Below are 60,948 nucleotides of genomic sequence, written 5' to 3'. Positions count from 1 at the left end.
CATAATACACAGTGTAAGTCCTAGTAATTTGAGGGGGGGGGAAGTAATGCTAACACGGTTCCCATCTCAGTTTGCGATAGATACCAAGACAAAAATAAGTAGTAGTAATAACAGAAATAATCAGATAGGTACTCGCTGGAGTTTGATGATCATGCCGACGCAAATTAATCTATTCACACAAGTTGCTAGTTTAAATTCTAAACGATAATTTTATTACCTATTATCATATTAATACTATGTTCATCATAATAATTCATAATTTATAATCATCGTGGCAATCGTAAAAGTGTAAAACACATGGCTATGCGGCTATGCAATATAATTATTATTTTTTTTATAGTACATAACACAATAATCGCGGAGTCACGACTATACCTCGTTGGAGAGTGAACGGTGACGGTGGTACCTACTAATAGTAGTAATGGTACTATCGAGTGTCGAGTACCACCAAACCGGCGGCGACTTGCCGAAGTGCCGACTGCCGACTGGTTCAAGACGTGTTCAACAAGTCTGTTCCCGTAAATCCGTAGCTAACATCCTATTGTTCGTTTATCGATCGGTTACTCAGTGTACACAACATCTGATTCTACAGTGATTGTGATAAGGTTTTTTTCATATATTATTTTTATTTATTATTTTCATTTGCGCGCCGGCTGTATGTATGTTAGTTCGTTAGCGAGACGTCGAACGCGTTCTGATATCGTTTTGACCGTTCGTGTTTTTGCCTTGTGCGTCGAAAGCTGTATCCGGTCGTAAAACTCGTTACGAAATTTTTGACTCGTGTCCATCATTCGATGGCACAATTATCAGTTATCCAATTTCTATAGACGAATTCAAGACGAGGACATCTCGCAAATAAGGTAAGCCTGCTTTAATCTGTTAAAATTCTACTAAATAATATATTGCTGTTTATAGTTGGGTTTAAGTATTTTTTTTTTTATCGTTTTGTTTTCTTTCCCCCACTCATCTTCGATGGATGTCTTCCGCGTGGACGACTACTTCTTGTCTAAAATGAGTCGATAATATTTTCTTATTGTTTGTTGTTTTTTTTATTATCGTCCAGTTCGTCATATAATAATCACGGATGAATGTTCATAAACAACCAATAAATTAATGTTGATTTGTGCTGTGTATTTAAATAATAATTGACAATTTCATTATCACGTTTATTTTTAAACTTTTTAACGACCGGTTTTTACTCTATCGAAATCAATATTTCAATACTATTTGGTTCTCAGACGATCTTGAAACCAGTTTTTTTCCTTATAAATAGGTACATAGTAAATAAGTTTCAAAATAGTTCTAATAAGTAAAGTACCTAGACATGAACAATATACTTAAGTACCAATTAAAATATTAGTATTATTCCACTCTCTTTATCTCTATTTAAAACTTCAGTTGATTTATAATTGACCTATTATATTATTAAATTTGCAATCCTTAAAACATGTGTAATTTGAATGATTAACAATGAATACATTTTAAAATGTTGTTAACATGATAAAGAATTTTGGTTAGTTAAGTTTTAATTGTAAACAATAATAAATAATTTAAATTTGAGATTTAACAGTTATATTACCTACTGGTTTTTTTTTTATTATGATTGGCTTAATGCCAAATTGTTAAATAACTTGAATATAGATATTTCATGTTTTTAAATAATATAATTATAAACAAAATATGTATTTTTTTTGATTATCACAGTTCATGAACATTGAACACTATGAAATAGGTAAAAAGTATAAGGTCAGGAATTATCAATTGTGTCATTGTTTATATTTATACTCCCATTTTAAAATAAGGTATTACAATTTAGTAATGATATAATTTTTACTAGGTACTAGATAATTAAAATCGTGCTCTTTACTCATAAATTGTCTACCTATTCAGTTTAAATATGTTATTCCAACTTCCAACAATAGATAGGTTATTATATAATAAGAAACCTATACAAATTATATAAAATATATTTTCTATATAAGTCATTAAGTACTATGTACATGATTATTATTATATAATAAGTGTTATAAATTATACTATAGTATAATAAGTATACACATTATGTTATAAATAATTAATTTAAATAAATTGGTCAAAAATAGTTCATTAGTAAAATAATACTTGGAAAATATGTTAGGTATTAATAAATTGTAAATGCCTGTATGGTTTGGTTTGGAAATATTGTAAATCATGGGTTAGAAAATAAATATGGTTTAAAGACATGTTGTACTCAGACCCTGATTTACGCAAGTGCAGATGGAGCACTTGCGCTTGGCCCCCAATTTCTGAGGGCCCAAAGGAAAATTGTTGTTTTAAATTAATTCCACCAAAATGTATTTTGTAAAATGTAATACCAACTGTCTTTTTCTGCGTTAAAACAAATTAAAACACGTCATAGGTCTTGTATGACACAAGAATGTTTGGACGGTTTGTCTTTGTTAACTATTGAAAATGATGTTACATCATCATTAAATTTTGATTTAGTTATTGAAATTTTTGTAGAGAAAAAAGCAAGGAAGAAATTTTTTTTATGATAAAATGTTATAAAAATAGAATTTTTTTTTTATAATTAATATTTACAATTTATACATTTAGTTTGTGCAATAAGTAAATTTTGAAAGCTTAAGTAAAAACAACAGGATATGTGGACTTGAGAGAAGCCTAGTGACCACTTTAAATTTCATTGCTCATCAAAGGTTAAAAATAGAAATTGATCATTTTTTATTTCATTTTAATTATATAAAATAATTATTATTAATAAGTTATTTTCCATTTTTATAATTTTATAGAAAATTGAAAATTAATTATTTTAATTTAAATTCATATAACAAAATCCTTAAGTATTTTTAATATTTTAATAAAGTATAATTTTGTTATGTAATTTAATTAGTATTATCTTTTCGTTGTCCTTAATTTACTAGGCCAAGTAACTAAATTATATTTATAGTAGGTACATTTTTTTTTTTTTCTTATTAGAAATAAACAATCTATACAAATAATGTACAATAAGCTTATGGTCTAAGAGAAAACATAACATGAAAATTAATAATGTACAAATATTTTATGAGTTTTGAGATGGGTATTTAATACTTTTAACATATAAATATTTTTTTTATTATCAAAATTCCCCCCCTTCTATGTATATTTTTTTGATTTAAGAGGGGCCCTAAAAAAACTGTGCACTTGGCTCTAATATTATTAAATCAGGCCCTGGTTGTACTTACACGTTTACTAATTAAATGTCCTTTATATTATGCAGGCATACTTAGATACTAATTTAAAAGAATTATTATAAACATATTTCTCAATCATTGTAATACATAATATGTTTTTTTACCAATTATTATGTGCATTTTATATACATGTACCTAACATGTCTAATTAGCAAACGTTTATAACTAGTCTGATTTATTATTATGGGATGATTGATTCAATTCTGCTGAATCAGTGTATGATTGAAATAATAAATTATTTTGTATTAATATTTCCATTTGTAGAATTACATTAGTGTATACTGTATAAGATTACATACCAATTACCAATTGACATAATAACAATAATTATTAATTAAATTTATTAATTGTGTGTTTTAGAAAAATCAATCATGGATGTTCAAAATCATAGAAATCTTTATGCCTTGGTAAGTTTATATTTTATTTATGTTTAAATTAAATTTTGTAAGATTTAATAAAATAGGTTTCTATACTTATCTAATACTTGTATAGTGAATTTGTGATCTATTTAATTTAATGAATTTATTTTTTATAAGACCTTGAAAGTTTTCTAAAAACAATACCTATGTCAAAATCACACATTTAAATAATCAAGTTAATGTTTTAATTATATGCATTGGTTAAGTTGTATGATTAAAAGGAAAACGTACAAAATATGGTATGTTTATACATTTTTTGAAAATACTTATCAATGTGTGGATATTGAGTATTAAAAAAATTTATTTTCCTATAAATTGGGCTAAGTAACAAAAATATAACTTTATTTTAAATATTGAAATAGGTACTTACTACTTAGTTTCAAATATATATTAAGTCATCCTTACTATTAATAACCTAAATTGTGTTTTATTAATGTGGTGTATCCATCATATTATTAATTATTACCTATGCTAATCTAGTAAAATATGTTACAAATATTTGTTAAATATTATCAATATTTTATATTACACCTAGTAAATATTTTCAAATAAATGAAATATTCAAATATGAATAATAATGTATGTATATTGAGCATAAGAATAATATATAATTAATATGTATAAAAAATTTTGTTAGTGGGCACCTCTGCTGTATAATAGGTGTCGAGTGGGTCACTATAATGGATGTGTTAAATTTTTATTCAATTATGTATATTTTTTTACAAAAAAAAAACTCAAAAATTTTGAATGGAGATGGTCAGACTATATCACTAAATATATTTTATTTAACTTTTGCTAAACATGTTGCATTTATTAAATCATTGATATTAATTATAATAACAATAATAAATATATTTTATACCATATTATTATCTATATAATTATTATTAACTTTTAAGTCAATATCACCTTACCGTAAAAGGTAAATTTGTGTGAATAGGTTCATGGCATAAATAAAATAGATCTTTAAATTCAAAAAATATCATAAAATATTGCATATTTTTAAAATATTACTTAAAGTAAAATTTATAATTTGCAAGTAAAAGTTTTATTTATACCTGCGAATAATGTAATAAAACAATAAATATATAGTTTTATCCAAACTTGAACTCAAATGCATTCAAAAATAATTATTCTTATGTATTTTAATGTTGGAACTATACGGAACTGGGTCATGATATTAACATTACTATCGTATACATTTAAAATAATATTAAATCAATAATAACTACAATGTACTACACATTTAATTAAAAAAAATAAATATAGGAACAAACTGAATATTGAGTGTAATTTAAGGCTAAGACTATACAGTTTTAATCCAGAAATTGACTCTCTCGTGGGGAACAAGCAATGTCAAAAATCACATTAAATTATTTAACCTTTAACTTGTGATTAAGTTGAATAAAGTTTTTTGTAATAAATAATTTTTTACACAATTTTATTTTATTATTTTTGTTTAATAAACAATTGTCTTTTAAATTCTTCTAATTCTAATAACTGACACATATATATGTGTGTATAATATATATAGGTGTGATATATCACAGCCTCAAAGATTTTTTACAAAATTGGTGGGCTGCACAATTAAAAAGGTTGGGAACTGCTAACCTATGATATAAGCTAAATATGTATCCAAAATTATTTATTTTTTAACTTAATTATTTTGCTGAGAGTTTTCATCTCTATTATTTTGAATGATTTTGGATATGATTTAAGTATGTACACTATGGTATTTAACAAAGATTCGTTAAAATAAAGCACATAATAGAATTTTCATTAACTTTCACCTAATAGTTATTATTTCTTTGTAATTTATTACAAAACTAAAATATATTGTTTTAAATTCAATATATGTTCTTATAATTTAAATAACAAACTAAATATAATCAATTTATTAATTAGTCACTAGTAAAATAATTTAAAAGATAAAAATAAAATTGATTGATCAATTTTATCAATTTGCATTATTAAATGATAAAATATAATATACTTAGCAATAATTTTAACGCAAATTATAATATTGATGATCATTTAAATAAATATAATTTCACTGACTTAAAGCAACTATAAAGCATCATCACCAATTTTTTATTTATAATTTCTTGAAAACTATTTTAAGATATATTATTGTGTTTTAATTAGTCTTTTAATAGTGTTCACACAAATGAAGCAATAGTATGTCAATTCTTGGTTCCCTTAAAAATTATCGTGTTTGTTGATAATAAATGTCCTGCAAATACACGACTTATTAACCAAGCGCGGATTCGAGGGGCCATGCCCCCCCCCCGTATACTCTGTCACATAGGTAAATTTTAGGATGTCTGTTTTTAGCAGCCGATAAAATACGATACGCACATAGTATTGCCCCCCCCCCTCTCCCGTAAATTTAGTCTGGATCCGCGCCTGTCATTAGTTTTACCTAAATTTTATTAATTGCCGAATAAACAGTGATAAAAAAAATTATTTACCCCAATTTAAAGATATAAATGGTACCTAACATATAATTCAGCTGTATAGGTGAATTAAAAGGAGGAATGAATTGCTAATCAAAGTATTAAGTAAATTAAAATAGTGTGTATTAGGTACGAAATCTATGACTTATTGTGATACGATTATAATTTATAAGTTATAACATTAAGTATACTTATTATTAATTAACATATTTAATACATCTTTTATTTTTATTATCTGATGTAGTAGATATTAGATAATAATAGATATAAACGACTAATCGAAATCTTTTAAGTAACTAATAATTATGCATATTGTTAATAGAAGTTTATGCAATATTTTACCGTGAAACAAATTATAATATTCATGATCGTAAAAAACTACATTTGATGCTTGTGTAAATATGACGGAGGGGATAAAAATTGTATTTTACCTATTTCCCCTACCACAGAGATACACAACTAAGCATGCTTTTTTACTAATGTAAACGGCAAGTTATCATTATGTGAGCATATAGTTTTCAGTTGTGCTATGTTCGTCAATATGTAATAGAAATTAATTTTAAAATAATAGTGAACATTTGGATAGAAAATTAGTTATATTTGTTTACAGTGTATTTAAATTCTACAATATTATTTTTTTATATTTATTTTAAACACTACCATGTAACTTTTCTTGTAATCCATTTTATATATTATTAATAGTTATTTTTTAATGGAAAAAAAATCGTAACATTTGTCATGTAATCTAGTCAATCTGAAATATTTATTATAGTTAATTCTTTATTTAAAATTGAAAACAATATTAATTTAGTTCAATTCCGCAATTTTAGTGTTTGCAGTGAATTTTTTAAGTAATAAATTGCAACTATGACATTATTTTAAAACTATAAATTTGAAAAAAAATCATGTTATAAAAGTGTACCTATTAATTAAAAATTATTATTAAATGAATATTTTACGCGATCTAACTTTCCACGTGCTATGCAAATTTTTCATTTCTGGTACGTAACAATGCGCAACGATTAATCGTGTACCTAACTTGAAATTAAAGTAATAAAATCAACTATTACGATGAATTTTTTAAATAGTCTTCCAGCGTTTATTCCTGGAGGATATATCTGCAGTTAAAAAAAAAAACTGTAAAATAGCATTATGTAAAACACGGAATCCGAATAAGTGCACTCGTGTTTTGCATGTCGGTTAGACACAGTTAACCCAATGCATATTGAATTTTCTAAATATAATCTAGTATCGTCGAACACTTATTACGAAAATAGTGTACGTTTGTTGTTGTTCCTATAGTTCGATATTTTTTAGTACATATAATATTATTTTAATTACAATCTATATATTTTGTTGATCTTCATTATTATTATTTTTTTTTTATCGATAATTAAACAAACTCGATACGTGCAATGTTTCGGTAACACAATCATTTTATTTTTATGGGAAAATATCAAGAGATATTCAAGCTGTGCAAGCCCATCGTCACGCGGTGTGTGTTCAGCGTTCGCACATTTTTTGAAGAATGAATTCGTTGAAATAATTAATTTTAATTTCGTTTGCGTAGATTACATACATAGTAATTATATTAGTAAATAATAATGTGCCCATCTAGTCAAACTTAAATTAAATTTTTTGTATTGATATTTTTCTTCCCCGTTTGAACGAATCTAAAGTATGTTGAATGTTGGGGACTATACCGTGCGTATAATGATAATAATAAAAAAATCTAGTAGGTACTAAATCTTCTTCTCGGACAGTGAAATTTATTATAATATTGATCTGAAAATAAACTTTCTGACCGCGTGTCGTGCGTATCTTAATTCGTAATGATGACTCCGAGAAAATACTCATCGTTGAAACCACTGAACGATGAACTTGTGCGCCGTTTTCAATATTGGAAGTCCGCACCGGAATTCAAGGCTTGTTACACTCTCGTAAGTCAACAAACATGAAACAATACGTATTATATTATTATACTTTATACCTACGTTATTTTTGGGAATAGTAGGTACACATCTTCAGTCATGCCAAAATGGGTATTTTATTTTTATTATTGAATAAAGTCGTTGCGTAACGTTTAAAACGACATTCCCGTATAGGGTACATCATCGTTGTCACAATATAGGCAATAGGCGATGTAATATACTATGTGGACGAGTATGTTTTATAATATGTTTTAAATATAATATTATGTTAAGCGCTTTGCGCGGGCCAAGGTCAGTAGAATCGAAGTCTGTTCGCAGGTATTATTAGATATAAGTGTTATTACTTATTATTGCTTGTTTTTTATTTTTATTTTCACGAGTTACGGAAACCCATGATGTTGTGCATTTTGTACGGTTTCTCGGCGTGATACCGCGCCTATTCAGACTGTTGCTATTCTCGAAGCGTAGGTACATATTTATCAAATCTAAATTTTTGAAAATGTTGATTACCGTATCAAAAGAAGGAAGGAAACCACGATAATAAAATTATTGTTTTCGAGCGTCTCTCAAAAATCGTTGTGAGACGATACGTCTTCATATAAATTAAATTATGATAATTTTCATTAATTATTCGTTTATTTATGGTAAGTTTAATAGAACTCACGTAAACTTTCTAGACACTGTGTATAACCATATGATTAAGCCTGTACCGATTTTTAGTATACCTGTTATTCACGTAGTGAGAAAAATGGCAAAATTACTAGGTTTAAGATTCATGCTATTATTTTTCTAACTATCTTCGCCAGTCGTGTGTCTACGTCGAAATAACCTCTCAAAATTTAAAACACACATGATCTTAACAGAACACACATTATTATAGTTCACTTGCTTTTCGATTAATAATGTAATACTAACTCTTATGGGCGTGCGTTGACTTTAATCGCAGATGCAACATATAGAATAAAGCAGACAGCAGCCCATATTTTTACAATCAATCAAATAATTGTTGAACAGACAAAATTATTAATTGTATAATTCACATAGTAGGAATAGTAAGATGTGTTATGCACTATACACTATGACTATATAGTGGCTATAATAATATAATAATTATTAATGTATTTAACATTTTCAATTGTAAACATACCTCCTAACATAATATTATATTCAATTCTTTTAAAAACTCTTAGTCACATTGAATATTGTAATTACAATTTCAGTTATTTTTAGAATGTATCTAGTATTTACTATATTCTCCATCATCCGGATCAATCGTCTTAATAAATATTGCAAGTGTAGGCCGTTGTGTAGCACATGAACTGTCTACTGCACACGTGCGTACGCCTATGCGGCTATGTTAGCTTTGGTGTAAATCCTATCTGTGATATAATCGTGTGCTAGTCGTCCGACAAATCAATATTAATCAATGCATGTTGAAAATATTATTAGCTGCGGTATAATAAAAACACTACAGTCAGCTGGTTTCGATTTAAACATAACATGACTAGACGACGCATTTCATTCAATTATTTCAATAGCTCACTCCCCATACAATATGATAATAATATAATGTTTGACTTACAAAACAACTATACTATTCGTGAATACGCGGTGAGTGCTATAATACTTATACTACCTATATACTTGCACTAAATTAGTATGTTTCGAAACAATAAGAATTATAATTTATGAATATAACAGTATTATTACACTTCGTTAAAAATATGTTTTTTCGCCTAATCATCCAATTATTAAGACAGACAATAATTATATTATAATTTAATAAACATGAACATATAGCTCGAGATTTTGATGATTTTACCATCACAATTCAATCTGTAATAAGTATTACGTAGATACATGAACTAGTTAAAGGTTTTACTTTCGTTATAAGTTACAATAAACCTGTAGTTTGTTTTTAATATATTATATTAAAAATGTTGTATTGATATACTACGTATTACAGCATACATTTGGCTTAAACTCAAAATAATACGACCGCGTGGTAATTTATTCAACATAAAATGCTAATTTTTCCATTAATCTGTTGATCAATTTTAATTCTTACCTACATTATACCCAGATACAATAATAAGTAATAAGTCGTACTGCCCGCGCGATTACGAATGACTGGTTTTTAGACGAGTATATGAATAAATTGAGAAATGAAAGAGTAACCTGTGTGTAGTATTATGGTTACTTACCTATATTAGCTTAATATTATAATTAAATAATCATAAACTATGCACGATTTTTATTTTTAAATATAATGATAATAAGGGTTCATTGTAAAAATAGTCAATATGATGCTATACGTAAATGTTCACATAATATAAAAAAAATGTTGTTTTCTCGTTAACTATTATGTTAGATGTTAGTTGTTAAATAATATGCTTTTTAATTGTACACTTACATATTATAATGTTCTTCCTTATTATTGAAACTGTTGCATAATATTCGCTAATTGAAAAAAGTATAAATAAAAAAGAAATTATGACTTTTGAAAAAAAAAACTTATGGTTATTGAAAACAATTTAAAAATATAATATTATTCAAAATAAATGGTTTTGAATAATTTTCAATACTGTTCAATATTATATTGATATTATTTAAGATCGACGATAATAGATTAATATTTTGAAAATATAGATAGTTACAAATTCACAACCACTGCAGATATCGTAGGAATACAATAATTCATAATATAATAACTTATTTATTATTTATATTAGTTATATTATGACTATATACCTAAATTATAACTAGTGCAGTGACTTGTTCGCTTTTTTGTTACTACATAATATTTTTTTAATAGTTTTTAATAATTTATATTTTTTTTTTTTACAATCGTTATTAGCCCCAGCCCCCAGGAGTTTTTTTGTGTGTTTTGATTGCTATTTTCAATAACGTATTTTTTACGAATAACATTCCGATAAAAAAATATATTCTAAATTGTTTTTAATTTCTAGTTGATTTGTTCTCATTATTAAATGTTTATTAATATATTTATTTTAATGTATAAAAGTGTTGGTAGATATTAGTTAATGTAATATATTGGTGTATTACGATGTAAATTACTACAAAAATAGTTATATAACTATTAATTAATGTATGCGTAGGTGTGTACTAAGTAATTTTTACTTTTACATCGATTTATTTTATATTTTTTTACATGGATTAGATATTATATGAAATGGTTTTTGAAAATATACATTTAATACATAATATACATATTACAAAAAAATGGTTAAAACTTAAAAAGAAACCAGTATGTATGATACAACTTCTAATAACAGTTACAGATTTTAGTAGTTAAGGCGATAGTACAAATAAAATATAATATAAAGCAATTGTTCATAACTTAATAAGGTATAACAAAATTCAAATTTATCATAATAACTATTTTTATCTTTTATAAAAATGTGGAAATTACCTACATATAAGTCTCAACAAATTATCAACTTATTACTAAAGAAGTCGATTAGCTGATTATCAATCTAGTATTATCTGTTAAATTGTTAAAATAAAATAATGGTGATAAAACCATCGTATTATTTCCTTTATATAAAATACAATTTTTTTTGTTTAATACTTTAGTACTATAATTTATTTATAGATTTTGATAGTATACTGTATACCTCAAGGTATAGATCCAATTTTAATTATAACTTATAAAATAGTGTTATTCTTAATTTTCATCATATGAAACTAGCGTGATAAAGTTGAAAAAGTGTTTGCCCTTACCCTGCAATATTTCCTCCATTTATATTATTACAGTACATAGCATGTAAAAAACGTTTTTGTATACACTTTGAAAACTTGACATGCATGTATGTATCCATTGTTTGAAGTTGGATTTCGACGAAAATTAGATACTAGAATAATTTTCCTAATTGTTTGTTTATAGTTCGTTTATTTATCTTCACAGATTAGATACAATTACACAATAATATAAAATAATCGATTATGTAAAGAAGACGTCCTTGAAGTCCAATAACAATAATTGTAGATGAGTGCACTGAGGGTCAATTGTTGTATATTGTATTGTGAGAATAATCTTTGTTGACAGAGATAATATCACCGTATCGATAATAAAGTTTAGTTTTGTTATATAAACATATTTTGTTTCGATTTTCTATTATATTATGTATACTTGGATTTTGCCAATCCTTAAACCAACTCCTCGTCTACGTTATTTACGATCCTATGCTGTATTAATCTGAACTTGTTGGTTTTAAATAACTAATAAAAAATTTAAAACGATATCCTTGTTTATAATGAATATTTGCAATATTTTGTCCCAGTATCAATTACCACCATCAGGGACGACCTCGGAGATAAATTCAGGTCAGGAAAATGTATTACCCAGGCCACATATCAATGTTTACCTGATAGGCGTTACTTAAGTGGTGGGGGGTAGGGGATGGCTAAGCTTATGTTCTACCCCCTCCCCACCAACACTACCCAATTTATTTTATAATTATTTATTTATCTAATATTTTTGTTATTATTACATGAAAGAGGATATAAAAAAAATAAACATTTAATCAGTATCAATATTTTTGTGAGACTATTCATCTCAATTGAATTTGAAGCCTGAAGGCCTAGTTACACGTATCTCTATTACTATGTATTCTCTTTAAACAATTGAAAAAAAAGTTCAATTAACCACTATATGCTTGAATTTTTTATTACAAATTATATTTTATAAACGTTAATAAACAAACCAAAAAGAATATACATTAAATTAAGCTTTTATAATTAATTTTGTATTTTAAAAATAAATAATAAGTTATGACATTTTAAAGACATGTTGAAAGAAATTACTTTTTTATGACAATAAATCAATTATTTGATCATTATCAATATTTATCAAAATTTATTTTTCAACTAACATTAACATAAATGCTGAACATTTTGATTACAAAGTTTACTTCTTAACCTTTTTTTTATGTACTTTAATGTAGAAAATGTTGGTTCAAAAGCAACTTAGGTAACAGGAAGACACAATAAATACTTATAAGCAACTGTTAATACTTGATAAGCGTTACTGTATAAATTGTATTTTATCAATAATTTATAACAAAACGGTGTACAGTTTCTACAACTATTACACATAACTTGAGTACTTGACTTATTTTCTCTGTCAACTTTCAAATCATCCTCATCATTATATCAATCTCCCAATTCATTATTTCATACTCATCTGCAATCAAAATTTTTAAAAATGCCCAGTTATTTAAAAAACGGATTAATTCTCCGACAAAACTACAAAATTATAATAATGCTTTTATGCATCCCAAAATACCCATATTAAATTGAGCAATTCTAGTTATTATCTATTAGTAATAGGTAGCCTAAAAACTACCACTAATTACTTATTATATTATAATTTACTTTACGGGCTACGGGTGTTCGAATTGGGATTTTTATACTGTAGTATAGTAGTTTACTAATATTAATAATATATTTTTTTAGTATAAAGAAATTAAAAACTATCTAATTATTCAAAAAAATAATGTGATATAGCCGTCAGGCCAATGACAAATCCCAATAAATCAGGCCTCCGGGAACCTCCTAGTATCCCGGTGGACCACCATTATTATGAAACTAAGATTTTGACATAGATAAGTTACCTGTTAATTTACAGTCATATTCATTTTTAATACTCAAATAAATTGATGTTTCATTTTCATAATGGTTAATTGGTTATAGCAAAGCAAGTGAACATATCTAAATTGTAAAATTAACATAGAAAAGTATAGAAATATTTTCGTACCTCAAAAATTTTAATTTAATTAATTCAATCTCAACATAAGTTATAAATTTCATTCATTGTTTTAGGGGACAAAAATCTGGATCCCTTGCCATTCAGAAGTCTGGCAAACAGCAGAGATAATAGAGGCATATGATGGACATAAATTAACTGTAAGAAAAATTAAATCCAAAGATGAACAAGTCATTAAGATTTCTTCGGATGAAGAACTTCCACCTCTTCAAAATCCTGATATACTTCTTGGGGAAAACGATTTGACTTCATTATCATACCTACATGAACCAGCTATTCTATACAATTTATATTGTAGATTTGTTCAAAGTCATGCAATTTACACTTATTGTGGTAAAATAAAATGCTTTAAAACAATTAAAATATTTCATTTTCTAAAGTATTGGTTTTCTTTTATGTATTAGGTATTGTCTTAGTCGCCATTAACCCTTATAAAGATCTTGACATCTATGGCATTGATACAATGATGGCATACAGAGGTCAAACAATGGGCAGTTTAGATCCCCATGTATTTGCTGTGGCAGAACAAGCATTTAACAAAATGGAAATGTAAGACAGTAAATTAAATATTTAGGTATGCTAGTGCATGTTTTAATAAATCTTTTTTTAGAGAAAACAATAACCAGAGTATCATTGTATCTGGTGAATCAGGTGCAGGAAAAACAGTTTCTGCTAAGTATGCAATGAGGTATTTTGCTACAATTAGTGGCTCTGAAACCGAAACTCAAGTTGAGAAGAAAGTTTTAGCTTCTAGCCCTATTATGGAGGTAAATTTTTTTTAAATAATATAGATTTAAGCATTTATGAATTATACCTTTTTAGGCTATTGGAAATGCCAAAACAACTAGAAATGATAATTCATCTCGTTTTGGAAAGTATATTGAACTTCATTTTAATGATCGGAATCACATAACAGGGGCCAGCATGCGAACATATCTACTTGAAAAGTCCCGTGTTGTGCACCAAGCAGCTGACGAACGAAATTATCATATATTTTATCAATTATGCTCTTCTCGTGAAACATTTCCTCATTTACAATTAGGTGAATGATTATTGCAGTATTAACATATTATATTCTAAATAAATACTTATTTATTTGTTCATTTTTATTATTGTTATCAGGTGATTCGGAAGAATATTTTTATTTAGCTTCCCAACCAAGTAGTGATAATGACCGTCAAAATTTTTTTGAAACAGTCAATGCTCTTAATACATTAGGGTTTTCTCAAGAAGACCAAGATCTTATGTGGAAGATATTAGCAAGTATTTTACACTTAGGCAATATTGAAATAGCTGACAGAACTCAAAAAAATGCTGGCGATAGTGATTCGTGTTATATATCAGTTAGTTTTTCTTGCTATATTTGAATTTGAGTGATAAATAGATAATATAATTTGATTACTTTCGTAATTTAGCTGAAAGATCCTAGTCTAGAAATAGTTTCAACTTTACTAGACATTAATAAACAAGAACTTCAAAAATGGCTATGTTTTCGTAGAATTGTCAGCATGAAAGAAACTTATGAAAAACCAATGACTGCAGATGAGGTGAGTATAATAATTATTTTTTTTTTATTCCAGATGAATATTTTATTTATTTATTATGAATTATATGGGATGAGCCCTTTGTAAAATTAAGTAGAGATATACAGAAAAAATATTACAACTATTACATGATAATATTAAATACAAAACAATAAAAATACATTTTAAATGTGTGTATAAAAAAATTTAGAAAGTTAAAGGTGGGGTTCGTGTTAGAATGCGACATCAAACATCTTATAGGTTCATTTTTCTGGTAATTGGTGGCACTAAAAGGTATGTGAAACATAGCAGTAGATCAAAAGGATCGTTGTGGAACTTTAAATATAACTAGGGAAAATAAAGAAGGAGAATCTATAACATCAGTCAGTAGGTCTTTTAAAAATGTATTACCAAAATAACGTTGGTGCTCAGCTAAAGCAACTAAACCAAACCAATTTTATATCTTAAATACGATATCAGAATACTGTTTATATTTAATGTATTCAGAAAAATTCCTATAAATTGTGATGATTGATTAGAATATATCAAATAAGTAATCAAACAGTTATAAAATCTTTTGTAAAAAAAATTATTTTTAGGCAAGTGGAGCTCGTGATGCTTTAGCCAAACACATTTATGCGTCATTATTTCAATGGTTGATATCAATTATGAATAGAACAATGTGTGAAACTTCACCATCGGTTTGTTTATTGAAAATATCTAATCTTATTGCAACCAATTATTATTGTTTTATACTTATATAATTTTGTATTTAGACTAATTGTCCAATAATTGGTGTCTTGGACATATATGGTTTTGAAATGTTCGAATTAAACAGCTTTGAACAATTTTGTATTAATTATGCTAATGAAAAACTTCAACAGCAATTCAATTTAGTGAGTTTCAGTATAAAAATAATCTTCTCTTTAGTTATTTTGACAAATAAACTATGTGTCTTATTAGCATGTATTCAAACTTGAACAAGAAGAATATGGAAAAGAAGGAATTGAATGGAAGTTCATTGACTTTTATGATAACCAACCTTGCATTGATCTTATTGAATCAAAGTTAGGTATACTTGATCTTCTTGATGAAGAATGTCGAGTAAGCTATTTATTTATTTATTACATATCATTAAATTGTATTAACAAAATCTACGTCAATATTTTAGATGCCTCAAGGATCAGATGCTTCTTGGACACAAAAATTATATACCAAATGTATTAAATGGGATAGATTTTCAAAACCTAAATTTGGTATGTAAATATACAATAAAGTTTGTTTTTTTAAACTTATTGTTACATTATGTTTAATAATATTATTAATTTTAAAAGCTGGAAGTGCTTTCACAATTAAACATTTTGCTGGCGATGTTGAATATTTTACTGATGGGTTTTTGGACAAAAATAAAGACACTGTTTTTGAAGATCAAGTATATATTTATAAACAAATAATTCTAAATACTATTGCCTCCACAGATTTTTCATTTTATTATATATACTTATTTTAGGTTAATGTACTGAGAAATGGAAAAAATAGTATGTTACGTACAATATTTATGGTAGAAAGTTCAATTGATCGTAGGCTAAGTGTCCCAGATCGTAAAGCCAACACTCTCACAACTCCAAAATCAGCTACAATTGGAGCAACTTCAAAATCCCGAATGCTGACGCCTATGAGACCAATCTGTGCGACTATTGGTTCACCCACACATTCTAAGCAAAATAAGAAAACTGTATGTGTTATTATAATATTAATCAATAATCATGATATAAAAAAAACTTAATAAGAAAAATATTTTTTTTTTAAGGTGGGTTCACAATTTAGAGATTCACTTAATGCTCTCATGACTACACTCAATGATACTACCCCACATTATATAAGGTGTGTTAAACCCAATGATAGCAAGTTACCATTTGTATTTGACCATCAACGAGCTGTGGATCAATTGCGAGCATGTGGTGTGTTAGAAACAATACGTATAAGTGCTGCTGGCTTTCCTTCTAGGTAAAATATATTCTTCAAATACTTGTTCTTATTTAATTAATTTTTAAATTATAAATATTTTAGATGGACCTATGTAGATTTCTTCTTAAGATATCGTATATTATTAAAATCAAAGAAAATTAATAGAGACGATCCAAAATTAACTTGCCAACGAATTGTAGAAGAACATATTAAGGTATATCCTATATATTATGCTATTAAAAAAAATTCAAACTTTATAATAAACTAAAAACATTACAGACTGAAGACAACTATAAGTATGGTAATTCAAAAATATTCTTCAGAGCTGGTCAAGTTGCATACTTGGAAAGAAAACGTGCTGATAGACGTAAAGATTGTAGCATCTGTATTCAAAAAACTTGGCGAAAATACATATGCCAAAAGAAATACATACAAATTCGAACTAGTGCATTATTAATACAACGATATGGAAGAGGTTACTTAAGTAGACGGTAATAACGTTTATTTGGATTATTTCATAACAATTATTATTATTTTAATTGATTTTTCAGGTTAGCAACATATTTACGAAGAACCAAAGCTGCTACTAAAATTCAGAAAGTTGTAAGAATGTGGTTGTGTCGTAAAAAATATTTACATTTACAAGCAGCTGTACTTGTCTTGCAACGATATTATCGTGGCTACAAAGCTAGAAAATTCACTTTAGAATTAAGGCGAAACAATGCTGTTAGTTATTATTTTATTATTGACAAGTTATATTTATACTATGTATTACTATATTTTTTTTAAATATTGGATTATAGGCTGTGCGTATTCAATCAATAGTTCGAATGTGGTTATGTTATCGTCACTATCATGACACATTAAATAAAATTGTTAAAGTACAATGCTGCATTAGAAGATGGTTTGCAAGAAGATGCCTAAAAGCATTAAAGAAAGAAGCCCGATCAGTAGCTCATGTAACTAAGTTAAATAAAGGTTTAGAAAACAAAATTTATATGATGCAACAAAAAATAACAGAATTGGTAAGTTTTTATTTTCAAATATTAAGTTTGTTTCATGATTTTATTATAAATATTAAAATTAAAATATGTAATAAAACATTTTTAATTAGAAATTAATTTGGTGGGAACAAATTTAAATATAAATTTCATTTTTTTTCTCAATGTTTCAAGCACATTATTTGTTTCATACATCAAAAAACTAAAAGAACAAAACTTTAATTATTTATTTATTTATTTTTCTTATATTTCATAAGAATGAATAAAATTTGATAACAATGATACAGTAATATTGGTCTATTGTCCATCAACGTGTACAATAATCACATCTGCCGAAATAAAAAAAATAGATGTATAATAAAACGTTTTTCTAGTTTTTAGGGTATTTAAATCTAATAGTTTTAAGTTTTAGTTCTAATAGTAATTATCTTCTTTATTATTTAATACTTAAATAATAAAATCAATAATTATTTTCAGAACAACCAATTGTCTTCAACCAAGTCATTGCAGACTGAACTGCTGGAAACTAAACAAAAATTAGTAGAGCAAAAACAAATTGCTTCAGAATTAATTATTGCCAAGAAACATGCTCAGCAAATTGAAACTAAGTTTAATAGTTTACAAACAGAATATGAATCTGAAAAGAAAACTACTGAGAACATGCTTGAATCCTATAATGATAGATGTAAAAAAACTGAACAAGATCTTTTGGAAGCACAAAAAATTATTGCAGCATTAGAATCTAATGTGTTACTTCTAAAACATGAAAATGAAAAAAATTTAAGAGACATTGAAGGTATGTTGAAGTTATAGACTTGAACTCTGTTGTGTTCTGTACCTTAATAAGGGGTAGAAGGAGACACAAGCAACCAGTTCTTGAAGTATCATTTATTTGTAATGATATATTAATATTATTAACAAATCAAGTTAAAATCAATTTTCTGTATTCCTAAATAACATTAAAGTTAATGTTAAATTTAATTTCAGAGAATTGGAACACTAAATTTGACAATGAAGTTTTAAAATTTCAAAATGAAATTGAAGCAGAAAAGAGTAAATATCAAAAATTACTATCAGAAAAACGTTCAATTGAAGAAAAGTTAGAAATGTTTGAACAACAAGATATTAATGCGTCTGGCGATAGTTTCAATCGTAATAAATTTGATTCAAATTTATCTTATCAAGAAAATGGGTACACAACAAAAGGTGTTACAAGTGTAAGTTGACTTTTATGGAATATAGATTAGGTATTATATAGTAATTATCATTTAATAGTATAAAAATATTAGATCGTTTATACAAAATCAACAAATTTTTTTTAGTCGTTTTTTTTTAGAGTTGTGAAGAATTTATTAGTCTTACAATGAAAAATTTGCTTCAATTTTATGCTTTTAGGGCAGGTTAGAGAATATTTAATAAAGTGTATACATGGGAAAGTTTATATGAATAAATTCCCTATAATTTACTTAACAATGAGATAAAGCTAACAATAATCAGTGGTAAGATTGGAATATTTACACCAGTTTTTGACTAAAACGATTTTGATTATTGCATTCAATTTATCGTTGTTTTCAAATTTACCACATTCATTATACTGATTTAAACTCAAAATTTTCATTTCTAATATAAGAGAACAAATTCCCTAATTTTTTTTTTTTTTTTATTATTATTATTATTTTTACCAAAAGAATATCTAACTCAAAACCGATTATTATATACTAAATAAATATTATTATTGGATATATCATATTGTATATGGTATCTTATAAATTAAAAAAATATATTTATCTACGTTCAAACCAAAAACAAAAATGCAGTTATTTTAAGCTACTCTATTTTAAAATGATTTGTGTATTGACTGAAGCTTTAGCTCTATCATATTATTATATTAATAAGTATTGTTACACTTCCATCATTTTTCAAGAACACATTAACCAAATTTGATTCCATTTAGTTTTAGTAAAGAAAGTATTACTTGATTTCTATGTACAATTTTTTATTTAAATAATTAAATTTCATAGAAATAGTGTTTAAAATTTTAATATTTTGTAATGCAGAAAAATATATCACTTAATGCCTTTATAGTTAAATATTAATTGATAATCTAACAATAATAATCAATCCTATTATACTACAAGAATATTAATTAGGAATGTATTTCTCTTTCTCATTTTCTTTATATAAATAAGTTTTTGTTAGAAATTGTGTATATAAGAGTTTTTTTTTTTTTTGTAACTTTTTTCGAGGTGTTAAGAGGATGTCAGCATCGTATTAGTTATCTCTCTCTAACCCACGCGCAACATAGCAAATTTTGCTTTCAAAAAAATGGCTATAATCATATAAATTTTTCAAATTAGAATGAAATGACCTATTATAGAATTTAAAGCTAAGAACATTATCGAGGGCATCTCATTAGCGTTTTATTATATTTTTATTTTAAAGCGAGTTATGAGTATTTTAAGATGTATAAAGAATTTACAATTTTAAAATACTCATAACTTGCTTTAAAATAAAAATATAATAAAACGCTTATGAGATGCCCTCGATAATGTTTTTAGCTTTAAATTCTATAATAGGTTATTTCACTCTAATTAGAGAAATTAATATGGTTATAGTCATTTTTGTGAACGTAAAATTTTCTATGTTACGCGTGGGTTAGAGAGAGATAACTAATACTACGCTGGCATCCTCTTAAAATATAAACTGTTTTTACTTAATAATAAAAAAAATATGTTATATTTTACAGAATAATTTGGAAAGTGGTGATTTTATGAACCTTCAAAAAACATTAAAAACCATTCAGATGGAAAAAGATATGTTATTAAAAAAAATAGAAAATGATAAATTAATCCGAGATAATTCTAGTGATAATGATGTAAGTATTTGTAAGACTATATATTTAAAAACTTTAATAAATGGATTTTATGAAGATAATATTATAATTTTAGATATCTCGGTTAAAAGAACAGAATAATTTACTGCGGCAAAATTTAAATTCACTCCGTGAAGCAACAGAATCATCAGACAACCATAATTTCATCGTCGCTGATGATTTGACTCGTAAATATCGAAAAATTTTCAAATTTATATTCAATTTAATCGAATTTTATTTATTATTCCCTTGACTGTCGAAGCTTTTCTTCGTACTTGAATTATTGTTTATTATTTATTTCATTTTATTGTTATTATTATTTTACATTTATATTTAAATTAGATGTACCTGTCATTTAAAGTTTCAAATCAATAAATGCATAATTAATAAACGAAGACCTTGTATATTTTCTCGTAACCAATTATTCATTTTAGGGTTCATTACTAACATTGAATTTTTAAAATATATATATTATATTTATTTAGGACAATTAGAAGTGTTACAAGATGAATTATTTAAAAAGAAATCAGAATGTGTTCAATTACAAAACCGTCTTGATGGTACAGCAGAATCATTACGTAAAATTGTTGACTATAAAACTACAACTTCATCATTAACCGAAGATAGAGAATTGAATCAAGCAATGGATGCTCAAAAAGCTATTAATCGGTATTGAAGAATTTAACTTTTTTCTTTGTCCAAAATATAGCAAAATGGAATTTAAAAAAAAATATTTAATTGTATGTATACTATTACAATTTACAGACATATTTTAGAAGAGTTCCAAACAGAGAAAGAAAAATGGAAAGAAGAAAAAGAAAAAATGTCCAGTCAACTTGTAAAGTTACTTGATGAAAATGAAAAACAACAAGAACTTTTAGCTATTGAGTTTGATAAGAATCCACAATGTGATGCTATTTTGCAATCAGATATGAATAAACTCAATTATGATAATTTAGTAAGGACAAGCATAATATTATATATTAATAAATATAAATTAAAAATTGAAAAATAATTCTTTATATTAATTTTTTCTGCTTGTAACTGCCTTATATTTACTTTCATTAATGATTTCTTAATTTCTTTGTGTATTTAGAAATTGCAACAAAATTATGATACGCTTTTACGAAAATATGTGGCATTACGAAACGACATGTTGTTAGAAGGGAAAGAAAATTCAACAATTAATTTTGGTAAATTTATATCATTTTATATTTTTAAAAAACGTATTTATTTTGTTTTATCCGTGTGTACATAGATATAGCAATAGACAATGAAAACTTTGCCAACAGCACAATTATATCTGGTGATGATGGGACAATTATAGCTAAAAAAAAAAATCGTTCAGAATTTATGGGAATGTTCAAATGCTCCATAGAAGATGATCCAGTTGTAGCTCGAAATTTAATTATTGGTAATTAATCAACATTTGTAATAACTTAGATCAATGTCTTAAATTATATTATTTAATTTAGAGTTGAGGCCTGAAACAGCGTTGAAATTATTGCCAGGTTTACCTGCATATATTTTGTTCATGTGTATTCGTTACTATGATTTTACAAAAGAAGAGAAAAGAGTATGTATTTTGATGTGTTAACTACTTATTTTATAAATTGTTATTTTTCTGATTAGAGTATTAACATTTTACTATTGTTTACTGATTAGATTGGATTATTTTTAACAAATGTGGCAAAGAACTTACAAAAAGTAAAAAAACGTCAACATCAAGACACCATGATTTTGTGGCTTTCAAACACAATGAAACTTGTACATATTCTAAAACAATATAGTGGAGAACCAGCCTTTGCTAATGATAATACATCCAAGCAAAACTCTCAAGCTTTACAAAATTTTGATTTAGCTGATTATCGTCAAGTATTTAGCGATCATGCTGTGATACTTTACCAAGTAAGTGAATACAAAACCCCATTCTATTTTTAAACAATATAGATATATTTTAAAAAAAAATTATCAACTCTAAGTACTTATATTTAAGCAATGTTCTTTAATACTTTATAAAAGGAGCTGGTACAAAAAATGCAAGAAAGGATAAGAACATTAATAGTTCCAGCTTTATTAGAGCATGACTCACTTGGCATTGATATTGGTAGAAATATTAGACGTAGTTTAGGTTCATTGAAATCAAATCCAACACTTTCTAGTCCAACTACAATTACTTTGGAAAATGAATTAAATACGATGTATAGTCAATTATTGGTTCATGAGATTGATCAAGAAGTTATTGTACAAATATTCAAACAAGTAACATTTTTTTCTTTTTGTCATTTATTTGGATAATAAGTAATAATAATTGATAAATTGTTATTTTAGCTTTACTATTTCATGTGTGCCACTGCATTAAATAATCTATTATTACGTAAAGATTTGAGTTACTGGTCTAAAGGCATGCAAATACGATTCAATTTATCACATATTGAACAGTGGATAAGAGATAAAATACTTTATGTAAATATTTTATTTTTTTCTTTAATTATTTGTTCTAAATTCTAATATTAATTATTAATATGTGTAGCCACAAGATATTGTTAATACATTATTGCCAATCATTCAAGCATCACAGCTATTACAAGCAAGAAAAACTGAAGATGATGTCAACAGTATATGTGAAATGTGTGATAAAATGAATGCAAATCAAGTAAGTATTTATTTTTTTCAAAATGTGTTATTTATTTTTGTATTATCTGTTGAATAATTTAAATAATTGAATATAATCTATTATCATGTTTATTTAATTTCTATATACTATAAAGTTTGTAAGTAAAATAATTAATTAGGAATTACAATAAAAAAAATAAATTAAAATATAGTCAATATTTTTAAAACTAATAACAAATATGAATATTAAAAATATCTTAAATTCAATATACTTATTAAGTCGTAAATATTCTTACTTTTTTATATATCTTCAAAATTAGTTAACATTTCTAAAATATAATAAATGTTTGATATAAATCTAAATTATTTTAATTTTTTAGATTATTAAACTTCTGACGTCATTTAAACCTACTGATGATTGTGAAGAACGCATATCCATGGATTTCATTAGAAAAGTTAAGGATAAGTTGGAAGAACGGCCAGAATGCCAAGATAAGGTAATTTTAATACTTGATTTAATGCTTAGAAGACATAATATATTTCCCCTTTTTCCAATTTAAAATAATATACATTTTTAAGTGATAAAAAACTTATTAGCTTGTAAATAAGTTAAGGTTAGGTTGTAATAAGATTAAAATATTTTCTCTAACAATTTGTAAATTAACCTGTGTAAATAATTTATAATAACTTCATTAATTTAAAAAGTTACAATCAAACCCAACCACGTAGTCTTAGAAATAGCTCACTTCCTAATTAATCTTTATATTTTTAGGAAAAATTATTAATGGATACCAAGTATGTTTACCCAATCACATTTCCATTTCATCCATCCAATATAAGACTAGAAGATATAGAATTACCAGAAAGTCTTAATTTAACTATGCTAAAAAAGATTTAATTAAAACTTACATTTTCGTCTTTAAGATAATTTATTAAATAATATTTATTTATGTCATACATTATATATTATATTTGAACATATGTGTATATTTAATGATATAAATATATTATTTTGATTTTTGGATTTTAAAAAATAAGGCTGTGAAAAATCAAAACCCATTTTATTATATTTCTTAATCTTAAATCTTAATCTATTGTAATTTGTTAACTCGAACAAAAAATCTATCTGTGGTAATGAATTTGTTTAATAACTAGAATTTAGGTATCTTTTGTATAAAAATTAATATTATGTTGTAATAATTATTATTGTTTAAAATTCTATTAATTTGTTAAATATATAATTGTTAAAAGTATGCCCAAGATAGTTTTATTTTAATCTGTTTATATAGTTTACTTCCAAAATATGTTTTAATAATGAAATGACATAAGATTGAATTTATATATGTTTATTTTATACAATAAATTTTTCTAAATAGTCTTCCTATTTAGAATGAATAATTCTGTTATAAATTCTAAGCTTTTGAAAAAAATTGCTTGGTAAAATGTATAAAGAAATACATATGTAATAAATTACATATATTGTCACAAGATGACACACAAGCTTAAAATTTATATTTTTATTTTGTAATATTTGCATATTAAATAGTTATTACATAGATTATCTAATTTTATAAAATAATCCTAAAGCTGATGACTTTAGTGCCATATATTTTTTTAAATAAACCATTTTTAAAGATTTATTTTAATTTATGTTTATGATTTAAGTGAAATGTAATAGTCAATAAATGTACTTAGTGTAGCTGCTATTGCGTTTTTGTAATTAATAATAATATTGTTAAATTGTGAATATTGTATTGTATTGTTACCTATTAAGTTAAGTTTAATTTTACTGTTATTCAGGTCAAATATTTAACATTTGGACAAATCAAAATAATTTTAAAATCTTATTATATATTTTTTTTATTTTAAATTTTCTTTATAAAACAGAATATTCAAAATGTATAATATTTTACTATTTTAATAATAAATAACATGTTATTATGGTTATAAACTCATATTTTTTTTTATGTATATAACTTTTAGTTTGATGATGTTTTTTAAATTCTGGCTATTTTAAAATAATGTTAGATACTTACCAATTTTTTTTTGCACATAACAGAAAACTGTATGGTGACATATCAAAATATTTAAGAAAGTTAAATACACTTCCAAACTAACAAACAAATTTAGGTAAAGCAATACATTTTTAATTTAAGTGTATAACTTTTAATACCATAATATGTTGAAAGCTTGCCTGGGTTTGTTATATTTCCAGTCATAACATAATAGAAAAACGGTTACATAATATGTAAGTTTTAACAAACAAATCCCTCATGGGCTATATGCAGTCTTATACGAACATAAATTTACCCATACATATAATATGTTATTATTTATTAATCACTATAAGTAAGATAGCTAAAAATAACTAGGTAGGCGGTGCTTGTTTTTTTTTACAGGTGTAAGTTTAGAATGGACACTTCATTTTACAGAATTTAGTAAATAAGTTGGTAAGTAGTAAGTACTCATTGATTGTTAAATATTTGAACTCAAAAACAAAGAAATATTTATTTAAATATTGTACTAACACATTCATATTGTTTGTTCAAGTCTGAATAAATTGTGGGGCATAAAAAAATCTATGTGTGTATAATGTATATACTATATACATAACACTATTTATCATAGGTCTTAGGTGTATTTATAAATTCCAAAAACCAGATTATTAATAACTGTATTATTGAAGAAAAAAGGTTGGTAAATATGCCAAGTGATCACACTGTGTGTATAAAAATAATGATTATTTTAAAGGCTTATTGTTATTTATTGTTAGAGATTCTTGGCTTTTACTGATGATTGTGTTTGCACTAATTTTGCTGAATACTCATTTAAAAGAAAAATTCTTTATTTATACTTGTTGTAACTATTAGAAATTTTGTATTCAAGTGTAAAAAAACAATTTCTTTTATCAAACATTTTTATTATTATTACATATAAACTAGAAGCAATCCACTATTGCTTAAAAAATCATACTTTAGACATAATGTAACATGTACATATACATAATGTGTAACTTTTAAAATATTTAGACTAATTTTGAGCTTTTTTTTTACATTTAAAATTTTTTGCTGTTAATTATCTTGGAAATATAATACAAGTTTCCTCGTTTGTTTTACTCAGGTTAATATATTAATATCGGAAATCTATACAAATAACTTTTTTCTATACCTAATTGTTTGAAGTTCAAATTTTAATAATATTTGTTTAAAAACTTGTAAACGTAAAAAAAAATGTATAGTTAAAATTGTATTAAATTTTCAATTTTAGTATCTTAAGCTTAAAAATTTAATAATATATTATATGACATTTATACCTCACAATTGTTTTTCGACATGTACATTAGTGCATGCTGGTTTTCTTCTTTGTCTATAATTTACATAGGACAAAATCTAAACTTGAAAAATATTCATGGGAAAGATTTTATTGTTCAGAATCAGAAAATTGCTATTATTAAAAATAAATTCTGTATCTATCATACATTTATAAACTTGATCATCTAATTTCTAAAACATAATATTTAAATACCATATAAAAAAACACCTGAATTATTATTGTAAAACCTATACATTTGTCATACATGGCTCAGTCTCAGAATCTAAAACATAATGTTCCATAATCGGATAATCCAATAAACAAGAATATTAGTAATTAGATTAAAGCAATATTAAACATTATTAATGAGATAACTCAGTTGGTTTAGATATAAAATATAAATTTATTACATTTAGTTAGAATCAAATTAGAACAGATAATACTTTTTATAAATTAATTTTTGAGTACAATAAAAAATAAAAAATTTTTCATAAACTAAAACAAAAGTGCCATTAATCAATAATTTTCTTTCAACATTTAAAATAAATTATAATAAACAACAAAAAAGTTTTGATAAAAAAAATAATACCTCAAAATTACATACATTTAGTGGCATACATTATAACTATAATAACATAAATATAAATTAAATACATATATTGTAGGTATAATTGTTTATTAAAATGTCTAATTATATAACTATATAAGTACCGTAAAAAACATTCATGATAAATAACTTAATAAACTACCTATAAAACTTTTTGTTTTTGTATATATATTTAAGTTTTTCATGCATGGAATTATTTTTTTCTTTAAATGGTAATAAATAAAAGTATTCATCTATTAATAATTATAAAAATTCAAAAAAATAGGTACAAATATATAAATATGTAAATTTTACATTGGTACAATATATCTTAACTACCTTTATCAATTAAATTCTTATGTTAATAAATATAAGGCCATGTATAAATGTATTAAAAGTTTGTTCGTGATTATATATGTTATAAGATATAAATATAAGAAAAATATAAATATAAATATATTTATTATTTATTGATTTTTTCTGGTAGTGGCAAGTATACCTAATTGATATGGTTGAATGGAAGACAAATTACACAATAAATTTTAAAATTCAACGTTTTCCAATTGTATGAACTTGAAAACCGATTGTGGCCAAAGTTTCATGGTTCAGAATCTTGCGGCCATCAAAAATAAATGCTGGTTTTATCATATGTTTATAAATTTCTTCATAATCCAAGTTCTAGAATATAATAATATATTATTTGACAACAGATCTCTAATAAAAATACTACCTAGGTAGTGTACACTTAATGGATACTTGTTATATATTTTAATATTTTCTAAAAGAAATAAATGTGCATTTAATTAGGTACGTGATTTCTAAATATGGAATATTAATTTTTAATTAGTAAATAGATATGTAATTATGTTTGACATAACAGCTATAAAATATAATTTAATGATCTATAAATCATAACAATAATGGACTTTAGAAAAAAAATTACCTATTGACTATTTGTATAATAAAATTATAATTAAATCGAGTAAGTATACATGTTTATAGATTTTATACTTTTCGATTTTCGATTTTATATGTACGTATAGCTATGTGAAATTAATTAGTTCAGTTAATTTAAAAATTAAATAATTTTCTTTTAAGAAATTACCACAAATTCGTCCCATTCAGTGCATATTACAATAGCGTGTGTCGAGTGTGAAGCTTTGTATGGATTATCGTGAATTTCGATAGACCTAATTACGTTTTCTGGATTATCAGTAACGTATGGGTGCGTGAGGTCTTTTTTGATTTGTTCAGGTTCCACCTAAGATCAAAAACTTATTTTAATAAACATATTATTATGTACCGGATCATTAGGATCCGAAAGACGAAACTTAGGTACAAACAAATTCATCTGATAATTTTTAAATTAAATATATACCTATGTTATAAAATTATTTTGTAGGTATTTATTTTATTTATTACCTAATAAGTAATTATGTGAAATGTGAACTAATATATAACTGTGATTTTTAGATGGCAAATACAAATTACTGTAACCGTATTTCATAACTATAACAAAAAAAACCACCAAAGATCTTGAACAAGCCTCTGTCGCTTTTGTAGAAATGATTCAATTTGCAGCTGAATTGCCATCAGTGCCGTCGCACACGAGTAAAAATTATTCCACAGCATCAAACATTATTTTGGATAGATATATCCACTCCCGGACCACATCAATGTGCTTTTCCGGTAACAAAAATATAAAATTACAATTTATAGGTTACCCTAACGGGCAACGATAAGCGGATTCTTAATAATTTAACCAACAAACTTAAATGACAACTTCAAAATCACAAAAATCAATTCTTTGATAGTTAAATTTCTAATTTTAATCTAACAAACAGCTCGCTTTGGAAAGCAACCAAAAGAATTACACCGAACCCGCTCATCCATTCCGTTTCCGATAATTTAAAAATCACGATCGACGTAAAAAAATCTAATGTTTTTGCCGAGCCCGACCTTTATTGACAATACATTAGTCCTTAATTCCATTTTCTACACAAACTATATATTTGGGTTTAATACTTGACAACTTTCTCACTGCCTAACTCTCCCACCCACCTTAACAAGCGTAAAGTACTCAATTCGAGACTTCGCCTTCTCAAACCATTTCTCTACTCTAAGCTCTCCTTAAAAATCAAACGATCATCTACAGTCTACACTTCTATGATGGTATTTCAAGACGGCATTCAACTCTGGGGCTCAGTCAAAACAGTACACCCTCTAATTTATATGCTTACACGTATTATCAGGAATTCCCTGTAGGTACATCACTAATGACACGCTACATAAAGACATTTTTATTCCAACTTTAAATAAACTTCCTAAGCTCATCTAAAAAAAAAACACACACAAGACTTTCAGTATTCATACAAATCCTATTATCACTTCATCCAAACAAATTGCAGGTATAACCCACTTGAGAATAAGGACCTACTCTCTTCCAAAAAAACATTAGATATCCACGGGGTGTCGCCAATGAACGATTTCCCTTTTCCGTCATTTAAATATTATATAATATACTTATCGTATAGAAGTATATAACGTGTAAATACAGATCTTAAATACCAATACAAAAAACTATAATTAAACATAAATTGAAATAAATGAGATATAATTCATAATTTGTAATACATATTTTAACAAGATTTAACCATTTATGATTTATGGTTTATAAAAATATAAATCCATATTCCATTTTAACTATGAATAAGATAGTCGTATATTCTATGAATAATGAAAATATTAATAACAGTACGTAGATATTTTACATTGATCATTAGAAAAAAAACTATAAAAATATCGTCCTCGTCAAATGTTGCTTTTTCCCTCTATAGAATTTCACATTTTATATCTATTTTACTATACAAATACAACTATTGTTCTTTCAACTCACCTTCGGGTCATATATATTAAGTTTTGCTCCTTCGTCAAGTAACGTCTTAGCAACGTGTATTGCAGGTGACTCACGAGTATCACCTGTGTCTTTTTTAAACGCAAATCCAAACATTGTTATTTTTTTACCGGTGACCGTATTAAACAGTGATTCGATAATTTTATTAGAAAATCGAGATTTTTGATAAACATTCATATCTAGTACCTGTAAATTAAAATAAATTATTTCTATTTTATTCATTATAATAAAATTAATTAAGTTATAAATAAAACAATTGTTACTTGTTGCCAATAAACAGCTACTTGTGGAAGATTTAAGCATTCACATATATAAACTAAATTAAGTAAATCTTTTTGAAAACAACTGCCTCCGAAACCTTTAAACATATTTGTGTTTGTAGACATAGAATTGTGATGAACAATCAAATACTAGGAAACTAGGAAACAAGAATTCACTCAAATAATATTTACCAACTGACGCTTGTAAAAATTTGGGCCCAATTCTGGAATCAAGACCTATACCTTTAGCCACCTCACTGACATCTGCCCCAGTCGCTTCACATATTACAGACATCGAGTTAATACTAGAAATCCGTTGAGCAAGAAATGCATTAGCCGCCTATGAACATAATAATTTTGGTAATTATTAATAGACAGTGTGTTAATATACCATACACGATTTTAATTTACTAGTTTGGTTAGTTCCGAAGACCAAGTGTTTGTCCTAAGGATCTTTGCTTCGGGTATCCAATTCAAATAGACTTTACTGAGCTCCTTAAAAGCCCATAAGCCATCGGCGGTCTCTTCGTGCCCTATAAGAACTCTATCGGCATTTAACAGGTTTTCAACAGCCACGCCTTCAGATAAGAACTCGGGGTTAGATAATACCTATATTAACAAACGTACATATTATATAGTTAAAACTTCCATTGTGTAATATTTAAATTTCAGCTCAGCTCATACCTACAAGATAAAACATTTATAAAGCGAATAAACGAATTGTGGTATTTATTATATATTTACCTTGTAAGCGTTAAGATAAATTACAGCAAGTAAGATAGTATAATAAATATATTGAATCATCTACTAAATATATATGTATAATGTATATATATTAACTTACTTGAAATTTTACATTCGGCTTATGATTAGCACTTAAAATCTTTAATATGCTTTCCGCTGCACGTACCGGTACTGTACTTTTTTCCACTACTATTTTATCACTAGTTGAAACTTGGGCAATAGTCCTAGCACAGTTTTCAACGTATGTTAAGTCAGCAGCACGTCCCTGTAATAAATAGTAAAAAAGATTAATATCAAATAACGTTTTATAATTAAGAATTATCAAAATAAATTATTATTTTTAGTTAATATGTAATAAATAATAATGATATAAGTAAAATCTAAGATTAAAAACGACAAAATAATAATTATTTTAAAAGAATTTAAAATTACTTAGACATTTTCTATGTATCTACTAATCTACTATTCTTTTGCTTAATAATCATATAAAATAGTATACGATATATTAAAACTAGATTTTAAATTTATAATAAAATATTTATATTTAATATATGATATACCTTTAATATACCTATATATATCATATACCTATCACATATTTACATTAAAATTAAAATCAATACTATTAACATATTCAAGATCCATAAGCTTAACTCGAGTTGGAATTATAAATCATTTTTTATTTAATTTGCTGACTACGGTTTTTACTTTATAAGTCTAAAAGGTTTAAAGTACTCGCATATTTTCAATTACAAACTATCATAAAAATTTACATTTCATTATTCAAGAAGCAAAAAATGCCTGTAGTAAATTTATTTTAGGTACCTTATATGTAAATTTAAATTTTATCAATAGATATTATACGCCCATTATATTTTTAATTATTTTATGGCATACATTTTTTATAGACAAACGTTTCAATGAAGAAAGGCTTGTTGGTACTTGTTGGCTGCGCTAAGTGTGCACCCTTATTAGTTATCTAGGTACTTATTGTTTTCAAAAATACAATATTGTATATTTATATATAATATAAATAAAAATAAATAGTCTTCCAAAATCGGACCATTTGTAAAATTACGCAGAAAAACAAAAATTATTGACAAAGCTTTATAGTAGGTAAATATACCTAGATAATAAAGACGAAACTTATGTTATGATTGCATATTTTTTTAGTGTGCATAAAAATGTTTTAATCTTTAACTTCGAGGGTGATGACTTTTGGTAGCAAATTTGATAATTGCTAAATTTGTCATAGTTTTAAATGTACCTATCTATTTAAAATAAAAAAAAATAGACAAAAAGAAACAGAAATACTTATATTAGTTGATTCATAATATGATTATAGGATATTCTAGTACTGTAATTATTTAAATTTGAATAACCACAGGTACTTATATTCGTAATTTACATAAAACCTTTAAACACACACACATATATATATCTATTTCAGTATTACCTATATAATATTATAATTACCATCTTTTAGACATAATAATATGATATAATTTTTAAATTGTATATATTTTTTTGATAGGTTTACGTTAGAATTTTTTTCTTACAGTAATGAAGTTTGACAATTGAATATAAGTAACATATGAAAAATATTAAAAATACATTACAAACAATTTATTTTATAAGCATTTAAATTTAAAACTTTGTTGGCCAGTTTATTTGAAACCAATGAATCCTATAACAATGATTTCTGCCTAAATGATTACATATTGTTATTTTATTATTATTTAACAATAATTATTAAAATAGTAGTAACTAAACGTTTTACCTACTAAGTACTAATACTTCAATTATGATTTTCTATACAAAAATATTTGGGCTAACTTTAAATTATTTATTTTCCGTTTTAAAATGTTATCTCTTTTTTATGAATACTCAAATACTGATACATTTTTTTCTATTAAAAAATTTAAAATTTAAATTTAAGGTTCATCAAAAATTGTTCTCACTGCATTTTAAAAATTTTGAAAATACATAGGCACAATTTTTTTTTAGAAACGTTTGAAGTCCAAATTTTGATGAAATTGAAAAGGTACTTCAACAAGAAATAATTACTTTTTTTTAGATATTATGTTGCAATTCAAGGTATACTAATCTTAAAAACGTACAGCTTTTCATAATCACATACATTATAATCTTTTTCAAAACATTGAATTTAAATTTACATCTATACAATACCTTAACTTACTCAATTATAAGACACATTGATGATTGATATTTCTATTATAATATATAGTAGAGTACCTACACACATAATCGTATTTTTATTGGTTAATGTACACGCTACTTACTTTGCCTACTCCAAATGTCTTTGTAGGAGTATTTACAGAAATAAAAATTAAATCTGCCTCTTGGATAGATTCTTCGATGTTTGTAGAAAAAAACAAGTTTACATTTCTTCGTTTCTTTACAATATCATCCAGTCCGGGCTAAAAATTAAATTATTATGAGTATAAATATGAAAAATGTAATATACAATTTAATATTTTAAATCACTTCGTAGATGGGTAATTTTTCTGAGTTCCATTGGGATATACGTTGAGCACTTATATCAACAACCGTGACTTTTATATGTGGACACTGCATTGCTATTACACTGCATGTAGGTCCACCAACATATCCAGCACCAATACAGCATATTTTTGTGACCGCCATACTCAATTTATGTCAACCTGTTAAACTTAAAACAATTGCCTTAAATTAAAACACAAACACTAATTCTCTATAACTGTTGTTTTATTATGTTAACTATTTTAATTAACATAATAAAATATTTGAAAAGATCAAAAATAGTAACAGTTTAATGAAACTTTAAAAATTTAAAAATTATTTTGATTTTTCATTTGTGCAATGTGAAGTGTTATATAGGTATTGTCTATAAGGACTAAAATAGTGTCGGAACTTGTTTCAGTTTTGGCAAATTTACTATTTTTATGGAGTCACCTGTGTACACCAACCATAGTGACATAGTCTTTCTGATTGTTTGCGTATTATTATAATATATTTCATAAATACAAATGTTAAAATAGGAAATGAGGTTTTTTTATAGAAATAATTTATATTTTTACTATTTTATTTGTTTGATATTCATGACAGTATGATATAATCCTATAATGAAGGTAATTTCAAACTACAAAAATAACAATGACTGCATTATGATGTCATCATCCTTATTCCACGAGAAAATCTTAACTAAATTGGGTGTTAATAAGGTATGAATTATTTAATTATATTTTCTATAATATTGTTTATTCTATTATTGTATACTAATTTAATATTTGTTGTTTAACTTAGTAAACAATAAACATCAAGCGTTTTATATATTACTATAATATTAGTATAACTAATCTATTAGTATAGGTATCTAACTTATTGCTCTCATTAGAACCTCAATTTTAAATTAATGAATCATTGAAAAATTATATTTAATTCGACATTTGTTTTTAGTATAGGTTCCTAATATAATATGAACGATAAACATAAAATATAAATAAACACTTATACTTATATATTATAAGTTATGAGGTATAATATAACAAAACGTTCATAGAAGTTTACACTTTTAAATGCTACACAATTAAAATAAATATCATTATAAGATTGTTGATACACATATTGGTTATTTTATTATTCTAACTAAATACATTAGATTGGTAGGGTTGTAAACGACAATTTGATATTTTGATACGAATTAATTATTAAAAGGTTCTATGCTACATTTTTTCCTTTTTTCATTTTAAAAGCATACAATGTTTACAATAATATGAATGAAAACTTTTTATTATTTTTGTTCAATATTTTACAAGACGTAAGTAACTATAAGTCGACAGTTAATACTTTTAAAGTGGGTTTTTAAGATACTTATATTAGATAAATCGTCAAGCATACATCTTCATATATTGACGTGTGCCGCTATGTGGATTTATTTTGTATAATGCACTACTAAATTATATTCTTAATTTCTTTTTATTTATACAATATAATAGTATTCAGTGGTACTATACTGACTATCGTGCAGCAACAACGTACCTATATAATATATACATGGATATAAATATGTACGGAAATGAAAATAGATAAAATAATTGGATGTTTTAGTTTATAACTTATTAGTGATTACTTTATTAGTATCCAGTTTGGTTCGTGTTGTAAAACGATGTCGCTTATATTATTTCTATTATTATATTGTAGTAAATTATATATAATTACTAGAACTTTCCAGAAAATCATAATAAATATATTATAAGTTTACCTATTACCTATGTACATGTATAAAAATAATAATAAATTATTTTATGCATTCTAAAATTAAAAATGCGGTTAATCATTGTGAATATATACTTGAAAATTTTCAGGAAATTAATGATGAAGCAATTTATTAATTAAATAGTAATTATTCATAAAAATAAACACGACCTAAACAAATTTGCTTATCTATAATAACGTTAACATTATATTTGTACTATACAATATTTTTATAAGTGAGAGTGAGTGAGACACAAATCATATACGATTATAATACATGATATATTATGTATATATTATACATAACAGAAAGCTTGAAAGTTACAGAATGTAAAATCGATAAAATATATGCATGCAAGTATAGTATAGGTAATAGGTAGTAGGTAGTAGGTAGTAGGTACACATAAAAATTAGTTACATAATAGCAGATAAGTAAATAAAATGTGTTTTAAATAATAATGTAAATTGTAAATGGCAATAATATGAATTTGGATATATAGAATGAATTTCTAGTTGGGTTTATTTTAAATCGAAAACACGTAGAAAAATATGCAATTCCTATTATAACATTTCCAACATCTGAACCCTACGCTTTATAATAATATAAGACATAGCCACATAGGTATAGGTATTTATTAATTTTTTTTTATAGAAGTAATTTTCATCAAAATATATTTTAATAATCAAAATATCAACTAGAACACAAGCAGTATACTTTTAAATTATATACTCTAAAAAAATCACAACACAATATAATAATAATATGCCATAATGTAAACTATTATATACAATAGTATTATACATTTATAGTTTATACATATAAATAAGTATTATAAGTGCATAAATCAATCTGAGTTTATCTGTCAATAAGTGTGCACGTCAGTTTGTTCGCGTCCTGTTCTCTATCACACGCTCTCTTGTCTACTCGATATTCACCATGTGAATTATCGTAGCTCGCATACGTTTGGTATGGAAGTAGCAGAAGGCAAGCTAAAATAACAAGACCTTAACAATTCAAAACGTCATTTATCTATTCTCTACGTCTATTTCTCCAAGACCAAATGATAAAAAGCTAAATAAAACATTCAGTTCTCCGAACCGTTAGGTATACCAACTTTTACCAGTCGATAAAATCCCAGATGAAAACACATTATTTGAAATAATTTATTTCCCACCAATGTAGGTTTTAGAATCTCGACAATAGTTATTAATTTATTATAGTTTTAAGAACATTATCCAGTATTTGTGGTATTATATTCAGTGGCACCGATCGTCGCTGTATGTTTTTTCCTGTTGTTGCCGCAACATATTATATTATGGTGTGGTAGATATGTGGATAATATATTAATAGCTAGGGCTCAGAAAATATATATGTTCATAGTATTTAATATTTAAAGACTAAATTATAAGACTATTGCAGAATGTGTATACTAGCGTGGCCTTGTGGGATGGGTGGTAAATATATAGCCAACAGGATTTAGTTCACAACACAAACTTTTTGGGACTTCATCGTCACTGATTTAAACGAAACAAATTCCGAACATCAAGCTTAAGTTAAGGATTGTAATTAAGAATTTGCGTTATTTAACGCTTAGCTCTCTAGATTTCAGATAACTTAAATGAACTTGGGCTATGCATACGTGTTACAAATATTTAGAAGAACAAATGCCATTACTATTATTTTTATGAACCTCAATACAAAAGCTATACAATGTTGTTATTTTTAATATTTCCATATCTAAACTAATAATCTGTTTTCCGTTTTTATAGAAAACCACTCAAAACGAATCATGTTCCTCAATGCCATAACTGCTTGTTCGCTCGTGTCACACAAATTCATATTTAAAAATTCTGTGCGTCAAGTACTAGAGAAGAATACTCGTATAACTAAGCTCAGGGGTTTCATAGCATAGCTGCATTAAGAATGAACTACGTATGTATAAAAATGCTCACCTCGAACATAAACGATAAAAAAATGATAAAATATTTTTCTTCCTTTCCTATATGTCTGTTAACATTGCGAAAAGCTTGGAACCCTTGAGGTACTAACTACTACCAACTATCATAGTCAAACATACACCGATTTCACAGTCAACCAACTACTAGCCGTACTTATAGGATAATATTAACAATCAATCAATTAATTATATAACTAACGTTCGTATTAAATTAAATATGTTTATATTCAACTATAAATATAGGCTATATACATACTAGAATAACGTGTCATACACTCGTACCGCATACAAGGTAAATGTATATTATATAAATATATAATTTTCCTCAAGACGTTTAATGTCTTTTAAATAAATATTCTTAACTACAATAAAAATGTATCTTATAATTGTAGATATGATGATTAATAGGAAACATTAATACGTAGATACTATAATACAACATTATACTGTATTATATTATACTTGATGGTATACATAATACATTAATCTATAAATGTATACAAACAATATAAATAGTATGGCGGTAAAGGAGGAAAATGTATTCTTTTTATAACAATAATTCATAATAACATAATAAAAACTAATATTGTTCTATTTTATATAATTTAATAAAAACTTTAAAATTAATTGATATTGCAGAAAATATATAATCGTTATTGATAGACAATGAACAATTAAATATTAATTTTAAATAACAATATTAATGGGCGTTTAGGGTAAAGAATAAAGACTATAATGATTGATTACCTCTAAGCTCAAATACAAAATCAATTATACATTTATAGACATAAATATTTAACTAGTGGAAACTGGAAACTAAAATAATTTTTAAAAAAACAAGGATTATGGTACAACGAATTGTGTGTATAAATAAAATCTACATAAATTCAAATCTTAGTGAAATTTTAATAGGTATAAACTATAAGTAAAATAAATTATCACATATTATGTTGGTAGGACAGGTAGGTATTACATTTTTTAAATGGCTTACGATTGCAAAGATTTTATATACGTTTGTAGAATATATTGTAAGTGTTTTTTTTTTTTTTTTTAGTAGACAGTAGTTAATCGATTTAAAATTAAATTAATTTAAAAATTAAAACAAATATTTATCAGTAATCAAATACATTTTTTTTCGTTGTATAATAAAAACCTAGGTACTTGTTAAATAATTTTAGTAACTGGGTTTAATTAATTAGCTAATTTAAAGTTTCTAGACTCGGTAGATTCCTGACAACTTAGTAATGATCCGTAAAGAAAAATACCGACCGACTTATTAATGAACTTGTCTAACCTATCGATGAATAATCACAGCTCATATACAGTGTATCTAATGTGTAGGTGTGTAAATACTACATAATATATTATAATAGTGTATATTAGTGGAATGTGAAGAATGAAGGACTACAAAAATATACAAACTATAGATGTGGCTGAATTATTGAAGTGTGTACAACCACAAAATATCCATAATAATATTAATTATTATTATTAATATTACTTAAGTATTAATTATTTTAAATTAAAGTTAACCTCTTGAACAAAATTTTCATTTATTTTGGTACGCTTTGAGCAATTCTAAATCTTCTGCAAATTCGAAACATAATGTAGTGTAAGTATTAAATATAGCTAAAATATTTGTATATTTGCATTTTAATTATTTCTTAGTAACCATAATACTTTATACTACTCATATTCTTAAAATCTATATCTTTAAAATTATACCTACACTACGACTATACGATATATTTAAGAAGGTACGTGTTTACTTATGCATTAAAGAAAAATAATGATAAGAAATATAAAAAACATTTTTCATTTTTTTCGTACATTCAATTTGTATCATCGTATTTATAAAACAACTACAGTTTATTTTAAATGTCTGTTAGTTTTATGCTGTAGAAATTATTTACTTTAAATTATGCTCATAGCGATCCTAATACATACATTGGGATCATACATAGGTACTATTGTTTAAAGGCTTAACATGCCTATATAAAAGTAAGAATAATATACCAATGTATATATTTCAATATTTTGAAAAATTAAATAATGATCAAAAAAATGTGCAACGAAATGGTTGTGGAGAGCATAGTTCAATAATAAGAATCCACTAAACAGTATGTAGGTATACAATTATTTACTACAATCACAACCTGTATTTCCGTTACAGGTTTGAAGCAGCTAAAGTATTGTTAGGCGGTACCTAAACATCTTCTCTTGTCGTAAATGGTATAATAAATCTCAATACCTGGTATTGGTACATAATAATACATACGACATATATACTTACATATTATATTCCATATTAAACATTATATATATTATATACCTGTATAATATGTTAGGTGTTAGCTACTATCTGAAAAATGGCTAACGATAATGCGTGTACTTATAATTATATAATTACGAGATGGACATTCCAAACATTAGATTTAAAAATCGTAAATGCCCCGTGTAGGTAAACAACGAAACCAAATATATATTATACATTTTTTACGTAGTTTTTGTTATATGCAGTAAAAACCAGTTGTATCTTGTACATCAACATTATTGATTCATAATATGAATATAACGATACATCCTAATTCCTAATGTACTTTACCAACCGAGGAATGTGAACGTTTATTATATTATTAATTATTAATTATTTTTATCGCTTTTACGAGAAAATATCGAAAACCGAGGTGTCATCGTCGTCACACCCAGCACACCGGTTCGTGAATAATTCGTATGACGTAATGATAGTAATACGATCCGTTTGACGAGCTAACTGGACGAGCTGGATTCGCATGAACGGAACAAAAATCACACGTGTAAGACTCCACGCAACGAAATGTACGCATATTATGTATGATTTATTTTAATATAAACTCTCCCGAGTTGTGATACATCACATTGTACTCATTGTAGCAATAGTTAAATATCATAAATAAATAATTATTTCGACTTACGTCACTACTCAGAAAATCGTTAGGTATATATATATATATATAACTATCTATAATATTTACAAGTGCCTATACTTGTGACAAACTGGTGCCTATTCATAAGTGCGCGGCCTTACACATACTCGTGATATCAAGTCCTAGACAACACTCGATATACTGTATTACACTCGATATACTATATTATATTATTATGTGGTTCACGACCCACACAACCGAGTTTATAACAGCGGCCGTGTCCGCAAGCACCTCGTGGCTCGTACAAACAACTCCCGAGTCCCGTAACGTTTATAATTTTGCATTTTTGAAATTTGAAGGATTTACCGCAGAGTCAACACTCAAAGCGGTATAATACGTATTTAATACTCCGATCGCTGATTCTATGCAGCAGCAGGTAGGTATATGTAATACGCTCGTCCTGTAGCAACAAGATAACACGCATCGTTTCCGAACGAAGTACCATCGAGGTACCTACTCATATGTACTACTTAACTGCGCAAATATGGATTAGAACAATAATTCAAAACTATAGAACTTAATGCTAGTGTTTATAATCAATATAGTACGTCCAATTAATAACGCCTACGCTATACTATACCTACGACTTATATACGATACACGACGAGCAAAACTATCGCCGAACAGGGTGAAATAATAATTTAAAAAAAAAACCGACTCCATCTGAGGACGATTTTCGCCGGGGGACTCGCCGCGGGAGGGTAACACAAACCCATTGACCGCGATAAGTCTATTATTATAACACACACCCGGGTCGGTATAGCCGGTGTACCGGTCGTACTACGCGCACGTATTATGTACACGTTATGTGTGTAACTCGAAACAATATAAGACAGCAAACGCGCGTACTATAAATATCATTATACTCGGGCAAATCATTACCGTGGGACGTGGGTGATATATCGACACGTCTTGGCGTATTGGACCGGCGGAGTGATAACGTCGCTGGCGGACAGTGTGATAAGCAGCCGGCGTTTGTAGCAACAGAATAGTGCAGCAGGGCAGACCGTCGTGCGTTTTATCGATCTACGGCGCGCGCGCGCGCGCACACACACACACCAACACACACTCAAACAAACACGGTCGGACGCGGTAACGCGAACGGATCGACGGACACGCACACAGTGGTACGGTCGGCGGCGGCGGCGGAGACACGGTCGTTGCGGCGTAGTACGCCGGAGTCGACGGAGGTACACGAGCTGATCCGGCGGCGGCGGCGGCTGACGTGGCCGCGCGTTGCCCAGGCTACACAGTGTTGATGTTTTGGTGGGGGGAGGGTCGGTCCGCGGCCGTTGACGCGTACCGACTACCGGTCGCCGCCGCCACTCAGCCAGTGGCCACGCTGCCCGTTTTGCGGTGACATGGCACGTCGTCGTCGTCATCGCCGTCGTTACTTGGAACGTCTCGAGTGCCATGATATTATTCATTATTATGACGTTATACCTTAGAGTAGGTAAAAAATATTCCCATACGAGAAATAAAAAAAAAAATAATAATAACCACTATTTCTGCTACTGCCGTACGAACAAATAAAATAAATTATAAATTATGTTCCATACATTATATTATGTTATTATATGACAACATTATACGAATTATTATTATTTGAATAAAATTTTCACTAAGGAAAATTCGATACGGAGTATTTACGAATCGATCCGTATCACATTTGGATAGACTTGGACGTTTAGCTGACTGCTGGGCGCTGGTATACCACACATATGTAGCTTCTTGAATGAGTTGAATGCCCAACGTTGAACCGATACGTCGGTATCCACATTTCAATTTATTTCTTGAAAATCTTGAATTATTAATATACCTATATTGACGGAGCGCACCACCCGTGTTTCGGTAACGAAGTGAAGTATAGTGGGTGGAACTGTCGCGTAGAGATCGATGAGACCGGCGTACGTGTAATGTGTATGAAAACTGTGGAATCACCACTCTCTTGAATTATGCGCCATTATTATAACGTGAAGACGGCCGGCGATTCGACACCGATTTCTCGACACTGTGATGCGTATATATACTATAGGAAATAGGATCTACATAGACTGGTTAGGATAATAATATGATCATCAGCTATGACTACCACGTGACGGTAGTCTAATACCATAATAACAAAGTAGATTCTGCATCACGTATCACGCTTACTTATTACTTGTACGGTTATACTATAAGACTTATAGTACATTACTATGCGGCATTTCGACCGTCCACGGTCATAGCCTTTATATTCCAAATCAGTGGAATAAACTGCAGGTATCTGGAGGTTACATTGACAACATCCAACAAATATTGGGGTTAGAAATAAATATGCCTTGTCGTGAGCTTTGAATGATAACAGAAGAAGTTAAAGAGTTATTGTGTTAATAAACTTATACTTAGTAGTAATTACTTTTTTTTAGTAGTTTATAATCACATGGACTAAGATGTAGTAAGATAAATAAGTTATAACAAGCAGATATTGAGATATAGGTATATGATTTTCCGTGTACCTATACATAACTCATAACTGTATATTAATACAAAGATATACGTACATTTTATATTTTAGTTTGTGATGAATATATATAATGCTAACTGTTGAGATACATTTTCGCTATAGCGTCACGGTCACAGTCTAGACGCCGAACACTTCTTATTATGCCCCGGATCGATGATAATACTAGACAGGGAAAACGTATTAAATAAAACTGATAAACTGCTACTGAATACTGATAATTGATATATAATACACACAAATTCAACAATAGTGATGGTACCAAATTTGATAAATTTTTTTAGGTTTTTGTATACGTATACTCAATATCATTAATACTAAACGTACTACGTTTGTATCACAGAACATATATAATGGTATAAGGCATACATTATATATTATTATATTCTCTAAAGAAAATATTTTGAAAATCTTTAAAAAGTTTATTAGGAGAGGAATGGAAATACACATTTTTAGCGATTTCGTGACTTCGTGTGATTTTAATTTTACGGATTAATAAAATTCCTATAAGAATTTCAAAATTAAACCGGCGCCGTATTGATATTCACGAAAAAATTTGATTTCTTATTAAAAATATTTAATTTAATCGATATGGGATCTGGAGAGAACTAACTGTTGCTATTTCCATGCATTTTTCCGTTTACGTTATTTTGCAATGGAAGGATTGTCGCATATAAAACTAATAACATGTTCACGTACACGGGGTACATTATATTCGTAAAGAAATTCAAATATCTTAATTTTTACCAATATAGGGTCAGAAATACGTATTGATGATTGTCGCTCCGTGTAAATTTAATTTGCATGGGAAGAGTTATTTAGTAAATAGTACGTATATAATAATTAATAACAATCATGGACGGATTGAAATATAAATTTGGCTTTAGAAATCTATGCATAATACATAATATACAACTTGTTTTTAAAACATTTTAGATGTCACATTCATCAGATTCATCACTATAGAACCGTCGTTTTTGATTATGTTTTTACCAGTTAAATTCTGGTAACATTTTCTTAAAACTATCTTAATTTTTGGCGAAATGTAATAGTTAATTTTTAATGCGATGTCGTTTAGTGTAATAAATACTAAATCAAATAAAAATTTTAATCTATTTTATATTTTTGTAAGATCATTTTTAAGGACTATTATTTATGCTTAGTATAAAAATTTTAATGAGAAACTACTTACTCGTTCGAATTTTAAATAAGTTACATCTACATCAACATTTTTTGAAAAAATGTACACTAAAAAGGGGAAATATTTATTTGAAAAAAAAGTTTTTATTATCATAGCCCATAGGACATTCCTTTAAATATTATAAAACAATCTAAATAATTTGAAAATATTGTCTTTAACTATATTTAAAAATTCCAAAATCACAATTTAAACATCATACACGTATGTGGATATTATATTCGTATTTGTATTGTTTAAATTCTACTGTAAAATTTTTCACTAACTTCTTTGGATATATTAATATCCGCGTATACCAATATATAAGTAATTCGATATAATTCTGTATATAATATTAAGTATAGAAGTTATCGTAAAATATTGTACAAACTACAAACACTTAATTGTTTACACACAGACAAAATAGACATATATATTATGTATAATACTATTATATATCAATATATGCTAGGTAGGTGGTAGTATATAGTATTTATGGTATTATACTCGGTCATGTAAACACATACGTTATTATATACTATAGAACTTTTTAGTCTATTACTGTAATTAAAATATTTACTATAATTGTATGTTTTTTTTCTATTAATTCAATTTAATGCTAACCTATAGATACAAATTTAATTCGTATTCAATGAGTCAAATTTTTATTTTGAATATTATTGCATATACCTATTTTATTGTTTAAGGTTATAAATGGATATATTTAACTATATTTTAATATGTATATTTAAAAAAATATATTTTTGTAATATTTATAAATAGATAACATGTGTAATGTTTAACGACTGATTTTTAAATTACCTATATAATTGTTTTTATTCCTATAAAATATGACAACCTTTTCATATATTTATACATATGTTTTTTACTATTAATAATGTATATATTTATTCATAATATTTTATAAAATACGATATAATCATCATAAATATAATTTCTAAAATTTGTAATGTGATATGTGAACATTTTGGAAAGAAATAAAAAACAAATTATTTAATGTTTATATATTATTTATATTATATTATATTATTATATAATTATATAAATGTTTAAAATGTAAAGCCTTTATGTATATAAAAATATAGTACCTATATAGTATGTACTATAAGTATAGTCTATACCCATACTCAGATACATTATTAACTATTAATCAACTATAAAACCAATATACATATGACACTTGCTAATAAATTATACTATATTTTATTAAAGTTCTTCATTAAAAAAAAATTTTATTGAGATTAAATTGAATGATTTGCTTTGACTATTACATATTATACACTTTTAAAATAGTATAATAATATAAACCTAGTATTAGTGTTATATATTTAATATTTATATATTATTATAAATATACTCGTAAGTATAGTAAAAAAATGAATATTAATATATTTATAATTATAACAGTTTTAGCACACTGTATAGTCAGTCAGGCACGTATACATCAACCCCCCCCCCGGAAATATTTTCGAGTAACGAGGAAAAAATTGATTTATTATGTTGCGGCACAATTTATATTGCTAAATTTTGTAAACCCCCTCCGAAATTTTGTTTGTATACATGCCTGTAGTCAGTTAAGTGGGTATGATGATGGTATATCCTACTCCTTGATGTGTTTATTTAATATCTATATTTACATTTTTTTAATACTGCAAAAAAACAATTAAGTTTAATTAAAATACTTGATTTTGTAAAAATTAATAATTAATAATTTAAAATTATAATTATCTCGAGTTTCAAGAACTAACTGAGAATTAAAGAAATTATATATCTAATATAAAAGATAATAAAGTTATACAGTAATATAATATACAGTGCAATTTATATTAACCAAGTATACTCCCCTCCTTTTTTTCAATAAATTAATTATTCAACATCTGATTTTGAGAATTTAAAGTATACTTAAAGCTCAAAGAGTAAAGACTGTATTTTCAATTGTTGAGGTTTTTTTTTTATTTAAAAAATGTCTTATAGAGACACAAACTTTACTTCTAATAAACTTTTTAAATGAGAAACAATCTTTTTCTAATTCTAATTTTTTCTAAATTTTGATGTATCTAAAATTCTAATTACAAATTTAAACAAGTGGTTTCCGAGTTATTGAACTTAAAGCATAAAATATAAAAGTCGTTTCTATAGCTCGAAAGCTAATAATCGGTACATTGTTTTAGAGATTTAGCGCCCAACCGCGAGTGATTTGAAAATTGTGTTAACTTATATTAATCTATAACATTTATGATTTGTAAAAATGGACTAAGTGTAATAAATACTGAATTCAATATTTTATACTTTCATAAAACCATTTTAAGTGCTGTTATTCTTAGTATGAAATGTATGATAATAATTAAATAACTAAAAAAATAGTTATTAAAATTTTGAATTATGCGTGCGTTAACATTTTTTAGAAAAAAATAAGTAGTATAAAACATTTCAAGAATTAGAAAACATATCTCCTTTTTTATTTTTAAAAATTCTAAAAATCATAATTTAAATAAACCAATTATTAAAGAAAAATGGAGATGAGTCACCGACCACGGTGTATATGATTATATAATATAAAAGGTATTTAGGTTTATACGCGAATTTATTTTTGTAATATAAATTATAATAAAGCAAAAATAAGATGTAAACTCGTTGAACGGTGGGAACTAAAATACAACAATGATTTTTTCATCACAATTAGACTCTTGTAAGTTTCATTTGTTTTTTTTTAGGTTTTTATATACATAAAGTATGAAATATTTTATATACCCGTTGTGTCTGTCGCTGTCATGGTTACTACATTTCAGTTTTATAGCATGATTATCAAATACAAAGGGGTTCCCTATATATTTGCTTTATATATACTGAATTTATATTCCTATATAGATATATAAATATACAACGCATACATAAATCCATTTATTTAAATTATTCTTCTATTATTTCATATGACATACATATTAATATTTAATATAATGTTTATACTGAGGATCAAATTAAGCAATTATAACCAAATAAGAAACTAAATTTTGAAGATATTCATCATATTCATAAAATATAGGAATCAAAGCAGTTTGAGCCAGGGGTGACTTTGGTTCTTTGCCCTGGAAGTGGGGGAGCAATATTTTTTTTACATTAATATTATACAAATTATACATAATTAAATCAATGAAAATATTTGACAAAATAAAGAGTAAGATGTCTTGAAAGCCGCCCCTGGTTTGAACCTCCTCCCTACTACTAAATAAAAAATAATTGTTATTATTAGTTATACCTTATTTTATTCTATGTCAAGAAAAACGTATCTTACTTCAGTAGTATAACACTATCCCTTTCAATGACTATATATATTAGAAATATATGGTACCATATCAGTGCCGTACCCAGGATTTGTTTTTGAGGGGAGGGGGGCTTAAACATTCATACCCAGTCATATATTATTTCTCTCTAAACGCGGTCCATTATTAGTAGTTATGTCAATGATGAATGAATCATTGCCGTCATATAGCTTCGTTACCATTACTAGGCTATAGTTCACCCGTAAATATTATTACTCTATGATATGAACCCCATTACGCATTATTCAAAAAATATCTTACCTATGATTTCAGAGCGGGGTTAAGACTAAAAGCCCCCCCCCCGGATATGGCACTGCATTATATTATATTTTGATAAAATATGAAGTAAGTATATACTTTATAAATCTATAATATATATTTACATGTCATCACACGTTTTAGATTGATTTTTACATAAAAAACAATTTTAAGTAAACAATGTTGAGTTAAATTTGGTATAGGTAATTTTAACCATGATTCCTATAGAAAATTATTTATATTTGTATTAATTTCTATTTAACATTATTATTCATACTCGTAAATTATTTATCATTCCTATTTGTAATTTTTTTTGTTTTTATTTTTTTTCGTTTACTTTTTATATTACTTTTAACTGTATATGTTAGTATCTTGCTATATAGATACATATGTTTATACTGTCTATAATATTTATTTTTATTGAATTTTAATAATCCTGGGATGCTTAGTGAGGCCTAATATTCTTATGAGAAATTCTAAATAAATAAAATATTTAATTTAATTTTTAGTGTACCTATTAAAAAGATTATTATAATGTTTCATTTTCAATGTTACAAACTAGCTATAGTATTTTTTTCCTAAATATATTCAAAGGTATAAAACCTTAATAATATTATATTATGATAGTTATTATGTAATATTATATATTTTTCATGTAACATACAACCTGTTAATAATTATAATCATGAGTAGTTTATTCTGTGTATAGCTAAAGAGTAAAGATTATTGTGGAAATTTAACTTATTTTAACTACTTATAAAGCTTATCCCTGATTGATACGGTATTAGTTATTTTTTAATAGCGACAACATTTTTCTTATAATATTTTTTTATTAGGTAATAGATATATACTTGAATGACTATGTGAGGTATTTTTGCATACAACATATTTGAATAGAATTTATGCGGAAAATGAACGACAGGTGAATACAAATACCATCATATAGTAGTGTATAATATATATTATAGTATGTTTATACTTTATAAATATACGATACGTGTCGCGCACTATTCCGGAGCCCGTATAAGTAGACACTCGCATTCGGCGTAACGCATCATTTTAAATTGAGCGTGTAAAAAAATTGCATATATATTCATATAATAGGTACTTACCCATTTTATCGATTGTTTAACAAATACTTAATATTCTATTAGTATTTTTTATTTTTACAATAAGTTTGAAATGTCTGAATGTCTGTTGAGTAGGTACATCCCTATTTATTAGTGTGGAGTATATTATACTCGTGTTGTATAATATTGCACTCGTATATATTATAGTATACACTGTGGTTAATAAATAATAATAATATTATGTTTATATTTTATAATTAAGTTATACATGACATATGTATATTACATGTATAAAAATGCATTGTTTCTCATTTGATATTTTTCTATTGGATATTACATATAATACAGAATGATTCACCAAACATGTTCGCGTTTTTAGGTGTTTTATTCTTTAATTATAGGTAAGTATACCTATTTAATTGCTGATTTTTGTAAACATTTTGAAATATAGACCTACATAAGTGCCATACTTTCAAATAGTTGGATTTTTTGTATCATTTAAGGATATAGATACAGGATTGAGGATAGTGGAGATACAAACTTTTTTTCAAATGAGTACTTCATTTTTTTCATAACAAATGTCAAATTGTTAAGCACCCAAATTGTTAGGCAGTTGATTTTTTTTTGCGAAAATTTCGATGTAACTATTTAAATCAAAATTTGTACAAGTATAGTTTCTAAATTGTTAAAATATCCTCAGGAGGATAACAGTCTTTATTAGTTTTACATAAAAATATAATATAGTTATGAATATTTAATATTCATAATTCAGTATTGTATTATTATTTATATTGTAAACAATAACTGTGGTTTATTCTAAACAACTATGAACTATTTCCAGTATGACTATATTGCATAATAAACTATCGTAATAATAGGATGTGGTGATTTTGACATTCGACTGTAATAATTTGTGATAAACTACAGATGAAAAATAATTAATTAATTTGGACAGATACATCTATATTTGTATGAAATTTCTTAAACAAAAAGTACTTTCCCTGCGACCACCATAGCTGACAATGAAATTCGTTCGTCCGGAATGACGATCGTAGTCGCCGTCTTTGTTATTATTTATATATTATGAATATAATTATCGCGTTACCACCTACAAGTAGCAGACGGTAGACGGTAGTCTTCGAGTCCGGTTACGTACAGTCATCAATACGAGTATATAGTCATGAATCGTGATTCAGCCGGATGATTTCGATATTAACGTTATGCATTATTATTTATTATTATTAAATGTTAGGACCGGGAATGTAATGACGTGAAAATCCCAAGGAAATACGCTAAAAAAGATGCTAGTGTATTCTTACCATATAATGTATTTAAACATTTTGTAGTCATATAAATATTGAAATAAAATTAAAAAAAAACGAATTTTAGTGTAATGTATCTAGTGTAATCTAAATAATTAAAAATTGTGACCCAAAATAGTAACTTAATAATATTTTGAAAAAACGTAAAAGTCAAAGTGCATTGGAGTCCTGACCTCATACGATTATTTTTAGGTTGTTATTATTATTTATTATGTAACGAGGACGATGAGAATACAGCGGGTGCGCTCTACCGACGAACCGCGCTACCCAGTCGCCGGTAACCCCACTATGACCATAGTTTGTTCGTCGGCAGCAGCAGCTGTGGCGGGCGGCGGCGACGGACGCGACCCTGGCTCGCGTGCGCCAGTCGCCAGTGTGTGCGTGCGTATCGATGCGGCCCGTGTACCGCACCGTGATTAGCTCTCCCCACCGGGAACGACAATAACAACTACGGCGGCGGAGGTCGTGGTAGCACGTTTACGCGACCGACCGGTAAACACGGACGTGGTACCCACAGCGGTGTGTTGTTGGGACGACCGCGGTTCTGTTCGTTATCATTTTTTTTTCCTCAACGCCATGCCGTCTCCAGTCAAACGTTGTCGGTGTGCATAGCGAGAACGACCGTCCGACGCGTGCGGCGCCCCGCTTTCATGATCTCGTATATCTACATACACGCACAAACATACACCGACGATTATAGTGATACATAACAATAATAATAATGATAAAAATATATTATAATAATATTGATGTAAATAATAATATAGTTGATGTCGTTGTCATTAAATAATCGTGTTGTGTATCCCGTTTTTCGTAACGTTTGTTTATAAGACACACAGTGCGCCGTGTAGTTGATTTAAATTTTTTTTCGCGTTTTATCCTTTTACGGCTGTGAATAATAATATGGTTTAACACCTACTCGCATAGTATATAGTTTTTTTTTTTATCGCGATCCTGTGTTATCTGTGTGCGAGCTGATTGTTTACCACCCGATATCGTCGGCCAGTTGGCCACCACCTCTCCTTATCAATTTAACTGTGTGATACGCGTTAAGTGGGCCGGTGCGACCACTGCTGCACCACCACAATGGCTGAATTTAACGTGGATGTTACGCGGTTACCCGATGAGATTCGCGAAAAGCTCGCGGAACTGGAACTCGAGCTATCCGAAGGCAAGTACTCTCAGTTTTTTCGTTTGTGTCATTGCCTCTTCTGAGCTTCTTGACTGCGGGTAGCACTGCCAGGGTAGTCGCCTCCCCCGCTCCAGGCCTTCGCCAACCCCTCTACTGACCGAAGTGATTCATTCCAGTTACCAGCTCAGTTTTCCGTGCAGAGGTTTTTTAATTCCTTTTTAATGTATGTCCCTTTTGAGGTTATAGTAGTGCAATACATTACTATTTACCTTAACCTACCAATTTTAGGGTCTCTTAGCCCTTAGGCACCTTCATTCCTCACCAATTACTATAGCTGCTGTCCAAATAGGTATTGATTGTGTGCATGATTTTTATCTACAAAACAAACATTGTGGACTGAATGTATGATTTATTATTTATATTACAGTCTATAAGTTTATTCTTGTTAATGTCACTTTTATCTTTATTGACAAACAAAACAATATCTTTCAATTGAAAGTAAATTAATTAAGTTATACTTAGGTTTTTTTTATTTTACTATTTTATAACCTATCAAAACTTTAAGGAATGTTTGAAATGTTATCAATTGAATACCTACCTGTTAAATATTTTTTATCAATTAGCATATCAGTCGCTAGCATATTATTATCTTATAGACATTTGAATGGTAGGTATTTGATCTAATAAACTTAAATAATAAAATATATTATAGTTGGATTGGTTTAACTTAGGTACCTACAACATGTGTATTTTAAATACCTTGTATTTTATCTAGGTAGGCTGTAATTATTTTATTTAATATCTATCTACTGGGCAATTATCAATGAACATCATGGTGATCTAACAGTTTTAAATTCACAAAACAAATTTATAACTGATAATTTTAGCTATTTTAACTGTGTGTAAAAATACTATTATCTGTGAATATTTTTTTCTTTTTACAAGGAATATATAATGCCGAGTATAGTGCAATATGCTATAAAGTACCTAACCTGAGATACATGTTAGACACAATTTACAAGAAAAAAAACATAAATTATAAATAATTTGATAATATTGAGGGGAGGAAGCTACAACCCATTAACAACACTTCTGATTAGTAGATCTTAGTCTATTTAAATGTCATCATAGTGAATAAAGTTTGGAAATTATACTGTGTATCAAGGTTTGTGTTCGTAATTTATTAGAACATAAAAACTATTGTTTTTTAAATTTGATACAAAAAAGAATATTTTTACACAATTTGCCTTTATACTTTAATTATAAATATAAAATAACACACCAATGAGTACTGTAAAGAGTTAATAATAATTAACAATTTAACATACTTGCATATAAATATAATATCATATTTAAGTATTATAGTTAAATATATTTGATTTAGGTTATTGTTACCTAGGTATATTATGATAAATAAAGAGTTAAAACCTTGAATATTGTTACCATAACTCTAAAAATGATAGACCAGACTATTAAAATAAATGTCATTACTATAGAGATATATTATAACCAAGTGCAGTAAACTTTTGAATAAAAAAATAGTCTAAGACTGATTTCAATGACCAAGAAACGAAGCAACATCATTGGATCTATTGCATGGCATATTATCTTTAAAAGCAAAGAAACCTCTTTTAAATTTTAGATAGATAACTATAATTTTGCTTATTATTACTAAGTTATTAATGTACATTTGATCATTATAAATATGAATATTAGTTTGAACATATTTTGTTAAAAAATATTAACAAAACAATCTCTAGTTTATAAATACTACTACGTCTTATTTTTGTTATTATTTTGAAAATATTATTAGTTCTACACTTCTATTTGAATTGACAATCTTAATTTGTTATATATTTATGTAGTTCAATTTCATAACATAGCATTCATTATTCATTCTTATGTTATAGATGTAGGTTTTTTTTATTTGGGTTGACATAGCAATGATGGTTAAGTGTAATTCAATTTTTCTATAATTTAATTTAATATAATGTCTTGGAATGAATGATATAAGTTATCAATTAAAAATGTTGAAACTTGCAATTTAGTAACTGAATTTTAATATTTTGTTACTTAGATACCAATTTTTTATTATACTAATGCTTTTTATGTAAAGAAAAATAAAGTAGTTTAGTTGACTACAAAAATGTCAATCCGAGTGTAATATTATGTATACTTAAATAGGTAGGTATTGAATTTATGAATTAATTTACTTAATATTGTGCTCTTTTGTAATGCGAATTTGTATCAACATTTTGACCTATCAGACAAAGTTAAATTTGTCCCTTAAATTCATTTTTACTAAAATTTGTACTAACAAGTATTATTTAAATTTAATAGATAGTATATACCTAGTATAGTTATAAATTTGGTTTGTAATGTACATAAATGTATGTGATAGTTTATTGAAAAAAAAAATGACTAATTATATAATGGTTAACCATATTAAAAATTTTAGTATTTACTAATCAGTTGATAATTTAACGATTAAACCTGTGATTTTCTTGCATGTCAGGATGAATGTTTTGGTATTAAATAGCATTCAAACCTATAGGCTTTATATGTGTACACTGTACAGTGGCGTAACAAATAAAATTTGGGCTCCCCGCAAAAATAAAAATGGGCTCCTAAAATATTTTTTAGGTAGGTATATTAGTTTAAAAACATTAATCTGATATAGGTAAATCACTTATTTTAATTAAAATGTTGTTATGATATGATAAAAAATAAAAATATTTATTTAATATTACACAATTATTACTTAATATGTATAAATAACCAAATTTTAATGAATTGTTTTATTTAAATTTCTGCGATCTTCTATCATTTTTTTGGGCAAATTTGTCAACTAACATGTTTATATCTAAACTACGCATAGATTAACACTAATTTAATTTTAAAAAAAGCAATTATTCAATTATTTTTTTTCACGGGATTAAATTTACTTTAACCAAAGACCCCAAATTACCGTGCCCCCCCCCCCGCAACGCGTGGTCTACGGGCCCTCAGTTACGCCACATAATGTGTAATAGATTGTAATTTAAAATTTACATAAGGGACTCGCATATTTTGAATAATAAATAATTGAACAGTAATATAGACATTCTGAGTAAAATATTATTTATTAACTAAAAAATACATATTTTGGTTTAAGATGATATCAGTACACTTGTTTTCTTTCTTTGACCTACACGCAACATTGACAATACATATTCACGCAAAATTATTTTTATTATGGTTTAGTGTTTAGACTCTAAACAGTTAAAATCTTGGAATAAAATCATTTATTATAGATTCATAGAAGTTATAGGGAATAATATTTTCTAATGTTTGACAGTATATTTATTTGTCTAAATACCAATCGTCTTAAACCAATTAAATATAACATTTTTTTTATAAACTTCTAGAAAAAAATTATTACAGCTCAACAAATACGATATTTATTTATTATTTTTAAAGTAGTGTATAAAGTCAAATAATTATAAAATGTAAAACCGGTATGATGTCCAAATTTAAAAAAATATTATCTTCGGTAAATTTTACTCAAGAATTACTTAAAAATCATAATATGATTTTATGTGAATACGTTTTATTTATACTGCACATAAATCTGAGAAAGAAAAATAATATTGCGCTGATATCCTTTTCATGCTATCTTAATATAGATGAACACATTATCTAAGTTAAAATGTTTTTACTTCTTTGTTATAAAAATAAAAGATAGTCAGTTAAAGTTTTAAAGTTTATTATAGGTATTTAGTTGAAATTCCAGGTTAAGAAAGTTAAAATTAATAATCAAATATTTACATAATTTTATCTTTGTAGTCGTTTTAGTAAATGAATTGTGCACTTCCAAATTTAAATTTTAAAAATTTTACTGATAATATGTAACAAAAAATTTAATTTTATATACAATATTTCGTAATTTTTCAAATAATTAAGTACTACTTATTTGTTTGTATATGTTATGCGTATTTAAATATATTATATTTACAATATTTCAAGAATTCATCCTTGAAACATGTCTAATTTTTAATTAATTGACTTGTAAGTTATAACTTATAACTGACATATTAAAGTGGCAAATTTTTAGATCACTTAATACCCCCCAAAAAAATTATCTTCTCCATTAAAAAAATAATATTATAATTAAACCTGCAATTATTATAATAATTCATATTTTACTTATTTGTCTACCTGTTTAAAATTTAATATATACATAATAATTGATATGTGTACAAAGCTTTATTGGAATTATATAATGGTAATTGGTATCAATGTACTCTATCAATCATCATTCATCATAGATATGAGGAACTCTGTTTAAAAATCAAATTCAAATACAGTTTAGTCCAATGTAAATAATATGGTCTACTTGATTACTTATAGATTTAAAAAATTATAAATGTGATGGTTTGTTGCAAACAAATTATCATTAATCGTTCTAATGAGCAATCCTGTCATTGTTAATGTAATAATGTCCTTGATGTTTTGATAATAATCAAACATCAAAAGTAACATTAAGATCTTTAACAAAATAATTTCTATTGATATATTCAATTCGTGTAAACCAAGTAATGATCGACTATCGAGTAATCATTATAATCTTACTTATCTATGATAAGCATCACAAATAAAAATATCGCTATTAATTATAATTACTATTACTATTTTAGTATTAATAGGTACTTGATCAATAATACTACCTATATTAAATATGGACATATTGCTTTTTTAAAAATCTATTGAATAAATAAGCCACAATAAGAAAAATAATTCATTTTTATTTTACTGACAATCTATTTTATTTAGTGACTGTATAATGTATATAAGTTGTTTAAATAATACTATTTGTTAAGTTTACTGGTAGCCGCATAACTAAATTTATCTGATATATTTGAACCATGCTAAAGTGGCGAACTGGTGACTCATTTCAGGTTTTATTAGACGGAGTCATGAGGTAAAATTGTACTAAATAATTATAAATATTAGTTCTTATAATAATATTGGTAATTCACTCTTTGCCATCGCTATTTACTTGGTATTTATCCTATTTTGGTCGTATAATAAGATATTTATAAAATTAGAAATCTGTTTTCAAATCACGTGAAAATATAATACTTTACAACAGGCAATTATAATTAATCTATACAATATTTATTTTTATGTGGATACCTATATAAATATTAAATTGAACATTACTTGTGTTAAATACACGTAGTTTCATAAGGACAAGGTATCTAAATTACTTATTTTTATGTGATCACAAAACAGTTCTAATTGTATTGGCATAATTATTATTCTACAAATTATTGTTTAACCACTATACATATTATTATCTATGATCATTCTAGCAAATATTCTACAAGTGTTTTAAACATTTTTAAGTATAAATTGAATCTAAAAACAATCGCTGATGAAGAATGTCTATCTTTGTAGTAATGTGATGATTTAACTTCATTCCCCCACTAACACGTATGAAACTTGGCGTCAATTCTTTCGTTCTAGTAAACATAGCTCTATGGTGAGAGGCTATTATTGACCTCTTAACCTGGTATGGTTGTATTTTTATATAATTAGAACTATCTTGTATTTTGTGTACAGTATTCATTATTTTATTAATTTATAGTAAAAACTGGCATAAACTATTTTGTTTTGTCATAATGTCTATTCTAGAGTCATATCATTGTTAACTTGTTTTAAGATTGTTTACAACCGTTTATTTTTGTATAGCATTCGACAACTACAATGCATGCACAATAGAATTGTATTCTTTGAGAAGTTAGGTAGTACAATAGATCATGCAGAAGTACGTAAATGTATTTACTGGTATTCACTTACACGTTATTGTAAACATTTGACAGAATTAGTTAATTATTTTATGATAAACCTACATTTAAATTGTTTCTTAAAATATTATGTGAAAGAATGATTTAGTAGACTATAAGATATAGGCTTATTCAATAAGCTATACAAATGTGGATCATTAATTAAAAATTATTCAAATATGCTACTATTATTTGCTACAGTATAAATGCTATAAACATAATATTGTTTAGTAATTAAAATTACTGTATTAATATTTTTTTATTACCATAGGATTTACTATGTACAGCGGTTTTTGACAAAGTAACTATAATTTTATTTTTTTCCAATCGCGTGTGTTAATTTGTTTTATAAACTTGGACAAATGATATTTACATATTATAATAGTCGAGCTATAATAGTTGTAAACTAAAAAAAATTCGTACGTAGTGTATTACGTACAAACTGTAACGATTATAATAGTCCCTTATATGAAAGTGAATATTAAAATATTAGTATAAGTATACAATATCTAAATAAATCAAAAATACCATTGAGACATTGAGTAGGTATAGTAAAGTTCATAATAATACATTATAGTAAAATACGTAAAAATATTAAGTTGCCATGACTAATGTTTTTGATTTATAAGTTATGACAAAAAAATTAACTTAATGTTATTTATCGTTTAGACAAGTAATTTCTTTTAAAATTAAACTTAAAATGTCTTAAAAAAATTATTACCATTATATAATTTTTAAATTTTGTAGTTTCAGTATGAACTACTTATAAGGAATCTTGTACTAAATTATTAAAACTTGGATATTAAAAGATACGTTTAAAAAATGGAATATATTTCATCAAATTCTAATTTCAAATAAATATTAAAAAAAAAAAATTGTACCTATATATTTTAATTATTTTATACAGATCATGAACAAAACTTTTTTGGGATCTTAAATTAAATTTTCAAGAATTTAGACCCAGAAAATAATATTTAATAAAAAAAAAAAAAAACTAAAAATAATTGTAAATTTTCCATGCTTATAAATAGGTAAAAAAAAAGTTATAAATATTGAAAATTGTATTATATTTTATAATGAAAATGATAACATAAAAATATGAACATATCCAAGTATCTGGTTTTTATTTTATTGAAATACAGGATCAAAAATTAAGAAGAAATAATTATTTTACGGGTGAATATCGAATGTCGTAAAAAATTGAACTTGAATTACTGATAAAACATCAATTTGGCTCTTAGGTAGAATTTAAAGTTTTATGAAAAAACTTGTATTGAATTTTCTAATATTGGGTATAAAAACAAAATTATTATAGATTATTGTAATACATATGTAATAGTAATTGTTTTTTCTAACTTCAAAATAATTTGTTAATTTTTGCGATGTTGAACTACGATGAACTTTAAACGCTTATTAAAAATATTATGACTAGATTTTCGATATTTTTTTAATTGAGAAATTGACAACTTACAATGAGTAGCTTTGTAAATAGAAAATAATAATATAAACATTTTATAAAAATTTCAAATATATATTACAGCTATCGTTTTCTAGTTACAACAAAAATACAAAATCAATTTATAATTTATTATAATATGTATCTATAATAATGTAGTCTTATAGATTATCATTAAATATTTCTTAAACAAAAATGTATACAACTACCCATTGCAAGCTATGCTTATTGTAGGAGACTTAATAAATTTATTATTTTGTTATTATGTATACGAAAACAGCATTAAAAATATAGAAATTTCACCAAATACATTACTTTATTACAATTTCAAATAATCCATACGAATAGTGCAAGTTTATTATTATTATATTATTATGCTATTAAAAATGTAAAATAAATATCGAAACGTTATTGTAAATTAATAAATATACGAAAATATAGTTTTTAACAGTTATTATTTTGCATTCAAATGTTACTATTTATTTTCAATTTACTTAATTACATTAAAAAAAAAAATCACTCATCTGCTTAGAATGATGGTATCTAAAAATACATAGTTTATCTGCTGCATTATAGTTAGTTTCAAGTGTAGTTATCATTGAGTAGGTCACTGTAATGTAAGTGCTGGATTTGAATAATCATTGTATACGAAAAATGATCCTGAGCCCAGATGGTAGGTCAGCCTCTATTTTATAATTTATTTATATTACCATTAGTTATTTATTTATTTTTTATTTTTTCATAATTTTTAAATGACGAAAAGTAGTACTGTGCGAAATGTGTTCTCTCAAAATTTGATTCTTAAACGCAAAGAACATAATATAATTATTCTAAAACTATTACATTTGAAAGTTGAATAAATATAGCATTATAATGATTCCATGGAATCTTTATGGAATATTATGCATAATAATTAATAAGTTATTAATTAAGAAAAATATTATTATTATTATTAATAATAACTAAAAATCTGATACAAATTTTTTTGTAAATTTTGAATAAAAAATAATAGTATTATTGAAATTTTATTTTTAAAAATTCCATTTAAAATCTTGAACATTTATAGTTGAATAATTGTGCAATAAAATTTCAATAAAATCTACAAGTATTTTATAAAAAAAAAAATAATATATTTATTTAACAATTAATTATAATATTAGTTATTTATTAGTAAAATAAAAATTAACTTATAATTTGATTAATATAAATAGTAAATAGTATTTCATATTTGTATGCATCCGCTCTAGTTTTTGTATTAACAAAAACTGCAGCAGTTGTATAAATTCATTACCTATTTATTTTTGAAGGATTGTTTTTAAGTGTCATATTGCATAATGGTGGTTATAATAAAACCTTAAAGGTGCATATATACAGTTTAGATAATCCGGGTATTGGCTTCTAACTGTAATGTTTCGTGTATAATATGCCTGTAGTTTGTATTCGTGACTATATTGACCATTATTATACCGACTGGTCTGCATGTACTATAAAAATATCAATAATAATCGTTTCCTCTATAGCACGTGTTTTGAATCGGAAATAATATAATATTATCGTATAAATTGGGGGAAGGCGTAATTTTATTAAGTGCTATGTAGGCAACTGATCATTATCATAAAAATTATTCATATAATTTATAGTTTTGTGTTAGGTAAACGTGAATAACTTATGATACCCAAATAAAACTGAATTTGGATAGTTAATCTTTTACTCTAATCTTGTTTTGTGTGACGGTTTAGTAGTTTAGTTACAATATGACATTTATATTTTTTTTTTAAATTTTAAGCGGAACGATGATATATAAATTGGAGGATCAAAAGTAAGGAATTCTCGGTAGTCAGTATTTTTCTTAAAAGGATTCGACACCGACTTTTTCTGTCCATCTAATAATACACGTGGAACATAGAAATTTAGTCGCGTTCTTTGCTAAATGTACTGATCTAGTGAACTGATAATAAATCTTAAAGTAGGTTTTAATTTGTCGTTAAGTCTATTTTACATCGACTCTAAAATTATTAGCCGTAGATTTGAAACTTATTTCCATTATTTTTTGACTT

General features: G+C 26.1%; 2 protein-coding genes across 5 annotated transcripts; one reads left to right on the top strand and one right to left on the bottom strand.

Moving 5' to 3' along the window:
* Positions 1-617: 617 nt before the first annotated feature.
* LOC132924906 (unconventional myosin-Va) lies at positions 618-25,758 on the top strand. Of its 3 annotated transcripts, none has more exons than XM_060989355.1 (34): positions 618-860; positions 3,594-3,640; positions 13,884-14,160; positions 14,232-14,376; positions 14,438-14,594; positions 14,650-14,869; positions 14,950-15,170; positions 15,243-15,374; positions 15,950-16,051; positions 16,127-16,246; positions 16,314-16,454; positions 16,522-16,606; positions 16,685-16,782; positions 16,861-17,085; positions 17,161-17,357; positions 17,421-17,532; positions 17,598-17,809; positions 17,870-18,044; positions 18,122-18,343; positions 18,797-19,115; positions 19,307-19,536; positions 21,066-21,194; positions 21,268-21,379; positions 21,677-21,860; positions 21,957-22,149; positions 22,288-22,384; positions 22,450-22,605; positions 22,667-22,767; positions 22,857-23,099; positions 23,214-23,453; positions 23,523-23,657; positions 23,725-23,847; positions 24,188-24,304; positions 24,580-25,758. In XM_060989355.1, the coding sequence occupies exons 2-34, from the start codon at positions 3,605-3,607 to the stop codon at positions 24,703-24,705; spliced, it is 5,382 nt and encodes a 1,793-aa protein (XP_060845338.1). In that variant the 5' UTR covers positions 618-860; positions 3,594-3,604; the 3' UTR covers positions 24,706-25,758. The 3 variants fall into 3 exon arrangements, with proteins under 3 accessions (XP_060845338.1, XP_060845343.1, XP_060845332.1); XM_060989360.1 differs by lacking the exon at positions 618-860 and adding an exon at positions 1,252-1,273; XM_060989349.1 differs by lacking the exons at positions 618-860; positions 3,594-3,640 and adding an exon at positions 6,948-8,048.
* A 1,744-nt stretch (positions 25,759-27,502) lies between these two features.
* Positions 27,503-42,004, bottom strand: LOC132917412 (UDP-glucose 6-dehydrogenase). 2 transcript variants are annotated; one of them, XM_060978140.1, is made up of 10 exons: positions 41,687-42,004; positions 34,132-34,315; positions 33,927-34,064; positions 31,724-31,888; positions 31,291-31,488; positions 31,072-31,219; positions 30,883-30,977; positions 30,602-30,805; positions 28,811-28,966; positions 27,503-28,383 (listed from the first exon to the last, which is right to left on the bottom strand). In XM_060978140.1, exons 2-10 carry the CDS (start codon positions 34,288-34,290, stop codon positions 28,255-28,257), a joined length of 1,392 nt encoding a protein of 463 aa, XP_060834123.1. In that variant the 5' UTR covers positions 34,291-34,315; positions 41,687-42,004; the 3' UTR covers positions 27,503-28,254. The 2 variants fall into 2 exon arrangements, with proteins under 2 accessions (XP_060834123.1, XP_060834124.1); XM_060978141.1 differs by having other exon boundaries at positions 34,132-34,307.
* Positions 42,005-60,948: the final 18,944 nt, after the last annotated feature.

This window comes from Rhopalosiphum padi, chromosome 1 (genome assembly GCF_020882245.1).
Source record: "Rhopalosiphum padi isolate XX-2018 chromosome 1, ASM2088224v1, whole genome shotgun sequence".
NCBI lineage: Eukaryota > Metazoa > Arthropoda > Insecta > Hemiptera > Aphididae > Rhopalosiphum > Rhopalosiphum padi.
Note: the sequence above shows the minus strand (reverse complement) of the source record. Positions and strands in the feature narration are given on the sequence as shown.

What these genes read in the sequence shown, in the direction of transcription:
- LOC132924906 (XM_060989349.1), top strand. Translation starts at nt 7,941, where the DNA reads ATGATGACTCCGAGAAAATACTCATCGTTGAAACCACTGAACGATGAA. An exon ending in GCTGCTGGCTTTCCTTCTAG is followed by an intron (nt 17,358 to 17,420) that starts GTAAAATATATT and finishes TAAATATTTTAG; the next exon opens with ATGGACCTATGTAGATTTCT. An exon ending in AAATTTAAGAGACATTGAAG is followed by an intron (nt 19,116 to 19,306) that starts GTATGTTGAAGT and finishes ATTTAATTTCAG; the next exon opens with AGAATTGGAACACTAAATTT.
- LOC132917412 (XM_060978140.1), bottom strand. Translation starts at nt 34,290, where the DNA reads ATGGCGGTCACAAAAATATGCTGTATTGGTGCTGGATATGTTGGTGGA. An exon ending in AAAAATTACCCATCTACGAA is followed by an intron (nt 34,065 to 34,131) that starts GTGATTTAAAAT and finishes TTTAATTTTTAG; the next exon opens with CCCGGACTGGATGATATTGT. An exon ending in AGCCGAATGTAAAATTTCAA is followed by an intron (nt 31,489 to 31,723) that starts GTAAGTTAATAT and finishes TTGTTAATATAG; the next exon opens with GTATTATCTAACCCCGAGTT.